We start from the raw sequence: 72,089 nt of genomic DNA on the forward strand, positions 1-72,089 counted from the left end.
ATAATAATTTCTATATATAATGTTTACTCCTTATACAATTCACTGAAGTTTTAAGATTTTCCTAATTTGCATGACCTTTCCAGGTATAGGAAATCATATACTTTTCCTTAAACTCTGAGAGCTTCTTCAACTTCTTGTTGAAGGAATGTAAATTTTAAAAGAAGACAGAAATAGAGTAGATGTATTTGTTGGTTCAGCTAGTTTATTGTCTGTCTTATTTTAACTAATTTAAGTACAATTGAGGCCTTTAGTGGGCCTCCGGTCGTCTAGGTGCTTGGTGCCTTCTTTGGGTCATCCCCCGTTAACACAAGCCTCCAGAAGAACGCCCGCAGAAAGAAAACTAGAAATACAAGACTGATACAATTCAATACATATCATTGTGGATTGACTCCTTTGAGCTAATACTGTAAGTCCACTTACAGTCCGGTGTCACTGCGGATTACTCTGGTGACAGGGCTGTGTAAAAATTGGGCATATATTTGTACAAACAGGATTAGTCCCAGTCTGCCTCGTGGGTAGCTTGTTATATCTGTGGGTAGATGCCAGACGGGACGATGGTGGTCAAGTTCATTCGATCTGTAGCATTGTACTTACGCCCGATCCTGTCAAGCAATTATATGACCATTGTAGGTTGTTCAGAGGAAGTGTGGCTACAGAAGGCTGACCGTACCGTTCCCTCTGCCAGCTGATCGGGTGGTAAGGGGTGGAAAATGGCTTGCGCTGCGGGGCCAGAGAGATACAGGAGCGGGGCGTCTGTGACCCGGATCTGGCACTGGCGTTGTAGTCTTCTCCCACGTGTTCGCCGACATGACGTTCCCGGGGAATTCGCTGCGCTGGAACGGTGATGTAAACAGCTGCCAACCGCAGCAAAGGTTGCTGCCCAGAGGAAGTAATTATAATAGACCTGCAAGCCTCACCTGCCCGTACCCGTCTATCCTCCGCCTGCCTTCTCCCGCTGTCCTTTCGTACTACATCGCACACACATTGCGTTTGGACACCGCCGGTGGGATCTGACTTTCACAGAGCCCATGCAACGAAATTGGGGAAGAATGGTGGGGGGCTGAGGTTGTTGACGGTTCTAACTTGAGCAAACGTTTGAAAGCCGAGTGGTTGCAGGATGTTTTTTGGGAAAATAGTGGCAAGTTATGTGATTTGCAGTTATTGCGTATTATTGGAGCTTGGCAGTGTGACAATTTATTTTCTATTGATAATATCAGTGCTCGGGGGATACTGCAAAATAATCATTGGCTTTGGTGTTCCACAAATACAAAAGAAAATATACTGATTGCAAAACAACATACACAAGTAGGTTATGTTTTAATGTGTATACTATTGTTTAGACGCCTGACCAGAAAAAAAAGTGAACAGAAAAAATTGAATTTACAAAGGGATGCCAATTTTTTAAAATGTCACCTGTGTGCTAATTCTTATGGTTGAAATAGCCCAACTGTTTAAAATTATAAAATAAATTAAGGATTTGACTAGCCTTTTGTTTAAGAGCATGTCTTTAATTCAGAACTGTATAAAGTTTGTTCCGTGTTTAATTATATTTTTTTTTTTTGTGTTTTATGTGCACTTATCGTTCGCCCGGCTTTCAAGAAGTTTGGGGTCTGTAAGATTTTGTTGTTTTTAAATGGAAAGTTCTCTAATGGCGTCACAAAGGCTGCATTTATTTAATCAAATACAGTAAAAAACATTTAGAATAACAGAGTTAGTTCTGTTTTAATGTTTTAAAATGATATTCAGCAGCCATTACTGCCAGTCATCCAAAAATCAGTATGCCGATTTAGTGCTTCCGACGGAATTTCTTATTATTATTATCAGTGTTGAAAACAGTTGTGCTGTTTTTGTGTGAAACTGTGATACTTTTTTTTGTTTTTGAAAAACAGAAAGTTCACGAAAAGAGTGGCATTTTACTTGAAATATAAATCTTTTGTAGCGTTATACATGTTACTACGGTTTGATCAAGTTAATTTGTCCCTTGCTCGAATAAAAATAATAGATTTTTAAAAAAAAAAAAAAAGAAAAAAATCCAGGGCCCCCAACTTTTTGAAAAAAAAAAAAAATGTATGAATTGAAACTGATTTTCAATCAGGACAAAAAATGTTATATAAATAATTTCACTGAGCCATATGGATCACTATTGAGATCAATGAGTAAGATTTTATTCCACAATTTATTTTTTTATTAAGGATTTCTGTGTGTGTGTGTGTGAACTGTGAACGATATTCATGTTTATTAAAAAAAAAAAAAAAAAAAAAAAAAAAAATACCGTACAGTATGGAAGGGTCAGCGAGAAGAGTACACATGGTCATGTAAATTTATTATGAACTTGGCTGCCAGAAACCTTTGACTAGACAAAAAAAAAGGTGCTACAAAAAGGCGATGTGATGGCAGGATTTGCATGGGTTAAACATGTATGTCCTTTGTCACCATCTGTGAAGGTCAGACACTTTTAGATTCTCTAGTGCTACACTTTTTCATGGGCACGTGAAACAAGTGGTCAGATGTCTCAAAAAGAAAAAAAAAAACATTTTTGAGGGAGTGTGAGTCAGCAAGTTTTGTTTTTCCCCCAGATTGGGTCTTGTGTGAAGTTTAGGCAGCAGAGGTTTTCTAGAACAATATGACGAGGCTAGAACCTCCCTGAGGGAGTTGGGCCATCTTGCTTTTCAGGTATGAACAGGTGCTGGCCTTCATCTGTCACTGGCATCCTGACCTGCAACCGTTCTGTCTGTTCTTTCTTGGTGTTGCTTTATTTTCACTCAGTTTTTTCCTGCCCCTCTGGGTATGATATGGCCCAATACATGGATGTCGGTTCTCTCTTAGAGTGCATCTGCCATCACCTCACTCGCAAGTTTTTTCTTTTATGTTTTCTGTCTCTTTATCCTTAAAAACAGGGTCAAAGACGAGGGCCAAAGGTTTTTGCCATTCTGAATGTCTCATGTTTGCAGATGAAAGCTTTATGCCCTGGCTGAATGCTATCACTGGGAATCATTATTTGGTTCTTTATGAGAGTTTTGAAGTAGAAGTAGATCAAGTGTTTTTCCCACGGTAGTAAAAAACAGGCCACGGCTGGGGTGTATAAGAGAGAACCTGTGAGGTCACAATAAAAATCCTGTTTTATTGAGATACTGTTGCTTGTAATGTTAAGAATTGTAATAAGCGGACTTTTTGTTTGCCTACCATAGTCTACTTGAGTAGTAAGGTTGAGAAAATGTTATTCTTAATTAAAATTAGTTTAAAGTGTAATTTTTAGTAAGTGACAAACTAATTAGCCATTTAATGGAAATTAAAAAGAGTGTGTGCATTCTGATTCACTTTGTTTGTTTGTTTAGAGGAGTATTGCATATCTACTTCCCCTCTGGACTCTTTGAGAAACGAGCAAGGACCTGTTATGAAGGTGAGTATTTCATCTCCAATTTTTATATATTATTTTTTTTGATAATTAATAACAACACTGTCAATTTTTTCATTATGTTGCTTTCTTTTATTATTTAGCACCCAGGATGAAATATTCCCAAAACAGACAGGTATGTAGAAGTTGCCTTTTAACTCATTTCTATACTCTTTGATGCCAAGATATAAGCTTCCTGATATCTGGTAATGAAACTACTCGTCGCCCTGTTTTCTCCACATCTCTTACTATCCAGTGGGATGCACGAAGGACGCCCTTTTCACTTTCTGTTCTACACAGGGAGACAGGCCTCCTACTATTCCCTCTTTGCATGTAGTTTCATGCTCATGTTAAATGCTCTTTACATAGCAATAGAGCAAAACTAGAGTGTTCTAGGTGATATTTTTTTACTAGGTGTTTATTGGTTACCATGTAGATTGAGAATTTATTTTTGTTAGTATGCGGTTGATATTTAATACTTCATTTAGAATCTGGATGGGCATAATCTTGTTTACATTCCGTCTATTTTTTACATTTAATTTCATCATTCTAGTCTCAACTTTAAAAACACTGATAATTTAACCTAATTTAGTAAACACTCAGTTAATGTAGACTACGCAAATCTCGAATTAAATCTCCATGTATTCATCGTGCATAATATGTGTGACAGCTCTAATTTTCTTTAAGATGACTGATTTTAGCTTTGTGTTCTGCTTTCTAATTGAAATCAGTAGTGTAGGAATTAATATCATTCATGTTTATTGGCCAGTTAATCATTTAATTAAATTAGTTTATAGTTTACTAATGTGGCAAAATTATGGGCGGCCGAGATGAATTTCTAGTTTTTTGGAAAGCTAAATCCATTGAGGACCTAAATAGTTGGTCAATTTTTGGTATGAAACTAGGCGTGACTTTCTGGTCAATTTTATGGCCAAATGTAAAATTACTTTTAAATATGGCGTGACAAGTCACTGTAAGCCAAACTCAGTTTAGAGGGTTAGTTCACCCAAAAAAATTTAAAATTAGCCTGTGGTTGTAGCTCACCCTCAAAGTATCCTGGGTGTATATGTCTTTCTTCTTTCAGACGAATCCAGTCAGAGTTGTAATGTTAAAAATTTTCCTTGCTAGTTTCCCACGCTCTTATCATTGCAGTCAGCAGTGTTGCAGTTGAACAGTTCCACCAAGTCTTCAAGTAAAGTGCATGCATCCATGATAAAACCTGCCTTCACAATGCTTCGGGGGTGAATAAAGGCATCCTGTAGTGAATCGCAAGCTTTTTGTTATAAAAATATCAATATTTGCACCATGTAGTAAACACTTTTCTCTGCACTGTAACTGGTGTTGCGCCTTAACAACCGGTATCACCTCCAACACGATCTATTATTCGCAGCAAACCTACTCTTTTACTGCTATTTAAATAAACATGAATAAACATCAGAAGGTATGTTGACGAGAGCCAGTACAGAAGACTTAATAAATTGTATTCATGTCTAATGTAATCGCTCAATCAATGTTTCAAGTCCATGGAAAGACTGTAAAAAAAAAAAAAAAAAAAAAATCTCTATAAAAAAAAAAAAATATAGAGAGTATCTTTTTTCTTTTTGTTTATTTTAATGTATTGGATATATAATCTAATAAACAGAAAACTGCAATTGCAATATATTATATTTATATATATATATATATATTTTAGGACCTCTTCATTATTTAATTTGCTGAAGAATCTGTGAATGAATATATTTTATTAATTTAAATTGGAGTAGAACACCATTATATTGAAATATATATAAATATATATGAAAAAGTTGATATACAATCTGATTTGTTGCAATTTAATTGTTTTTATACAGATATGCAGAGTGTGGTTTACAAACTAAATTTAATTAACTGATTATGTAAGCTTTAAATTTCAGTTTCAGTTTTGGACAGCTATACAAAAAAAAAAAAAGTTCAGTGTTCAGTAAAAAAAAAAAAAAAAATAGGAATTTTGGTGCCCTCACTAAATTTATCTGTATCAGCCATAATTTTTCATTTAGTTAACTTGAACTGGTTTGAGTTTTGGGGGGGGGGGGGGGGGGGGGTGAGGGGGGTGGGGGGGGGTCCTACTTTTGTCTGGTGCTGGTGATTGAAGGAAGGGAGTGGCACAGACAGAGGGTGAGGGGGGCACATCACAGAGAGCTGGGATAGAGGAGGTGTGCAGACAAAAAGCGCTGGGAAGGGAAGCTGTGACTTTGGTCTCTGATCCCCTTAACAGGGCCTGGATGGGGTGATGGGGGAACAGCCCCTCTGCTCAGAGACAGGCTTTGTTTTGATATTGTTGACCCTTAGTGTGCTAAATCAGAATGAAATCGTTACAGTTGATGTTAAAAACAAACACAGTATAACAGGAGATTGGAATGATTAAGGAAAATGCGCAAATGGGGGCAGGTTTGGATTTGTGTAAAAGATAGATGGATGAGAGTTAGGAATATGAGTGTGACTGAGCTCTTTCTCCTCCCTTAAATCCCATTTAGCAACAGGGCGCATCACACACTTTCAGTATGAGGGCACGCCAGGGCTTTGTGATATTAGGTGTGTGAGTGCTGTGGGCGCAATGCAACATGTGGCTGTGTTTTTGTGTGTAGAGTGTTGTGTGGCACATCAGGGCGTCAGGGGTTTATATCTGAGCGATGGGAATAGCCCTAGAGAGCTCTCCTGCGTTAAACGCCTCTTTGTCACTCCAAAGGCTACACTGCTAATTCCTTTTCAAAGTTTGTTTGTTTTAGCTTATTTTTTCCTCTTCTTCATGCCTATTCATCCTATGGACTCGACCTTGGGCCTTACGACGGCCTCTCATTAGGGCAGTAGAGTATTTTGTGTGTGTGTGTGAGTTAGACTAATGCGGGCGGCATTGTCCTGCGGTGTGCGGTCTAGAAAGCAAGCCGCCTCATCCTCAGTCAGCTTTGCCCTGCAGTGGCTGGTACTCCGCCTGCTGCTAATTTAAAATAGGGTAATGGATTCATTAATCTGCCGGCCGTGCTACCGGCTGTCTCATCATCCAGCTGTCAGAATGCAGCATCGGTGAGGTGCTAGTCTTGTTCAGAACCCCTTCAAGTGTGGCAGAAAAATAATGTACAACTCTCCTTCCTGCAGAGAGGAATATTTTTCTAGCATGAGCAAAAGGAAGCAAAACACAAACATTCGCAAACTCACTAATATACACAGGCAGTGAATATGGACATTTACCTTATAGTCCTACTTCTTATACAGATAACGCTATACAGGCTATCAAAAGTAACCCCAAACACAACGGCTCGAGTAAACAGATAAGTATTCTAGTACAGCATTGATCTTAGTGTTATTTAAACATTGCTTCTTGCATGATCGTCTCGTGTTTTATTCTCTCAAATCTAAAAAGTATATGTTCCCGACCAAAGTGTCTGTATCAACTGTATATGCCAGAAACAAAAACAAAAATTGGGCCTGTCATTTTTGATGGCTAAATTGACTGATTGCTTTAGAATTTTTCATTACCCTTTCTCAAACCCGAATAGATCATTCCCTCAAGCTTCAAGAAAAACCTTTGTTAGTTCAGCTACGATAATGTTACGCGTGCGTTGGTGCGCTACTTACTTGACAAAATTCACAACATCATTTCAGATACATCATTGAAAAAAGACTTTAATTTTGCAAGCTATGCAATGATCAGAAAAAGACCAAGCATATTTATTTTGTAGTAGACTGGGCTAAAATCTGGTGGCGTTCGTCTTTTATTTGCAATGGTTATTGGCTGTTTTAATTTGTTTTTGAATGTGCCTGTGACCAGGTTGCTGGACTTAATGCTAGAAAATATTTTTATTTTGTTGCTTATATTTGATCTCAAGAAGCATAGCTTATGACATTTGTTTGTCAGCTGTAAGTACCTGACTTGTAAATCTATTATGTAAAGCTCCATTTTGACAAAAATTTTTTGGAAATTTCCTTTCTTTTCGCCGCATTAAACCGTCCAGAGGCAATCGCATGTGCGACGAGTACCAATGGCCAGGCAGAATGGCTGCAATACGTACTTCCTACTTGTGACTCTTCCGACCCCTTCAACTCTAACTCTGATCTTAGCTTGTTGTTTGATTGCATATCTGTAGGTTTTTGACTTTACCTTCGAGCAACAATCTGCGCGTGCCTCAAGTGAGCTTTGGGATTGAGCGAGTCCTGTATAAGTTGCCCCTGTGCTGTTGTTTGATCCAACGAGGGGACCTCTGCTCGACAACGTGAAAAAAAAAAAGTAAAAAAAATAAAAAGAAATCAAAAAAAAAAAAGAAAGGGTCTACTTTGAAAGTTCACATTAAAAATCTCACAAACGATGGCAGCTTCTCTCGCAGCCTCCTAAAGTGCATTTGAATTTCTCGTGGATTCTTTTTATGAGCGCTGTGATCTACAAACAGTGGTAACGTGCTATTCCCTCGCTTTTTTTCTCCCTCCCAAGCCGCTCTCGCGTCCCCTTTACGTTTCTGGTATTCCTCGCTCCATTTTTTGTGCTGAAAGTTTGTTTTTTCCCCGATGTTTTTTGTCTGTTTTTGCGGAGTATGCGGTGCGATAGTATCGCACTACTTATCAGTAGACCCATTAAACACACATGCTGTTGGGAAAGATTGATTGGGAAAATGTAAAGTTCTCCTCACAGGTCATTAACCTAGTTGCCAGACTTGAGGTCTTCATGCGCTTAGCCATCCGTGGATCGCTCAATACCGCGTCAGGACCCACCCCTCGCTGCACCGTCTGGCGCCATCGAGCACCACTCGCCTGACTGGACATTGAAGTCCAGATTATTTAGCGAAGTGTTCCTCGGGTATTTTGCCATCCTTTCTCCGGCCTGCGCAGAATTTCTCTTGTCAGGAGGGACGTGCTATTTGGTTGTGTGTGTTAGAAAGTAAGAGATAATTTGGCGGGGTTTACCGCATGGCCCCAAGTGGCTCACCCAATGTCAATTTTCCTCTCGATCCACACACCCACACACATCACACAGGGGGGGGGGGGGGAGGGGGGGGGGGGGGGGGGGGGGGGTCCATGACCTTCTGCTCAGAACTGAAGTAGAGGAGGGCGAGCGACGGATAGCTGCCTTGCCGTATAGCGTAGAGTGTTTGCGTGTTTGTTATCTTGTTTTGGTCGGGTGTGATTTCAATGGTCTGCTTTTGGCTCAACTTGTCATCCGTTTCTTTTGTGAGGGATTCCTTGAATACTCTAGTGAAGAATACTCTTCCTTCATTCTGTGTCTTTCATTGAGCTTATTAGATCACCAGGAGCCGCATGCTCAGAGGATTCTTTTTCTTGCACGGTCTAGTTAGCATTTATTCTGCTTTTGCTATTTAAACTGACTTCCAGCGTTTTTCCATTTCTCTTTTCTGTTATTCTAGGCCGTCTATGAGAAGATTCTGGCGATAGAAAGACACCAGGACCATACGAGTATTAGAATAGGCTCTCACTATATCAGAGACCAAAGAAGAAAGAAGAAAAAAAGTACCGGGGAAAATAACAATGTAGCGCTTCAAAACTTCCTGGCAAGAAAAGGATAAGATAGCAAAAGCAGCTGTACACAGAGCAAATGGTATGTTTGTGTAGTTGGAGTATAGTGGCTAGGATAATATTAGAATATTAAATTAGTAGTCAATCTAGTAAAGGAGACATTTTTAAAAAATGCTTGACTTTGGCTCTGAATATTGATGATTGTGATTGAGCTTGACTGTTGTTTGTTTCCGTCACAGTATTGCTGACTGTGAGGGGGTCTCACAGTGGCTGTTGAAAGAGGAAATTGAGGAGTAATCTGGTGGAAGACCAATTTCTGATCAGCGATTGTAGAAGCTGTACATTTTGTCTGAATCATGTGAAGGAGTTGTAATTCAGGACTGGAAACACCAGATGGGTGTATGTTGGTCAAACTAAGCGTAGTTCTCTTTGTTTTTGTGTAGTATATGCAGGTTGATTGCACCAGCTGTGATGGAGGAAGTTGTTGTCTATGGGGGCTCGCATATCTGCTCTCTGGTAGGAGGAGTTCATGAGCTGAAAGTTGCGAAGCCGGCAAACAGCATGCTGAGGCTGCATCTCGCATTTGTAAACTAACGAGATTCCGCGCCCTGCAGTAACGTACACGCACAGGGAGTCGCTTTCAGGTCGTTGCAGATGGTAAAGAAAATAAATAGGGGCTGATTAAAGCTGTCATTGTGTTCTAGTAGTCTAAGGGCTTAATTCCTTTTTCATCTACTGCATTTAGTCTATAGGTCCATGATAATTCTGAACCTGATTTATTATGTTTAATACCGTGCATTTATTGTGCAAATTTTAATTCCAATGATTGCCATCCAAATGATGGATTTCTGAGGAAAGTTAGAAACGCCTATCAAAATTGAGTCCCAAGAAAAAACTTGTGAACGTAAAATGTTATGGTGAAAATAGTATTTCCTTTTGTAAATGAATTATTGACATAGACAAAATCATTATTCAATTAATGTAATATTATTGTGGCTTAATCCCAAAAACCATTGTGAATTGAAAGTGGGATGAAGTGTAATATTTTAGTTTTAATATTATTCTTGTCTTTCAGCCCCATTTTTCACAATCATTAATGTTGTTTTGTTTCATTTTTTTATATATTAGAAGTATTTATTAATATTATCAATAAGCTTTTATTTTTAGTTATGTGCTTTTGTCATTTAGATTAAGCTAGGGGTTTTTTTTTTTTTTTATTTTTTTTTTTTTTTAGTACTTTTTCAGTTTTCATTTCTAGTTTCCATGTTTATTAATATTTCTTATTTTAATTTCAGCTTTTCCAAATGCCGAAAATCATTTATAATCATTCTGTATGAATATATTGATATATAAGTATAGAGATGCTACTAGTTTTTTTTTTATAAGTTTGATAAGTTTATTTTTTTAATAATCATTTAATTTTGTAGTCTTTTTGTAATTTTTTTGTAGTTAATTAAATTAAATTTCAGTACCTCAGATTAACCTAAATTAAACTAAATAAATACAAGTATTTTTTTTTAATTTGAAATTTGTTTCAAATAACAAAAATGTTTCTTTTAGTTTTAGTTAACTATAATAACCCTGCATTTTTAATATAATATAACAAATCAGATTTGACAGTCGACAAAAGATTTTCAAACCTAATCAGAATTCTGATCTGTTCCTCACAACATGAGAGAAAGTAATAGTATAATATTTGGGTGTGCTATTCCTTTAATTCTCATGTCCCTGTAAGTAAGATCTGAGAGGTAAAAAAACGTTTATTCTGCAAGCTTTGCATCTTGTCTTCCTCTTCTTGCCTAAAAACTGTGTTTCTTCTGGACATACTCACTTAATTCTCACATCACTCGAACTTTGCCTCCTTCCACAGGCAGAAGGAAGACCGCCAAAGCCAGCATCACCCCTCAGAGACAGTGGCTCTGGGAACATCACAATCAAACGGCAGGAACTACCTCCACTGCTTTCCATTACTACAAGACCGGTGTGTAATGAGGGCACCACAGTCATGCATCGCATCTTTGTGGAAAGATCCTTTTAGCATATCAAGCTTGGATATTTGTTTTTACTCTAGTTAGTATGCCATAAATGAGAGCCACACCAAAAATGTTCAGATCCAGCATTTGTGGTCCAGTGAGTGTGTTGGGTTTTTCTAATGTGGTTGAAAAGTTAAATTACACAGATGAGTGAGCCGGAGACTTGGCTGTCAGCGTCCGGCCAAGGCTGCCCTGTCATTATCACTCCCTGGCCCCACTTCACACAGGCCTAATTGGAGCAGAAGGGGAGTGTTGCTCTGTGTCAGCACTGTGGGCCCCCGCCAGCACACACATACTAAAGCACACACGCTTACATCACATCCTCTCAATGAGTTCTTTCAGTGGCAGGGATTATCACTTTGTCTAAATATGATGATACAGTGCTCAAAGTGGGATTTGCAGGAGGCAAGTCATTCATACAGATGTTGAAAGCCTGAGTAGTCCAGCCGGAGAGAAAACATGTTCTTAATTCTCCCTACACTATATATATACCTTTCACTCTCTCTTTCTGTTTCCCAGGGGAGCAGCTGATGTTTCCTCTGCACTTTGTGGGCATGCTTACCGGTTTGACATTGAAGGCAAGTGTGGAGGGTGCAGTGGTCACTCTGCTCAGGCTGGAGCTCTCTGCGATTGGCCATCCACGGCACTGCCTCAGCTTTGTGTCTGATGAGAAGTTGAAAGGATAAGGCAAGGTGTGTGACAAAAAGCCCTAAAGCATTATACTGCTATATGTCTATGCATATTTCATCTGCAGTTTTCTATAAAGTAGTTAATCTAAGTTGAGTTTATGTGTAGGTCATATTGAATACAAACAGAAAGTACAATTTTGTCCAAAGTTTGTGAAAATGAAAAAGAAAACATTTGTGTTCTTTGTGTCAAATAATATGCACTTTTTTTCTTTTTTAACAATTTATACACATATATATATATATATATATATATATATATATATATATATATATATATATATATATATATATATATATATATATATATATATATATTGAATATATATATATATATATATATATAACTTTTGTATCCATAATAGAATCTTGAAGAAAAAAAAGTCTAAATTATATTTCTATTTTACCTACTTGTTTTCTTATTTCTTATTTTTTATTTAAAAAAAACTTGCACTCTAAAGCTTGCACTACTTACTCCTATATTCTATTGCTTGTTTTCTTTTTATTATAAAAAATGAATCTCTACTGTTCTTTTTAGATTCCTTTGACTTGTTTTCTTTTTTTGTTTATTAAAACAATTACCCTATAACACTCAGCGCTCTCTATTTTTTTTTTATTCTAGATACTTGTTTTCTTTTTGTTTATTATATAAAAATGTATTGATCCAGCTCAAAATGGATGGATGTATGTTATTATTTTTACTAATTAGTTGTAATTTTAGTAACTCCAGTAAATTGTTTTTTGCAAATGTTCATTCAGAAACAAACTCTTTGAGTTTACAATTCATCTCCACCCAAATTGCTTTGTCTTCAAACAATGTTGCCACCCTCTCCTTCCCCTCCCTCAACCTCTTTTCTCTTGGTAATATGTGAGTTTAAGTCATATTAACAACATTGTCAAAGAAGTGTTAGGACTGTACTGCATTGGTACAGATCTAATTCTGACATGTTTCTGATGTAACAGTGTCAGTTATTTTTTAATTTGTGTATAGCCTTCTGTGGCAGAACATGTCATGGGATGCTGTTCATCTGTCATCTGTTTTCTCTCTGATTACTTTCAAACAGCTGGCTCATGCTGACCGCTGACCCCAGGACTCAGGGAGAGGAAGAAACCAGGCCAGGAGGGGAGCGTAGGAAGAAATTCACTCTGGAAAAAAGCGCTACGAACAGCCGAAGGAACAAGTACAGCACAGGAACCCTGAGAGTATTTATTGCCAAACTCCCTCTCTCTCTCACTGGGATTATTGTAAGTTATATAAACAACCTACCACCTTGCTGGGATCACAAACATAAACCAGCCTCTACTGCTTCCAGTCAACTACATCCAGTTAAAAATTCACAAAATATAGACTCTTAGTTGATGGGCATAATGGACATTCAAAAGAACTGGAAGAGATATTCTATCTTTCTTCTGAGATTTAACTGGCCAGCGTATAAAAGCTTTTCAAAAGTTGGCGGCCGTTAATATATAAACATCTTTCAATAAACATTGTTTTCATATATGAATATTTCTATTTTATTTTTTGTAATAGCCAGAATATAATAAGTTAGATTGTAAAGCTCTACCATACAAGAGGACAAGGACAATACTGTTTTCAGCCATTAATTCACTCTTCAACTGACGTTGTTGAAGTCAAATAATTTAGCTGGTTTTAGATTTTATGTATTTGTTCTATGTTTTAATAATCTTATAAATCTGAAGTGCCGGCTTCATACATTTCACACCTCAGAAAGTTCTGGTGTAGCGCAATATTAGCTATAATTATAATACAAAATATTTTGTGTAAAAATATATTTTTTTCTGTAAAATATAAGGATTGGCATTATAGAAAAAAATTACTGTTATTTCCTTTTAGTACATACTAATGTTTTTGTTTTGCAGCTTATAAGAAATGACAAAAAGTGTACTACGGTTTTATTATAGGCTACTTCTGTTTATCAGTGTATCAGGCTACCACTTTTGAAACTAGATTTGACTGCATTACATTACAAGTAGCTGCACGGTTCAGTATTTTCAGAGCGAGTTTTATTTACCTTCTGTCATCAAAAAAAAAAAAAAAATATATATATATATATATATATATATATATATATATATATATATATATATATTACCTACACTTTGAAAAATATTTGCAAGAAGCTTAACCTCACTTCAACTACACCGGGGATACATAATTAAAAACTGTACTGTGTTTTTCTGTCCTCCATTATATAGTTTCTGAATCACTGGCGCTTTGGTGATTGCCATCAATGCTTGCAACTTCAACATGATGGATGGTTGTACCCTTCACGAAAAACAAATAAAAGCTTTAAACAGGTGAAACTGTTGATCTGCTTCTCCGGTCAGCATTGCTACGACCTTAAAGACCCCTGCCTTCACCACTATCCTCATTGTCTTCCTCCATCTAATGGCTTTTAAATGGCTCTCGGCCAGAGGTGGGTAGTAACGAGTTACATTTACTTGAGTACATTTTTTGGGTAACTAATACTTTTGGAGTATATTTAAAGATGGGTACTTTTACTAGTGAAAGTACATTTTTTAGTGAAAAAAATCTGTACTTTTACATTGTTACTGTGGGCCACGCTCCTCTCGTTACTTTATCTTAATGCAATACAAGTTATAAATGCTTCAGTTTATTCCAAACGCGCCGTCTAATTTTCTCTTGGCAATGAGCGATGCCCATTCGCGAATGATTCATTCTTTTGAGTCAGTTCAGTTCAAAAGCTTGATCAAAGCAGTTGGTAAATCAGTGAATTGGTTCGCGAATCAGTTTGAATGATTCGTTCAGTTACCTGTGACTGTTTGTTTAGGATTCTTTGATGAATAGAAAGCTAAAAAGAACATCATTGATAGTAAATCAACATATTGGAATGATTTCTCAAGGATTATGTGACACTGAAGACTTGCATAAAGGCTGATGAAAAAATAAAATAATATATATATATATATATATATATATATATATATATACATACATACATACATACACACACACACATACATTACATAAATTGTATCTATATATCTAAATAAAAATAGACTATAGATATACAGTATATGATCCAAAATAACTAGTAACTAACTACTTGAGTAGTTTTTTTTATCCAATACTTTTTTACTCTTACTCAAGTAACTTTTCAGACTTTTACTTGAGTAAATATTTCTAGAAGTACTTTTACTTGAGTACAGTTTTGGGGTGCTCTACCCACCTCTGATCTTGGCTCTTTTCTTTTAGAATGAGGTACTGTACATCCCAAACCATGTGTTCCATTCATGTAGGCATAGTTTTGTTTATTAAAATGGACGTCTTTATATTCTGTACATTCCACCCTATTACTGGCATCGATTTACAAAGCAACAAACAGTTAATAATACAGTATGTGCACACCAGTATCGATGTATATTTTATGTATAAAAGAGTTTAAGTGGATATAAAGATATGCAGCAACATAGAGGATTTCCATTTATTACTGCTCAAGCTGAAAAAAGTTTACAGTCTCTCTTTTTTAGACAGTAAAGGGGAGGAACGTTTGGTTGCACACATGACGAATGGATATTTTTTCCAGGAAAAAAGGCATCAACAAACCAAAGCAAAAGACCCAGTAAGCAAGTACGTACACTTTCTACACAGGCATCAGTAATGCAGGCATTGTGTACGATACCCAAAGTAATTTATGTATTTAACGGTGAAAAATAGAATTTACCATAATCCTTGCACGTGTTAGTTACCAGTATAACTGTTAAACCTGTTTATGTAAAATACCTCAAGGCAACCAGTCATCCTACCCTTTCCCTTGTCATAACCGAGGTCATGTTACGCATGTGTTTATTCTGTGCTCCCCCCATCTTTCACTCTTAACTTACTCCACTTTCAAACAGCCTATACTTATTCAGATATGAGGTTATGAATCACTCTCAGGCAAAACTCTCCCGCAGCAGCTGTTTGCTACCGTAAGTGTCCCCTCAACATCACATGTAATTTAGCATGTTAAATTTATATATATGTATATATATCATTAAAATCACAGCTTAGCATTCTTAAGGCATATGAGGACTCATATCCATATCACCACACATGCATATGAGAAACAAACAGTTGATGTAATTATGCATTGATAGCATTTAGTTAGAAGGTACACAAAAACAAAAAACAGCCAGAGTCCATTGGTTTGTTTTGATATGGCAAACAACTCTGACTAAATATCACTTAAACTTGACTTCAGATGGAAATATCAAGCCAAGTTAACCTTCTATGGAGGAGAGAGAGACAAACAAGAATATCTTTCTTGGGTTGTGCCTCAATCGAACTTTCATTGGAGAATCTTACATAACACTATGATGTAACTTTGAAGTTTTCAGATCAGACTATAAATGAACATGGAAAAGCTTCCATTTTATCTCTATTAAATGATTTAAAATAGCTATGATGACTACAAACCATACTCATAATGAAATATGAAAATAATGTCTTTTTTGAGCATTGCTCCCTTATATTAAATAAATCATGATGTAATCAGTTAAGGCTATAACTTGTCACTCTCTGAGAACAGAGCAAGTAACTTTGGTGTTTTGTTTGTTTAATGAAACCTATTGAGGCCAGTTTAATCACATACACTCATTTTTGATAATTCTGCTCTGAGAACAGACAGTCAAGACACTGAGTATCCAGATCCCCAAACAGTTTGCAAGCAATAGTTATTATGGACACCATCAATTTAAAAAGCCACTGGACCAGTCATCATAAAGCGATGCTAAAAAGATCAACTGACCAAAAAGACATTGTCAGGTTTTCTTTAGAGTTTTTGTTTGACGTTCATTAAAATATTCTCATATTCATTGTCAGTGTTGTGTGTGCACACACAGGGATTATGGAATAAATAGTAATCAGACATCCACACACTCATTTGCAGGTCCTGGTCGCACCAAGTGCTCTGGCGTGGGCTCTGAACGGCTGTTCTATGCACTCAGCCTCCTCCCTGTGTGTGCGGTACAGGTGCGACGCCAGCATGTGTCCACTGCCCCATGGTACTCATCAGCTTCATGTGTGGTTGCTGTGGTGGGTGTTTTCCTGTTGTCGCTCTACTGAGTAAGTCTCAGGGTTTTTCTTTGCGACACAGTGGATATGGACAGGCGTTCCGCCAGGCAAGCAGGCGCAGTCTGGCTCACTAAAGTTGCATTGTGGCACAGCTGGCATCCTTTCTTTTTCAGACACTAATATTGGGCCGCCTACGATACTTCAGCTACACAACACAGAATGCGCAGTGGTTAGTGGGTCAATGACATTTTACTGTAAGTATTCTCAATTAAAAAAAAAAAAAAAAAAAAAAAAAAGATTAAAAAGATTTTGGTTTGAAAAACATTTTTTTTTTAAAAATCCAAAGTTTGGGGTCAGTAAATTAAAATAATAATAATAATAATAATAATAATACTTTTATACAGCAAGGATGAATTAAATTGGTCAGAAGTGACCGTAAAAAGTATAAATGTTTTCTATTTCAAATAAATGCTGTTCTTTCAATCTAAACTAACCATGCCATGTCATTAAAGTCAAGATATCTGAATTTTTATCAACTTACACACCCATATGACTAAATACATTAAATAAATTTCGATTCTGGTTTTACCAAGTTTGATTAAATGAATAGACTGAACACCATGTGAGCTTGACTCTGTGCTGACACTGAAAGAGCCAAAACATAAAAAAACAACTTCATTGAAGAACTCACCCCTATCATACTGAAGCTGGAGATTTTGTGCTCTAGCCAGCCCACTGCAACCTGGGAAGTGCACCGTGCATACCGCGCTGGCCCTCAAGCGCCCATAAAAGAAAGAATGAGGGTAAAAGGTAGAGACCACTCCTCTGGGAGGATCTTTGCTTACATGCACTGCATCAAAAAAGCGATCAGCGTTCGGTTAAGCAAGTCAGCAGCAGCTACTGTTTTGTACACCCCTCCTGGTACATCCGGGTCCAAGTAAACACTCAAAAGTTGATGGAAAGAGTTCTGGCCCGGTAGAACTGGTCATCGCGGCCTTGAGGCCCAAGAGCAGTATTCCTCAGCTGCAGCGAGTCTTTGAGCTGGTGCACTAGATATGGCTGCAAGGCCTTGTCATGTTCCTCTAACTTCCCATGTAGTGTAGCTTCGCTCAAGCAGCAGCAGCTTCGAGGTCTGAACTTTACCTACAAAGCAAGTGACACTTTCAGGTGGGCTACAAGTGAAACCATATTACGGCTCTCTTACACCTTCCAGCCAGTTTATCGAGAGTACTCCTTGCTTGCTAGTACGGGACAACCATCTCACTTTTAAAAGCCACTTAGTTAACCTTTCTTCCCCCCATTTTGATGCTCAGTTTGAACTTCAGCGGGTTGTGATGACCAATGCACAGTTGCTGTCATGTAATCAGCTGATTAGATCTGGATTAATGAGTAGCTGAACAGGTGTACCTAATAAAGTGGCTTGTGAGAGAAGTATTGCGGTTGGAATTTAGATCTGAATGGAATTTGATGAACTTGTGCATTTTGGTCACACTATTTTTTAAGGGTCCAATTCTCACTATGGGAATAAACCACTAACTATGACTTCTGCCTCAAACTCCTAATTACTGCTTATTAATAGTGGGATGACAGAAGTTGGATAATGAACGTGGTATTGTTGTTTGTATTATTGTGTTTATGAGTTTGGTATTATTGTGTCTAAAGCTATGATGTATGGTTTGTTAGGATAGGATTATATTTGAAACGAGATACAACTATTTGAAAATCTGCAATCTAAGGGTGCAAAAAATCTAAATGTTGAAAATCACCCTTTAAGTTGTCCAAATGAAGTTCTTAGCAATGCATATTACTAATCAAAAAGAAATTATGTTTTTGATATTTACTGCAGGAAATTTTTCAAAATATCTTCATGGGTTATCATCTGGCATAGAAGAAAAAAATCTTCATTTTGACCCATACAATGTATTGGTGGCAATTTTGACCCATACAATGTATTGGTGGCAATGTTCCCTCTAAGCTGCCGCACACTTTTTCCACTGCAGCCGCCAGCCAATGTGTTAATAATAGGAAAAGCATACAATAAGCAGCTAATTAATAGTAAGAATTGGTCCCTATACTAAAATGTTACAGTTATTTCACAAAAAATCTCTTATGGCTACAACTTGGACAAAACAAAACAAAACAAATAAGATAAGATATTGTTATATATCACTTTAAATTTTTTTTTTTTTATAAAATTATAGTTCTAATAATAGCATTTATTTCTGCCAAAACTAATAACAAATTAATTTCTGCCTTAGTATCAATTAGGGCTGGCCCGAAAACCATTTTGAGCTTGAGAGAGCGGTAGTAATCAACACTGAATATTGAAGTTTTTTGGAAGATTCGAAGTTTTGGAGAGAGTCTCTTATAAAGGCAGGAATCTCTGTGTGTCTGTCTGTCTGTTTGCATTTCTTTATGTAGAACCATTCATCCAGTTGACTTCACGCATGGCCGGATGTGTTGCCTTTCTTGGGACCCAAGGGAATGCAGTGTAGCGAATTTGGTGAAATATGGACTGGGGGCATATTCAAAATTAATAAACTACAGAAGAACCTTGGCGCCTCAAGCAGGCAGGGCTTATATGCTCAAAAGAAGGACACTGCACTAGTGATGCTAAACCACACAATCTCAAAATTGAAAGTTGAATGCCAACCCCACCAAGCGAATATTCAAATAATCAGATATTCTGATGATATTTCCAGCCCTAGTATCAATATAGTATTGTACTGTAAAAAGAAACAACAACAAAAACAAATTATGGAGCATTTTTTTAAAGTGCAATATTACAATAGTAAAATATTTGTCTTATCTTTGATGTGCTATTTTGATGGAAAATTCTACAGAAATCCAGTGTAATACTGTAAACCTCTGCTTTAAAGAGGCTCAAGCCCCTGTCTATTTGATGCCCTCCAGAATGCAATTTTTACAAAGGGGGAGACCACACTGTAAACCAAAGCATTCTGCACTGAAATCACTGTAAACTGACTTATTTTAATATTACATTCAATTTAGCAGGTTTTCTATCACCTAATGAACACCCATTTGGGAAACCCTGCTCTAGATGGTCAGAAGTTACATATTCTAGCTTAAAAAACATTACTACAACACCTGGACAGAAAAGCCATTATTGCTGTATGAACAGTCCAAAAATGCAATGAGCCATATCTGCGAACTCAAACACCACTAGAGATCTGCTCAACTCAGCTGTTGATGTTCTTATGGAGACAATTAATTATACTGTAACCAAAATGGTCAGTGTGTCTGACATTAAAATAAAAAACCTTAATATGTCTATTGGAAAACAGACACAGGCACACAGGTACTGGGTACTCTACCTAGCAGTAACCCGGACCCCTGTACAGATTAGACTCTTCTCAGTAACTGTTGTAGTTTCTGGCGTGGCAGTAGACAGCTGGGTCATCAGTGGCTGATGGTCTTGGAGACCAGGCCCAGCACTCTGTCTGCATACAGCACAAGCTAGATGTGTGTGCATCACTTCTCTTCTGTAACAACAGAGACAGAACACTGAAAGCGTAGGGAAATCCCTTTAGCAATGGTAAAAGCACTGGACTAAAGCATTTAAAAAATGCTTTGGAACAGTGATGATTTACCTGGAGTCCTCTTCTCTAGAACAAGGTGTGTTCCAGGTAGAGCAGTAGGGCTTGACTGTGCTTCTGCAAACACGCGGATCACGCCATCTGGCTCTTAACTGGCGGGCCTGCCTCCTCCGAGGTAAACCGCTTTGGTGAAGATCTGCACACCAACCTGTATTTAATAAAAAGATAAAGAGCTTATTCAATGACATCCCTAAATGACTATTCCCAGGGTAAACGATAATATAAAAAGCCTAAACTTCTGATCCTTCTGTAGTGCGCCCAGTCTGGGAAGTCAGCCATACATCATCAAGGTTGGAGCAAAAACTAAGAAAATCCACAAATTATTCAAAACAGATCTGGTCGCTATGAGTCCTGGAAGATCACCATTGACACCCTTACCCACATCTATACCAGAACAGGACCAAAACATGCTCTTTAGACATCTATAAAACTGGAGAGGCGCCATGGAGACTGGATTACAGAGAAGAAAAACGCTTGGACGAAGTAATATTTCTTTGCACACAAAAAAAAAGTATTCTCTCTTAGCTTCATAAAACCTGCGGCTGAACCACTGATGTCTCTCGCGGACTATTTTTAACAAATGTCCCTACTACCTGGGGCCCTTGAACGCGAAAGTAGCTTTTATGCTGTCTCATGCAGAGTCAGAAAGCTCTCGGATTCATCACCATGTGTGTGTTCTAAAGATAGTGTTTTTTCAAGATGAAACGAAGGTCTGAATAGGCTCTTGAAACTGAGATGATGACAGAGTAATTATTAATGACAAAATTTTATTTTTTTGGGTGAACTATCCCTTTATCCTAGAATATTCTTTTGAAGGGTTAGTTCACCCAAAATGAAAATTCTATCATTAATTACTCACCCTCACATGTGGTTCCAAACCAAGACCTTCGCTCATCTTCAAAACACAAATTAAGATATTTTTGATGGAATCTGAGACCCTCTCTGACCCTCCATGAGATCGCAAAATGCAACAACTGCAGGCTAAGCTGTCACCACAACAATCAAACAGCACATCAGCAATCAGATCTCACCTGTAAAGCAGCAGAATCTTGAGCATTGTAGTGATACAGAAGCCCAAGAGCAAATAATTTGTGGAACAGTTTACATAGAAAAATAAACTATATTTACATAAGTCAAATCACACCACATTAAGAATTGTGGTAGCAAAAGTTATTTAAATTCATTGTCAAAACACTGGACATTTATTAAGGCTTTAATTCATGTGCTGCCATAGTAACTGTAGTGAATAAAAAGGACAGTGCGGCATGGATGATTAATCCATCATGATGGTTTATGAAACACCAACCAAAATACTACAAAATGTGATGCTCAGCAAAGGTGTCGCAAACATCATCTTTGGAACATCATCTTTAGTTTTCTTGCAAAAATAAACTGTCAAAACTGGATGGAATCTTCTGATCAATAGCTACTCAAAGGAAAAAATAAAAGCTTAGGCACTCCACTTCAGATGCTTCTCTCCAGCCAGGGAGAGCACTGTCCGCCAGGACACAGGCATTATCGGAAGCCAGCAAGTCGGCGGAGACTCTCGCGGTCGGTCCCTGCATAGAGCTTCAGCAGTGCAGTATCTACATCTTCACGGAAACCATTAGCACTTGTCGGTGCTACGCGACCTCGCGGCAGGTAGCTAATGAGGAATGTTTGAAGCGCCTGTACTTTCTCCTGGTCTCCTTTAAGGCCAGGTGGTTCAAGCTCAGCAAATTCATGAAGCGGTGGATGGCAACGCTGCGGAAAGAGGAAGAGAGCGGGAAGCATGCAGTGTGGATAAAGAGAGATCAGCTCCCGCACATCCAACTGTCCTTTCCTGCAAAGGCATCATAAAAAGCTACAAATTTATTAAAAAAAAGGGTCTGATATAAATTAGAGTGTATTATTATTACTAAACTATTATTTTATTGCATTTATTTTGCTGTTTTATGGTTTTTACAAATATATTAAAATGAAACTTTTATTATTGCCATTTAATTAAGAATGTAAAAAATAAATAAAAAAATAAAAATCTGGCATATTAAATTAAGATTCATTAAGATAATTCAAAGTGTTTTCATTGTTAATTAAAACTAAAACAACTAATAATAATTTCCATAAATTGAAACAAAGCTGAAATAAAACAAATATTAATTGAAATATTTAAAGGGATATTTTCACCCAAAATGAAAAATCACCTGTCATTAATTACTAATTCCTATCGCTAAACTAAACTCAGTAAGACCTTCGCTTCATCTTCTGAACACAAACACAAGATATTTTGATGGAATCTAAGAGCTTCTCTGACCCTCCATAGAGATCAATGATCCTTACCCGATCATACTAGGAAACGAAAGAGTGATTATCGCAGGAATAGCCCATGTGACATCAGGGGTTCAAATGTATTCTTACAAAGCTTCTTAGAATTATTTCTTTTGGTGCGCAAAAGATCAGGGGTTCAAATGTAATTTTACAAAGCTACGAGAATTATTTTTGTGTGCAAAGAAAACAATAACATAATTTGTAATGTAATTCTTCTTAATGAGTTTTGTTTTTATTCAGTTTTGAATGTAATCAACGTAATGAGAATTGTTTACAAGCAAAAGCTTAACCAAGAGAGAATGGATCGCTTTATTACATCAGTATGTCGGCTCCTGTGTCAAAAGCATCACATGCACGAATAGTTGTACTCTTGTGAGAGTGATTCGTATTTTTTTAACAAAAGAGAGGAGATTTTTTTGTATAGTTTTTTTTTTTTTTTTTTTGTAACAAAGTATTCTCGTGAGTTTCATAACACTACGATTGAACCACTGATGTCACATGGACTATTTTAATGATGTCCTACTTACCTTTTGTCTGTCAGTTGCGATACAAGCATCTATTCAGAAAGCTCCTCAGATTCCATCAAAAATATTTTAATTTGTGTTCTGAAGATGAAACAAAGGGCTTACTGGTTCGAAACCACATGGGTAATTAATGAAAGAATTTTCATTTTTGAGTAATTAACCCCAAAATTTTTGTAATAAAAATTGTAGTCATAAAACTGACAAAAAGTAATAAAAATACTAAAATAAATTGAAAACTGAAAAATATTTTACAAAAATGAGTGTGTACCAATACTTATATATGTAAGTGGAAACTGTCCATTTGCCCAACTCCTATCCAAAGTTTTATTGAAGGCCATGTTTTTCTATAGTAAATCATTCTAGATGCACCTTCTCCATGCCATCGGGTGGAATATTATGGTAGTATAAGCAATTAGTGATTTAAATAGATTATTAGTTCTCGCTGTATGATAGATGTAGAAGCTTAAAATACATGCAGAATTCAACATGGTAGATCCACTGATATTTATGTCGTGGCCATTCGGTCTGCCTTTCGGTGCCAGGATAAGCATTTCTCTGCCTCTATCCATTTCTCAGCATACAGCAGCACAGGGGTCAGGTGTGCACAGAGGGATGGGCAGCACTAGCAAAGAAGCACTGAACTCCGCCGGGGCCATCCTCTGAAGTATCTAGGTCTAAGCTGTACTCACCAGGCTACTACAGCCATGACAAAAATGACACCTCCCCACCTAAACAGTTTTTTTGCTTCTAAAAAACTGGAAGCTGGCCAAATTGGATAAATCCTGCTTGTTGGGAGAATTCTTTAAAAAAAAAGAAAAAAAAAAAAAGTAATATCTACAACATATAAAGAGAAAAGTGTCAATTAAAAATAATTTCCCCACTTGAGAGGAAAAACACTTTTTGTATTGACCCTGGAAGTTAGGCCAGAACAGTTTGGCAAAACCTGATATTTTTTCTCTTTGGGAATGTTTCTCAGTGCCGTACCGTAAGAGCCAGGGCCTCGACTAAGGGCCTATAAAAGCTCCTGGATCTGACGCCCAGAGGGGAGAGGAACCAGTATAGAGACCGCTTTGAAGAGGCTAAGACCACCTTACCTGAGAGAGGGCATCAGAAATATAGAATTTAGAGGTTCTTATGAAGTGGACACAAAAGACATTCGTTATCTGATTATTATCAGAACTTTGAGCACTGCATAACTTGAATGTTTTAGCTGATGTACCTATAGTTCAAAGCATTGAGGAAACATTGAGTGATATATAAAGGGATGACAGGTGTTTACATGAAAACACCACTCTCAATTACAAGCCACATTTCTGGAAAACAAATGCTTTAGCATTAAGTACAGCACATTGATAAGATATGCCCAGACCCCTAAGCGAGATGTTGCAAATCGTCTGCTGAAGCAATCAAGTGAGTTCCACTGAAAGTTCTCTTAGTAAATTGCCCCAGGAATGTTGTCAGGACCCGTAGAGCTTTGCATGCCATTGATCTGCCTGAAGGCATCTCCTGCAGCTATCCAGGGACAGCGTCATCACCTGCGTCGCCAGGAGGGAAGCGTGGAGTCTTTTTGCGCAGTGTGCCTGTTTTGATGACATCAAGCTGAGCGTGAAGGCGGCGTATTCAGCTTGTTCAGCAGGGAGGATGCGTGACTTGTAACAGGTCGCGGTGGGGGCGGTTGTAGCTCCGCTAATGGTCTGTATCCCCTGCACACAGGCTCCCCGAGTGTCTTGCTGTTGCTGAATCGATGGGCTATCCTCCATGTCTACGTAGCCTCTCTGATGACGACCAGGGATAGGTTGGCCTAGCTGTCTTCAGGACCCCCCATCATCTCAGCTCTGAAGGCCCAACGTTCCGTGTACTTCAGGAGCTCTGTAGACCCCCCTGTCAATCCATGGCCTTCTGGTGCGCCTGGTACACGTGATGGTCTTTGTGACTGCTTACATCATCATACACTTCGTGATGTAGGCAGTGACATTCTCTGAGCTATCTTGGAGGCCTATGGAGTTATTGTATAGGGCAGCCTGATTAACATTATTCAGTCGTGGTGTAAAACGTCTTGCATAGAGCTACTGATGACACTTCAGGCCACATTGCTATCTGTTTGTCTGAATGCGTTTGGTCGACTTTAACGAGCGGGTCTGTTTGAGGACGTAGCTCATGACAGTGAGTGCGGTACGAGCGGCACAACTGGGGGGCAGGGGGACGCGGCCCTTTGTAAGCTCCTATTTCGGGTGGGTTGTGTAAACAAAATCCAAAATGTTTTATCTTCTTGTATGCCCGAAAGTTAATGTGTTGGTGTATTTTTGGGAACACACACTTTAAGTCTGCCACGTGAGTTAAAGAAATCTCCAGCCAAGATGCAGAAAGCATCAGCGGTGGGCAGTCTGCTGCCTCATGATTGCTGCTTCTGGTACAGTTCATTAGTGCCGCTTATTCTGTTGTTGCTGTTGGAGCACCGAGAGGAATGCCCCCCCCCCCCCCCCCCCTACAACAAGCCCCCACATTTGAGTAAATGAATTACTCCGGGATATTGGTTTATTTGAACTCAGAGGGAGTGTCAGCTATGTTAAAAAAGTTAACAGCTTAAGTAATTTGTGGATTAATGCTTATTGTTGATGCGAACCGTTTCAAACGATTCAGTTCGATTTGGTGAACTGGTTCAAGAAGATCCGGTTACAACGAGTGATTCGTTCGCGAACCGGATATCACTAAACTGCAGTATTGTGAACGCGCTCATAACAGATGTCACATGGACTACTTTGATGATGTTTTTATTACCTTTCTGGACGTGGACAGTATACCGTACATACATTCTCAATGGAGGGACAGAAAGCTCTCAGACTAAATCTAAAATATCTCATACTGTGTTCCGAAGATGAACGGAGGTCTTACGGGTTTGGAACGACATGAGGGTGAGTCATTAATGACATAATTTTGATTTTTGGGTGAACTATCCCTTTAACTACATATTATCATATAAATAATCAGTCAGAATGATTTATATTTTAGTACCCTTCCAAATTTGCCCTTTAAAATCATAGGCAAAAAATCCGCACACCAAACGAAATGCAAAGTTCAAAGTCATTTGAACAAAAATTTGTTCCTGAAGATTTACATGAGGGTGACAACAAAAAACTAAAGTACATAAACAAAAAAATTGACCGCGCACACACAAAAATCAGATGTTTCAGTCCCTGCTGGACTATTTTCAGTGCTATCTTAGGGCCCGTTTACACAACAATGTTTTCAGCCTAAAACGGGAAACCTATGCGTTTTAACTGTTCTTTTATATGACAACAGCGTTTTGGGAACCGAAAACGGATATTTTTGAAAATGGGTTTCAAAGTGCAAGTTTTAGAAAACGCCACCGTAGTTGTGTAAACACCCAATACGGGAATCTTCGAAAACGGTGACATCATGCACGTGCGTAGTACGTGTTTGGTATCTAGACATGCATAGTACATGTCGATTTTAGCGCGCGCTAACAAAACATACACAACAATGTATGGAGTACATGGTACCGTTGTTGCTGCTCAAGAGTTTACACGTTCGTTGCCAAGTCTGCCTCTATTGTCAATTCTTCCACATGTACAGTACATTCATACAGAGAACTGAAATTAGCATTTCAGACCCTTGGTGCATACAGATAACAGTAAATAGTAGAACATTAAATATAGATAATAAAAATATAAAGTACCAACTATACAAATATACAAATAGGGTCATGTAAAATGAAAGATAAGGTAAAGCAGCACAAGGCACCTGGCAGATTAGTGCCAAACCAGTGAAGTAAACAGTGCAGATATACTGACTGTAGTGCAAAAAGAGCTTGTTATTCAGTCTGGTTAAAGTGTCAAAAATCTCAGAGAGCAGTTCTTTATTTAAACTGACAGAAGAGGTAGTTGAATGAGGTCAGTTAACTGCTGAATGAGGTAGTGAGCAGACCAATGCTGTACAAAGTGACAGGTGCAGGTCCCAGTGTGTTAATGGGAGCTGTGGGGAGGGGGGCTGAGGTTCAGAGTGCAGTGGTGCCTGGGGAAAAAGAGGGGAGGGGGGCAAGGCTCGGGAGGGAGTTCAGCTTCCTGACAGCTGATGAATGAAGCTGTGTGTCTGACGGGTGAGTGGGATCACCTGGGCGCAGCAGAGGGCTTTTGAGGTGAGACAGGTTCCATAAATGTCCTGGAGGGAGACACCAACGATCTTCTCAGCTGCTCTCACTATGCGTTGAAGGGTCTTCCAGCAGGACGCGTTGTAGGCGCCATACCACACAGTGATGCAGCTAGTCAGGATGCTCTCGATGTTGATTGTGTATATGTAGAAGGGGGGGTGTTGTGGTTCTTATTTTTTTGGGGGGGGTGTATTTTTTGTGTTTTTTTTTGGAGTGTTGTGGTGTTGTTGTTGGTGGAGGGGTGGTTCTGTTATGTGTACACCCAGTAACTTGGTGCTGCTCACTCTCTCCACAGTTGCACCATTGATGGTCAGAAGAGCATGCTGAGTGTGCACTCTACTGAAGTCAACAACAATCTCCTTTCATCTTCCTCACATTCAGAGAGAGAGATATTGTTGTCACTGCACCACCCGGCCAAGGCAGCTCACCTCGCCTCCTGTAGTTTGTGTTCATCTCTGTTGCTAATGAGACCCTACCACAGTCGTCTGTCATCCGCAAATTGATTAATGAAGGAGGTTGGAGCTGTGTGAAGGTGTGCAGTTCATGGGTCAGCAGAGTGAAGAGGAGGGGGCTTCAGCACACATCCGCCAGGGGTCCCCAGTGTTCCAGTGTGACAGTGCTGGATGTGTTAAGCTGCTCAGACCCGCATTACTGCCTGAGGTCTTCCAGTCAGAAAGTCTAACAGCTAGTTGCACAGCGAAGTGTTGAGCCCCAGTTAGACCAGTTTGTTAATGAGCTTTTGTGGGATGATTATGTTGAATACTGAACTGAAGTCTATGAACAGCATTCCTGATCGTGACGCAGTCTTCTTTTCTCTAGATGTGTGAGTGCTGGAGTGAGTGCTATGTAATGGCATCATCGGTCGAGCAGTTGGACCGATATACAAACTGGAAGGGGTCCAGGGAGGTGGGGGAGGGCAGACTTAATGTGGTTCATAACTAGCCATTCAAAGCACTTCATGAGAATAGGGGTAAGTGGAACTGGACAGTAGTCATTGAAGCAGGGTGGAGACGGCATCTTTGGGACTGGAATGATGGTGGTAGCTTTGGACAGCATGTTATGTGGGGACAACAGCCTGACTTAAGCCAGAGATGTTGAAAATGTCTGTGAAGACATCAGTGAGTTCCACTGAACAGTCTCTTAGTACACGCTTCAGGAATGTTGTCAGGACCCGAGCTTTGCATGCATTGATCCTGCTGAAGGGATCTCCTCACGCTTATCCAGGACAGCGGCCATCACCTGGTCGCCAGGAGGAGGTGGAGTCTTCTGTGCAGTGGTGCTGTTTTGTGCCTCAAAGCGAGCGAAGGCGGCGTTCAGCTGTCTCTTAGCCTCTCTGATGCCGCGGGATAGGTTGGCCCTAGCTGTCTTCAGGCCCCCCTCATTTCCAGCTCTGAAGGCAACGTTCTGCGGTCTTCAGGAGTCTGTAGACCTCCCCTGGCTTCTGGTTGGCCTGGACAGTGATGGTCTTTGTGATCGTTACATCTTCAATAGACTTGGTGGTGTAGGCAGTGACAGTCTCTGAGTACTCTTGGGGGCCTCTGGAGTTATTGTATGTGGCAGCCTGATTAACCATATTCCAGTCAGTGGTGTCAAAACAGTCTTGAAGAGCCTCTGATGACCCCTTCAGGCCACACTTGTATCTGTTTGTGAACTGGTTTGGTCGACTTTAACGAGGCGGTCTGTATGCAGGAATTAGCATGACAGTGATGTGGTCTGAGGCACCAACGTGGGGGAGGGGAGGGCTTTAAGCTCCTTTCTGGGTGGTGTAAACAAAATCCAAAAATGTTTTTTATCTCTTTGTTGGAAAGTTAATGTGTTGGTGTGTATTTTTGGGAACACACACTTTAAGTCTGCATGGTTGAAATCTCCAGCCAAGATGAGAAAAGCATCAGGGTGGGCTGTCTGCTGCTCACTGATGTGCTGGTACAGTTCATTCAGTGCCTCACTTCTGTTGTTGCAGAGAGGAATGTAAACAGCAACGAGCAGTATGGCTGTATATTTCCTCGGTAGATAGAATGGCCGGCACTTAATAATCATAAACTCACCAGGGGTGAGCAGTGTTTGCAGACCACAACAGCATCGCCGCCTACGCATCATTGATGTAAACACAAAGCCTGCCACCATGTGATTTACATCCTGCGGCGGAAAGGACTCTGTCCGCTCAAAGCAGCTTCTTCAGCAAAGTGTGGATTTACTTCACCAATATTACAACCAACAGCGGAGACACATCACATACACACGGCAACAGGTAATGTTTACTAACAAGGTGACAGCGCCAACTACTGGCCTGGCATACGGAATACAGCGTTTTTGGCTGTTTTTGTGGATGTGTAAATGCGAATCGTTTTGAAAATGTTGTCATGTATGCATGAAAATTTTTTAAAAATGCAAGGGAAAAACTTTTCCGTTTTTGACTACATCGTTGTCGTGTAAACATAGCCTTAGTAAATCTTCAGGAATAAATTTTTTGTTCAAATGACCATGAAGTTTGCATTTTTGTTTGGTCTTGTGGATTTTTTGCCTTTGCTTTTTTGCATTTTCTCTACTGATCGAGATCAAGCACCTAATTATAAACCTTTTTTTTTGTTTAACTTAATTGGTGCAGAATTTTATTAGTATTTTTCATGTTTAACTCATAACATGCAATTCAACAAGTGAGTTGATCATATGAGCTGATTCAGTTTGGAAATGAGTTGTCTGAATAAATGCGATGACACCTGGAATTGAGGAATAACAGTCTAATTTGCAAATAATTTTAGACGATGGCGAATCACAGTATGATTTCAACATTTAGTAGTTTACCGTAATCTGACAATGTGTTCTAAAAAAAGGACAAGGTCGATATATAGAGTCTGTTCTGTTACATGTCCACTGCATTAATTTTTTTTAATACAAGTTCATAAACCATTGTTTGGTGGTTTTTCTTTTTTTTTCACTGCAGTAAATGACATGTTTTGCACAGTACATTTGTGAAGAGCAGTAGTAAAGATATATTCTAATAAAGTGCATATGCCATGAGGTTGCCTTTTGGCCTTTTTCTTGCTCGACAAGCAAGATATCTAGCCAGCGTTATGTTCAATGTCAGATATTGGTTTTAAACCTTTTAAGGATTTAAATGATCACTCCTCAAGAGCATCATATTTTGTCCACACTGAAACTCTGAGTTGAAGCCCAGCTAAACAAATGATTGGAGACGTTATGCATACATCATCAGAGGAGCAAGCCATCAGTATTCCCACCTCCAAAGAAATCAGAGAGTGTGGAAAAACTTGCATTGACTGTGAATGTGAAGTGTGTATAAAACAGAGCAGACCCCCCCATTTAGCATGATGTCATTGAAAACACAGATCTATCAATAGTCCTATCCTGCCTGTATGTTTCTACAGTGTAGGGTACAGGTCTAATTGTTCAATCAATCTTTTTTGTGGCATCTGGAATGCTGAAAAAGCCCATATTTCATGATGACTACATGCCAAACTAAGTAGCGCTGTGCCATAAAATGTGACCAGTCCCAACAGATTAATACAGTGTAGGGATGAAATAAATGGTAAATGTATTGGGGACAGTACTCTTACCTTCACAATCCTGTAAAGGTGTCCATCTCTCGAAACGACAGTGTCGGTGTGAGCTGCCTGGTACAACATGCTGTGAACTGTCACAAAGCCTTCATCCAGAGCAAGCCACCTACGGGAAACACACAGTCGCCGCGAATCACGCTCTTCTGACCACGACTCACGGAGCACGCTGAGATATGCCCTCCGCTAGTTTTTTGGCAAAACATCCCTGAGAGATAAAGTAACAGAGATGCATGGACTCATAAACGAAATGATTTGCCATGACGACAGACAGAGCGGGAGAAGACAGATTCAATCTCAGGTGGGATTGCAGAGAAAGTTATAATAAAAAAATGACAAACAAAACAATAATAGATGCATTCGCCATAGAAAACAGTTCAGATACAGAAGTCCCACGAGGCATTTCCTTCTGAAACGCACTAGTGTGAATATAAAGGGATTCTCAGTGAGAATTTAGACCACAAAACACTATCTTCCAGAGCCCAAAAAAAACCCCAAAATAAAAATAAGAAAATTATAAATAAATAAACAAAGAGCAAAGAGCAACCGCGGCTCTGCTTCACTTGTAGGGGTGGCATAAATTTTGTAAGCCACATACCAACTTCACATATAAGGTTTCCATTTTTCTGAAGATGTCAATGGGGTTTTTAAGTGGGTTTTGGTTTTAAAAGCCCTGAGAATAAAGGTCTGTGGTTAAACATATAAGCAGCAAGATATTTTCCATGTTTTATTCTTCAAACTTAACTTCATCAGTATTGCCTTGAAAAAGCCACAGTTGCTTATTATAAGTGACTAAATGGGGACATTTTAACATCATGCAAAACCAGGGGTAACCTCATGCTACTCCCTAATCACCACCCGCCTGCAAACAATTCCAACTCAAACAATCCAGGAATTTTTTTTTTCTTTTTCTTAAAATAGAGTTTAGAGTACTTCGGAAGCTAAATGGTGGTGACGTTAGTGTCATGTGAGCCATGGTGTTGTTCGTTTATACAGTAGCTTACATGTAGCTGTTTACTTCAGAGCTGATTCTTTTTAGGTTTAAAAATAAAAGTTGTTTATTTGTAAAAGATTATCTTGATAAGGATCATTAAACTTAATTTTCGCATCCAACAAAAGTTATCTCTGCTGCACACTCCACTGAACGAGCAGAATCTGTTGGTTTAGTCCTATTTATTTTTGCAGAATGAACTGTTTGATATTTATATCCAAGCATTATATTTTTACATTATATTAATATCTCCTGACCTAACACAATAAAAGTTATAACAGTTATGACAACTATCTAAATATTGCTAGTCACCCGTATCTGACTGAAACCTTCCAGTGGAAGATCTCTAAAGGATCATTGATGACTAATAATGTGTTCAATAAGGAACAGGGAGAAAAGCCTATGTGGTGTGACGCTATATATTACAAATGTTGACATAGAAAGGTCGTTGATGTACATTACTTATCAATGCCATTTTTGTTAATTTAACTCACCAAGCCGCGACCTGGACCAGCCAGGAGCAAAACTCTTCCCGGCCAATCCTCTTCACAATGGGTTTCCCTTTTTCTTCACAGGGTCCATAAGGGAACAGGTCCTGAGAGGCTCCAGTGCTGTAGTGTTGAGATCATATGACTGCGTTGGACAGCGCAGCGCTAGGACAGATATTGTAATCCGTCACAGGCTCAGGGAACAGGGCTGCTCTGGTGCTGGTCACTTCTCTTTAACATCTGCAATCTGTCCGAATGGACCGTACAGATCTGGGACGGCCCGTCTGCGTTGCCAAAACCAACTGCCATTTCCACCACAGAAGAGGGGGCGTTTCCCCCCGGTCAATGGATTCTCATTGATACAGACGCAAGTCACACCTTTTGAGCTTTGTGCCCCCAGGTGGGCCCACAGGCTCCAGAGGAAACCATGTCACCACAACAGTAATTGTTTGAGTCACAGAGGACAATTAGACGCTCCAACGAGAGGCAGCCTTCAGCTCAGACCACTGGCTTCTTACAGCCCCAGGTTATTTGTGGAAGGGGTTCTGGACATTATAGGCCAGCTTACCTTTGGGCTGTTAGTGTGCTCCTGCTAGTAGGAAGTGGTGAATGAAGCAGTCATTGGTGCCAAGGGTACAAGGTGTTTGCCGCGAGCACTCTATGACTCAATGTTTAGTCCGAACCTTTTCACCCATCACCACTTGCTCCGCAAACTCCGGCGGGAAACCAGCTCAAGAAAGCTTTCCCAATCATGATGCCACCCACATCTCCACCGAGATGAGAGAAACAAAAGACAAAGTCAAAGAGTTAATAAACTTTTGTTATTATATAAGCTGTCTTTATAATATTGCTTATATGAATACTAGATTACGTGGTTGTCAGGTGAGTGCAAGTCTAAACCAAAGGATTTGTCTGATTGTGCCAAGATGTGGCTAGAAGGGAGAAAACAAAAACAACAAAACCTTCAGTTTAGACAATGGACTGACAACAAATATGAATCAATCCTATCTAAACAGAAAATGCAAATGGGCTTATTAGCGTCACTTACTGGTGTAACTTAGCACTATTTCTAAAGCAATAAATGCAACAGCTCTGAACATTCAAGAACAAAAACAGGTGCCTATCAACCCTGTGGGTTTGGTTTGTATTACACACCAGGTTCATTAACAGGACCTGCATGGTCCCGTTTCCTCTACAAAAACGCAAACGAGTATTTCTTTTGTAGTAATTACAAAGATGTATGCGAGATACATTTCTGTCAAACCAGCAAAGACTACGCTAGCAAAAACCATATCAGAGAAAATCAACACTTAATTCCGGGTCTTTCCTATTTTAAGACACCAGCACACCAGAGTTCACATCCACACCAGCCCGATGTGAAGCATTGTATATGAACGACAAACAGAAGTGATTTGATTACGGGTAATCATGGGCGGCTATGGCTGGGTTTCAAACACCTAGTGAGAGAAGCACCATTCTAAAAACATTCCTTTTGGGTTTTTCCGAATAGGCGCCTATTGTGCCATTAAAGCTGTGCTGGTAGACAGTTCGCTAGAGTTTAACACACAGCCTACGTGTCCGGTCGTGTGTGTATGTGTGTGTGGCGCGGCATGCAGGGAGCGCAGATGATGTTAAATATAGTCGAGCGCATATCGTACCCCAGCCGTGGCCAGTGCGGTCCTGCTTTGAGAGATGGCAGCGTTTTCACGGCCTGCCAGTTTCATTCAAGAAACCTCCACTCCACCTCCCTCGCTCTCCCTGCGGTAACGCTTCCTGTTTTCTCCGACGAAATACATCCTGGACACGTGAGAGGGAGGCGCTCTGGGCTGGCTTTTTTGTATTTGAAAAGCGTTCATGCTAATTAAACGTGGAACCGAATACGAAAGGTGTGCCATACTAACTTTAGTTGTAGCCTTAAATGTCGTTACAACCGAGAAACAATTTATTTGAAATAAGTTCGTAAATTATTCTTAATTTATGGAGTTTCATTTGAATGTTTGTAAGGGTAGTCCTTTTAAGGAAAACATCCGCACTTTCAAGTGATGGGCTCCATAAGGGATTTTCAATATATATTATTATTTAAATTTCGGTTTTCGATTCACATTTATTTACAAAATACTAAACAATGAACATACGAACATCAAACGTGGAGTTCTGGTGTCAGTTATTTTTGTGTGTTTTCGTTTTGTTTTTGATATTATAAAAAGTCGTCTAAAATACGGACTACAACTAGATGGTAACGTTAAGTTTAAATGTGATTTGAGCGAATCGGGCATCATTTTTTTTGCATTTACAACAGATTGATCATTTAAGTTAAAATTTTACCCACAAAGAGGGGAGGTTATAAGCCACTTTTCTTCTCCAGTAACCTAGTTTACCGCGTGACTCCAACGTTTGAAGACCACCAATGTAAAATAATAACAATAATTACTTTGGTAATTCCTTGATAAGGGTGGAAAACATATCCTAATAATTTTCATATATTATATCTTCTTTGTAATAGACTGCCAGAGTAGATCTCATTATTCATGGAATAGGGACAGAATAGGCATCAATACTAGCAAGGTTTTACCAGGGACTGTGAAATAAACATTTAAACTAATATAACTAATAAATTCCATCTATGAAATATTTCCCATATTTCCAAATTCAACCCCCAGTGAGATTTGATTATACATGAACCCTCCATTGTTTTAATAACACTACATAGACAGGATGCATGATGAATCAGACCTTTGGGCTCTGGTTTGGGCTTCACCTGAAAGGTGAGAAAGAACAGCGGAGACATTTTAGACGACAACTGCATTGGATGTGAGTGTCATTGGTTATAATAGGCAATCTCCTGTAAGCAGATACTGAGTCTTACATGAATGTCTTTTCAAAAGTTTATCTATGAGCTCCAGCAAATTCTTCACACAGGCTATAAATGATATATATTGATTGGACGGCTGTCAACAAGCAAATGTTAGTCAAAAAAAGGTGTAAAAACAGGCAAGTAAAACTAAAATGTAACATTTCCTTGTGCGTTATGTCTCTATATCTAAAATAAAAAATATTTTCATCACTGCATATATTTCTTGTTGGTTTGGCTAACGACCACAAAATCATGACACACTATTATTAATCAATTATAGGCCTTGGAATGCAAAGGGCCCCATTGAAAAGCTAATTATCTAAAGAGAACACTTTTAGACAAATCTGATTACCTTGGATTGAAAGCTTTGCTATTAAACTCTAAGAATAGAAGCTATGTAATAAACGAATCAAAATTTGTAGGAATTTGCAGGCTGTGCTGTTGATGAAGATGTCTTTGCCACAGTCAGGACACAGGATGTCATCTCTCTGCCGTCAGGAAAGCCGCGGCCCACCAGGGACACACAAACACTTCTTGCAGATTGAAGCAGTCATTGTGCCATGTCTCTCTTCAAAGGAGATGTATTTGCTGCCCTCCCAGACCTGCAAAGGATATGACAGTCAGAACCCACATAGCAAGCCTCTGATAGTTAATATCATTGGGAAAATATGATTATTGTTTGCTTAAGTGTGGAGACAAGAAGATTGCTGTGAGGCTCATACAGGTCTTGGAGGTCAGAAAGGTCCACAAAATAATCCTATCATTATTGACTCAACCTTATGTCGTTCAAAAACCTGTAGGGCTTTCTTTTTTCTATGAAACACAAAAACGTGATTAATTAAAAAAAAATCCCTGCCAATATAATAACAACATTATAATTTAAACATTTAGAATTCAATTAGTCCATGCAAAAAAGCTCCAAATATGTTCGAGAAAAAGCACAATAGAAATATCATAAAAGAGTGATAGAAGTAATAGACCAGTTTTGGTCTGTTTCCTACATAATCACAATTGAATTTGGGGGCTTCAGAACACCAGGAAATATAGACACACATTTTCATATGGACTTCCTTTATAATAAAAGTCATGGGTGTTGTTCTGTCCATTTTTCAGTGTTTACAAGCCCACAACCTGATTCACTTTTACTGAAAAAAACTGAGCGAGGCGAATTTAAAATTATTTTAAAATCTGTAAAAGAACACTTTCTCAATCCGATATATGTCACTATGTAGAAGGGAAAAGATCTGTCACTATTCTGTTTCATCACAACTTAATACACAAGATGTTATATTGTGTTTAGGTTCCATCTTGGTCCTGGATAAGCACCTTCCAAAAGATAAGGAGATGTAAAAGTGTTGGGTTGCTCATACCACTAATAGGGGTGGTGCAGGCAGTGCACTTCTTGGCAGTTACAGATTGCAGAATCAAGTGAGGCAATCGGGGAAAGTCATCAACGAGAGGTGAAGCGCTGAGCCAGAGACGCTGCTGCTTACAGCCAGCTAACACAAGAAGCAGTCCTTATGCCATGGCTGGTCATGGTAGGTCACGCCCCCCAGTGGTGATTGGCTGAGAGGAAGTGATAAAGGTGTTCATGTCAAATAAATACTTTTATTTAATGTAAAATTTTGCATTCTGGTTCTTACCTTCTTGCAGTTGCACACCTGAGTGCAAATGACAAAGTGTTCTCGTAGCAGGGCACACCGTAGTATTGTGTCCTTAGGAATTGAAGTCTGGTTCCACTAGGCTGCTGGACAGCGTTTGTCCTTAGGAAGGAAGCTTTGGTTCAATAGGCTGCTGACAGCGCTGGCAGGTTTAGAAGCAGGTCTCATGCCAGCTGTTCCCCTTATGCTCCATCTTCCTGGAGCCTGGAATAATAGAGACAAATGCAGGACAAACACGCAAGTATTACCATAAACTTGCGCTAGGATACAGAGCGGAAGGATGGATTATAACAAATGTCTACTTAAAGGGTTAGGCTTACCCAAAAAGAAAAATATGTCCTCATTTAGTTTTGATAGGGTGCATTCACGTACTGGGGAAGTTCGTATTTACCATTTAGGCATACAATTTCAACGCGGTTTTTTAAACTCTACATGTACAAAATGATGAAAGAGACGAATGTGCGTCCGGTGGAGTTTTTGCTGTTGTTGTTCTGGGTTTGCGATTTATGAATGTGCTGTAAATTCAGGTCATTATGGTATTTTATCTTAATTGTACAATAACTATCGCTATGTTTGTAACAATCAACCTGTAAAAAGATCAAATAAAAAAAAATAACAAAATTAGAACACCGGCATCTATATGTATCTGACATGGTTTCTTACTATACACCCCAAAGTGTGCCTCCATTGAGAAGTCCATTCCACCCAAAAATTTAAAACATAAAAAAAGTTGATTAAAGACACTGTTGAAAGAAATCCAATGAATTTCTGAGTTTTCACATGTCATGCAAGCATGTTTGAGCGCTCATCCAAGGGAGGCCAATAAGGTTTGTTCTTGTGTGTTAATTGCAACAGTTGAACCTGCATTGGTCATAAGCGAGCACTGGACCACAAACCCGCAGTCATATAGGTCGCAATTTTTCAAAATTGAGATTTATACATCACCTGAAAGCTGAATAAATAACTTTCCCATTGATCTAAGGTTTGTTAGGACAGGGCAATATTTAGCTGAGTTACAGCTATTTAAAAAATCTGGAATCTGGAAATATTAGAAGGAAAAATCGCCCTGTAGAAGTTGTCCAAATGAAAGTTCTTAGCAATGCATATTACTAATCAAAAATTAAGTTTTGATATATTTAGCCTTAGGAAAGTTTGAAAAATATCTTAATGGAACATGATCTTTACTTAATATCCAAATGGATTTTTGGCATTAAAAGGAAAAATCTAAAATTTTGACTAGAGATGCACCAGATTGCTATATTTTCTTGGCCCAATTCTGATTTTTTTGTAAGTGCGGACCGCGTGACGCTGATGTGATACCGATTTTTTGCAGATTTCCAATTTTCTTTCTAAAAACTATAACTGACAACATAGGCTATACAAACAAAAATCTATACTTTTTTAATGTAAAATAAATAAGTAAATAAATAAATTTACATAATGAAAAATTATTAAACATTACAATTCCCCCAATCTGGACAATTTACAGATGTTCCCTCACTTAAACAACTCTCAAAATAAAGTACTCTGTGACTAGAAAAAAGGCAGAAATAACTGAAAAGGAGTTGCTGGACTATTTAACAAAACAGATGTCATTTATTCTCACTGTTTCTTAAATTGTAATTTTTCACTAACCTTATTAAATGTCATCTTTCACATCAGATTATTACATTGTTTTTAATTAATTCAGTTAGAATAATTAGAAACTGTAGAGCTGTTACCGTTCGAATGAAAGCAGTATCAACAAACGCCATCTTTCAACTGCAGGGAAACAGCAGAAGCTGCATCTGAAGTGGCATTAGATGTTTGATGTATAGAGATGGTCTGAGTATGAAGCTGATCGGTGACATAAAAATGCATTGTTATACTGCAAACTATTCGAATGCATAAAGAGTTTTATAAGATTCAATTATTTTAAATATTTTTAAACATACAACTAAGTGAAAATTTTCTGGGGCGACAAATACAATGATAGGTTTTACATATGAAAAACCAAACCAGTAGGGTGGCGTCAAATGATCCGACTTGAATGAGTGAGTCATTTAGGTCCTTATCATGCAGACAATTAGTTTCTAAACGATGATTCATTCAGAAATGAGGCAGGTGAATACTGTCTTTATGAATGGGTTACTGAATCATTGACTTACTTGATTCGTTCAAAAATAGGTGGATTATTCAGTGACGAAACCACCGCTTGCTTGCTCGGCAGATTACAAAGACAGGTTCTGCTGTGGACTTTGATTGGAACCACTGATTGTTTCTAATTATCGTATATTAGAATGTATTTATTTTTTACTACCGCAGTATGTATGAAATATACGTTTCTAGAAAATTGCGTTTTGCGCTCACTGTGTTTTGTTTTCTGCAGGGGAGTCTTGCTACTCTTCACTCAAGCAAGGCATGTTGCAAGCCTCATCTGGTACTAACACAAAAAACATTATCCAATCGCCGATAATTGTGACGTCAACACTGGATAATGCGGAAAAAATGGCTATTCCAGTCCCTGGCTGGTTGATCAGTACATCTCTAATTTTGACCCATACCAATGTATTGTTGTATTATTGCTACAAAATACCGGTGTTGACACTTATGGCATGGTTTTGTGGTCCAGAGGGACAAATTTGATGTGCACGATGGTATGTATGTTGATTAATGGTTAACATACTATTAAACCAATATTAAGAGATCGTTCATCATACAAAGTGGCAAATTCTACTCAGAAGATTTGGAGTTAACCATTCAGTTGAATATGGATTACTTGTTACCATGTCTAATGAAAATTTTGAAGTGTCAGAGTTTTGCGTTGAAACTTTGGTGAAGTGAATAAAACCGTCTTATGGGTTTGGCGATAATGACATAAAGGGAGGGAAAAAACACTGATGACATTAATGTGAATATTAAAGTGTCTTCCGTTTTTGTCGTACTCTCCCTTGAAATTGGATCCATTTAATATTTCTCAGCACTCCACATAGTAAAGTTAATTATTGCTATTTATGTCATTAGCTTGCTGTCCAATGCAATATAATGTCTCACTGTGACGAATTGTATCATTATGTGTAAGGAAACAGGTTCAAGCAAAATGTTTCACTTACCTGGCATGATTGTCTTCTTGCACCTCAAAACATTTAGAGGAATACTCATTGGAGTAACACTCAGGACAAAGTAGCTGCGTGTCCTTGGTGGAGACACGGTCTTTTGTCACCAAAGAACGGTGACATTTGAAGCAGGGGAAGCATCATCAGGACAGTGACGGTCCTTATAAGGGACAGATCCTGAGGACAAAAGCATACAGTGTAAGGACACCAAATTGGACCATGGCCTGCTCACCAGCAGTAAACTTGGGTTTAAGGGAGGCTCTGTGCTTGGCCTCAGTGCTCTTTTTGCAAGCTTTGACAGCTAATTAGGGAGAGTGGGAGGGTAAAGTGTCCTCTCAATGTCAGCTTCACAAGCAGGTCACTCCGCCAATGAGAGCCGCCCGCAGGTGCTGTTGCTGGAGGTGTGCTTCGGTGGTCTGCCGACCAATCGCCAGGGTGTTTTGGATCTGCCAATAGGCGAGTAGGTCAGGTATTGTTAGTGAGAGTCTGCCCGGGCTGTGAACACACACACGCCTCAGGATTTTGTGAGTAGTTTTAGGGAAGTGTATAACACCACGAGTTGCTTTAAATTATCACCAATTGGAGCGTGAGTGACGTCAATTTGGACGTGTAGAGAGAGAGGTGTTGCTTGTGATCGTTAACTTGCTGGACCAAGGGGCTGTTGAGGGTCCACTTCTGGGTTTGCCTGCGGACCTAGAGGGAAGGGGCCGCAGATGAGCAAAAAGCATAAGCCAGCATTAGGGAAGCAGAGTGGAGCAGCAGCAAGCTGAGGACAGCAAAGCGGAGCAGCAAGCAGCGGGAGCAGCAGCATAAAAAGCAGCCAAGTGGCCTCACTGGGCCAAGGAGGGCCACCACAGATGTCTGGCTTCACCCCAGGCCTGTTCCCCAGACAGGTTGAACAGCCTCCTCATCAGCGACTAAGGACCACTGTAATGTGACACTAATGACAGGAAGAAAGTCACAGAAGCCTTGAGAGAGAAGAGCACCACACATCCTATAGCAATATAAGGGATCGGATGGGAATGTACTTCCTAAAGTATTTACCATTATGGTCCTTATGTATCATCTTCGCAACATTTACTCATAATACACTGTAATTAATATATGTCATTTTTTTTTTTTTCTTTTAGGGCATATGCTATGCTGTGGCTAACGGCCCTTAACAGTTGTTTTGTTATGAGTGGCTTTTAGCAACTCACGTTGTGCTATGATGTTGCTAGCATGGTTCTTATTTTGGTCCCTCACTAATGCAATGTGGGTGGGTGGGATTTTCACCATCTGCAATGAATAAAAAAAAAATCAGAAAATTCGTTTTTCAGCCAGCCTGCGCACAACTTGTGCGTAAATGATGATTCATCTCTATAGCACAGGTCCATAGCATAGTGTTTAAATGATAGTTTTTGCCCAAAATGAAAATTTTGCCATGATTTCCTCATGAGTTTCCAATTGCTCCACACCCATAGACTTCCACACACACTTTTTCATTTGTGTTCATCCACTGAAAGTCTACGCAACCAAAATGTTAACGCTTCAAAAAGTACAAAAAGACATTGTAACACCCTTCAGAAAAAAATGTAAAAAAAACAAAAGACAAAAAGGTACAAAAGCTGTCACTGGGGTGGTTCCCTTTTAAAAGTACACCCATCTTATTTACCTTAAGGTGCACATTTGTACCTAAATGTACATAATGGTACACCACACTGATTGTGCATGAATCATGGTTATTAACTTGAATTCAGGCTTTTATAAATATTAAAAGTACACAGATTTTTGTACATTTACAGGTGGGACAAGTTTTGGTTGGCATGGACTTTCAGTGTGATTTCAAAATTACATTTAAAAACTATCTTAATTGTGACAAGAGACAAAGACCAAGGGAGTAAGTCTTAATTGAATGGTTTGGAATGGAGAAGGATGAGTAAATGATGCCAGCATTTTCATTTTGGGGAGATTAATCTATTTCTCTTAACGTTAAGGTATTAGTTTCACGTTTGTTCTATCCTCTAACAACACAGTTCAATAGTAATAGTGATGCTTGCCTTTAAATATACCCTGCCACTTTAAAACAGAACAGCTCATAACAGCTAAATCTATTGAAAAATATTATTGATATAGTGATTGATCTGAAAATGATAATAATAAAACTAAAGCTGATTAATTAAAGTTTTTAAAATTAGTCTTTGAAATGACAATGGATGTCTCTGGTTTCCATCACCAAGGTGAATCTGGTTCTTTTTTTGGTTCTGGACTCACTCTCCAACATGACTTCCTGCTGCTCATTCAGTCCAGAGTGCATGAGCTGGCGCATTCATTCTCCACGACCCGCTCCCCACCGCTCTCTTCGAAGTGGGGTGATCTCTCAGCTTTACAGAGCTCAAGTCACACACAAAGCTCCAAATCACTGTTGTTACTAAAATAAGCAGTGGTCAAATATTCTGCACTCAGACCTCTCGCTCTAGGTACGGAGTCCTGAGAGCAATTTATGAGCGCACCGCAGTCTGCTAGAAATATCATTCTAATGGATGTAATGGAAAAATAGTGGACATTCTGAATAAATTTCTGCTATTTAAGTTGGAGCATCTTTGAAAAAGCAAGAAGGTATTTAATTATAATGAACTGTCGCATTGAGTTGGTGTAATTGAAATCTTAAAAAGTATATTTAAGAAAAACTGTATTCAGAGCTATCACAACATATAATAATGGACGCTATAAATGCTACTGATTTAAAGAGAGTTAGACTTTCGTCACTGTCTGTTGACACACTGAAGTATACTTTAAAAACAAGTGCACTTTCAAAAGTATTTATTTTAAAGTCACATTTTAAATCAGTTTTTTAATAATAACTTATCATCTTTAAATTCTAAAAAGTATTATAAAAAATGTTACTTCGGGAGGGGCAATGTGACTCCCAGCTGTCTAGTATTTGAAACGTTTTGTAACAGTTTGTGAACATAGAAAATGTGAAGATTATACATACTCTGCTAGTTGACAGCCAATGGGTTGGCTTTGCACCTCCTCACAGTTGGTTGAGTACGAAGGCTCCTCATAGCAACTAGCACACAGTATGGATTTTCATCACGCAGAACATACTTCTTCCCATACAAAGACTCTCTATGCAAGTAAGTGGCAGTCATAGCGTTCTGCCATCTTGATTCAAAAACAATTCCAATAAAAGATAAACGTGTGTTTAATTGTGTGGACAGGTTTGAGGAGGGCATTGAAAAATGTATGATTGGTTAAGACATGAAACTTAAACTTGTAGGCACTATAATATACCAGTGCAGGTACACATCTGCCTAGATAAAGGCTAACTACATGGACGCAAACTTTCTAAAGAAAGAGCGGAAGGCTGTGCCAATGTATTTAGTCACAGCTGTTGTGTCTCCCTCAGTAAATGCCCTGCTAGTAATATTCCTGCATTATTCCCTCAGAAACTGTTGGTCGCCAGGACTGGCTTTTGTGACACACTATTGCTTACCCACTCTTGAACGCCCCCACTCTGAGCTCTCTTATTTTCTCATTGAGTCTCAGTCAAAACACATTAATAAGTCTCTTATAAATATCATCTTTCACTTCAGTAAACTTGTTAAAGTGGAATGACAAGTTTCTTATATAGTCAGTGTCTTCAACCGCTTAGACCCTTTACTTTAAGATTACATTGTTTATCAAAAGTTTTAAAAAATCCTTAGTTTCCCAAGTAAGATGATTGGTATAAAGCGTTTTATTATGTGTTTTATGGGTTACAAATCGCGGCCAGTTGGTTTGGAACATGTTAATGCTCCAGTATGGAGTGGACTCACATACCAACCTATTACCAAAGTCTACCCTCCTAACCTAACCAATGATGTTTAATAACTAAAATCTAACAATTCTAAAAAACACCATTCCATTTTAGCTTGCTTCTACAAGTCTTTGAGCTCTGTCATCAAGATGTCTATGATTTGTGTTTCACATCGCAAAGTGCAAACAATAGTAGGCCTACCAGGTAAGCTACAGAGCAAATGGTTTACACCCCATGTACAGGGCGCGAAAGGTATGAAGCCATAAAGCTAGGTATGTGATGTATCTATCAACCTGATTACAGCTTATTTACAAAATCATGTACACTTTGGTAAAACTGTGTTTTGAGTCATTGTGACCTTCATACTAACTTAATAGGACTCTTTATGTACTGCCATGTCTCCCACAGAAAAGTAATTGTGTGTCCAGCTCTTAAATCTGCAACTGTGGAACATTTGTCATGATCACACTGTTGCTATGCTGAATGTATTCATTTGATGTGTAGCTGCCTGGCTGGCTTTCACCAAATAGGCACCAGATCAATCACAAGTGTCCCTCCCCAGTGGTTACCAGATGTCCCTAGAATGTGTCCGCCGACTATCAGCTAAAAGAGCCATAATCTCCCTCATTCACATTCTAGTCTCAAACAGACTGACTACACATAAAGGGTGTTAAATAAGCCGGAACCAAGCCATGGGGCTTAGCCGGCGAGAATCGTGTAAGTCAAGTGAATTACTTTTGAACCTTAAAGAAGTCCCAAACCAACCCGTTCCTTCCAATTAACATAGAGTGCTAAAGTGAACATGTTTTTTGCAAGCTAATAAAGACTACACGCACAAGTGGGCCTCTGTGTGTGGATACGTTTCAGCATAACTGGATAATGGAATGACAGGTGAGCTGGTGGAGATGCCTGACACATTTATTTATTCCCCATACCAAACTAGGTGTAACCGAAAAAAACAAGCCAAACAAAACTGTTCATTACAGTACTAAAGCACTGCCTTGTAGTAAAAATCTCGAAACTAGAGGCGGGAGGACAAAATGTATTTTAAAATACCAAACAAATTGCTCATATGTTGCCTCAAGTAACGTTTTGTAATCATGCATTTTAAAACACTTTCAACAACAAATTCGTTAGTTATGATGGAATTATTCGATGTCTAATGTTGTGTAAGTAATAAATTTACCACTACAGCTTTTAAAATATGGGCAGAGAAAACTATTTGACTCGTCAAGCATTGGAATAACCAATGCCTGAAGTAAACAATCTTGTGAATGGCTAGTAAGAACATTAATTTCAAATTCTTCTGAATAGACAACAATAGAATCGAAATTCAGAATAGTATTCTACAGAAATAGAATAGAATATGATTATTGAAAGAATAAAACAATAAAGACAATAAAGATGTCAAATTCATGAATATATACAATATATTGAAAATGATATTATGGGCAGATGCTTCTTTGAAAAAATTATTTGAAATATAAGAATCTGAAATTGTAGTAGTGCAGAAAGATAAGTTGTAGATTTGAGCTTCAGTGCAGCATTCTAGATGCTAATATAAAGCAAACAGGACTAAAGCGGGTGGAATTAGTGGGGAAAAAGAAAAAAAAGATGATAGATCAAATCTGAAGAGAAGAGAAGAGAAGAGAGAAGAGAAGAGAGAAGAGAAGAGAAAGAAGAGAGAAAGAAGAGAAGAGAAGAGAAGAGAAGAAGAAGAAGAAAGAGAGAGAAAGAGAAGAGAAGAGAAGGGAGGGATGACTTGCTTGTCTTGCTATTTGGATGTGCTGTGTGTTTGGTTCTTGAAAGAGAGATGGAGGAACAACTCCGCTGTGCTCCCTCTTTATTGGATTACTCCCCCCTTCTGGAAGGGCAATGGGAGTGATTGAAATGGGTTGGACAGTTATCAGGAACATAAATAACATAGGAATTCTAGCCAGTACTTCACAGTGCACAAATACAACATAACATCATAAATACTATGTAACAGCAAATATTATTTCCTCTCCACCAGTGGAGCCATGCATGTATTTTCTCAAAGATTCTAATCTATCCGACAGCATACCGGGCACTCCCATTCTCATCCTACAGTTGTCTTTACAACTGAAGCCCCCATCGTACACCAGCCCAGAACGTTAACAACAGAATTATTTTGTCACAAAAGATAGTTCTACCAAAATGCCATGCTGGATGATGAAGTCTTCCAGTTCTAAAGCCTGTGTCTTGCTGCCAACACACTAGCATCCCATCCAAAACACAACTGATGATCAGCATTGCTGATCTATTCATTGCTGTATATGCTGCAAAGTTCAAAGTGATCAAACAGGAAATCTGCATGTTCTGAATTTTCCCTTCCTAATATTAAACCCACTGTGTTGAATTTCTGACAATCGCCATCTTATTTCAATCATTCATGCCCTTTCAATCGGTCATGCTGTGCCTTTCATTCCACATGCAAGACATGAAATTTTGCACAACAAATAAAATAAATACACTATTTGAGTTATGTATCTGTTATTGTACTCTTTATTCAAACACACTGGCTCAGTGTTGGACCAAGTTCTCTTGGCGTTATGAGTTGATATGTCTCAAGGTCATGCCAGCATTGGACTTTCTATGGCTTTTGTAAGATGGGATTTTGAGGTAGTTTTAAGAAGAAGTTTTAACAACCATTTACTTCATTCATACCCTAAAAAAGGAATCATTGATGGCTGCCATCGCTTTACTATTTACTATTACGCAGCAGAATGCTATATTTTAACTTTTCACCTGAGTATTTCAAAAGACAACAGTACCTTTTGTAGGATTTGGCTCTTTCATCGATGTCCTTTGATTTTCTGGCGCCCACCACTGGCTGCCCCATCCCTCTGGCACCTTATAGCAGAGGCCTGTGTGTGATACTGACAGTTGCTTAGTGACAGAGGGAGGATAGAAGTAAACTTGGAGGTTTTCATCCCTGCGGCCTGATGGGTTTACAATGAGATGGTAAGTCCCAACCCTGTTTGCTACCAAACTTTGCCTCTTCTCATCTGTCACTCCCATGGTTGTACCAAGATTTCATAATCGGCTAAGAACCGAAATGTTCTGCCAGCATCAGTTAACATGTGACATTCCCATGATCAGATGCAAATGGAGGCGTCATTTATCCCTGGCTGTGACTATTATTTCCAGGGGATGCAGTTTATAATTAGGTACTACCACCAAAATAGAAAGCCTGATTTACCAAATTCTTATATTGCTAAATGATTATGCCTGTAGTCGTTGGTGTCCAGTAACATTCGATGTCATTTTGGCATCTTCTTGCACTCTATGTGCAACAAACCTGACAGGGTCTTCACACATTTCGCACTATTGACGCCATCTCTGTCGTCTAGAGTCATCACAGGCACCGCTTACACACAGCCACTACCGGACGTGTGATCACTTAATTTGAAACCCAGCCGCGGCTCTAAAACCGTTTGCAAAACAGTTCAGAAATGCCACTATGGAACGACACACGGTCAGCCATGGAGTTGTGTGTCAGGGAGAAAAATATAAGTACACTCCTAAGAGCAATTATGCAGCAACGTCATACTGATGTGCAAGATATGTCCACTCATGATTTGGTGGGAAAACGCTTATGAAGAAAGCTTGAGACCCGTGTACCAGAGTAACTGGCCTAAATATCGTCGCAGTAGCGTACAAGCCATCAAGAGATAGAGAGATTTCAGTTAAACACTCACCATTTACAAGCATGTTGTAATATTAAAAAATTTGAAATATATTATAATTAAAACTGATTTCCCCCCTATTCCCACTTGGTGGATCTCAGGAGTCCTGCGAATCGCAACTGGCTCTTAGGGGAGTTTCAAGTGCGTGTGATGACGGCTTCATCCCCTCAGACTACAAATACAGGTGAGAATGTAAATGATTGACAAGAACTAAATATTATATGACCACCTTCAGTTGCACAGGGCCACGCTGAAGATATCATGAAACTTACGTTATTGACCTACGCAGGGTCCAATCGGCCGTGCGTGCCACACCCACCTCGATGCTGCCGTACCAGTCCTCTCTGCCCAGTGCGTGAATAAGGCCTTGGCTAATCCAGCAACTGTCTATATTACAGTATGAGAGGTACAGCTCCCGCTATCCGTTACACGCACGTGATCCCTTTCCTGTTCACACACGGGCTGGTAAATCACCAGCCTTAGTTCCAGATCTGACCAGGTTCAAACAACAAGTGTACCTAGTCTAAAAAGTGTTTTACTGTCAACGATATGATTCCTTTTATAGTACAGTGTTATTTGAGCTATGAACAGCACTCCTACAATGCATCCTTGGGCATTAGAGTACTAAGACCGTCAGTGATGTATATGAGGTATTAGTTGGTGTTCATACTACCCTTGTATTAGTTCATTTTCCTGGTACGAGTTATGATTGAGCTGTTCAAATTGACCCTCAACTGGCCTTCAATGCAATTCCCACTCAAAATATAACATGATTAAAAATCAAGAGAAAGGAAAATCAGGTTTCATGAACAGAGGAAAAAATTTAACAATCAGGTTATTTTGTCAACACCGTTGCAAAAAAAGTACATAAAAAAGTTCACTGATTTTTCTAATTTTCAAAAGATTTATGTGGTTGTAACCACATTTAACCCCTTAACGGTTACCGTCCTCCCCGCGGTAGAGGTGTACTTAATTGACTATATTATTACTACTATATACAGTTAAATACTAAGCTAATATGACAAACTGATATATTGTATGGAGGACGGTGTCTAAGACCCCTAAATAGATATTTTGTTACAATTATGGTAGGACGTAAACCGATGAATTACCCAAGAGTGCACCTTAAAAAACATATACTACATTCATAATAGGAGTCTGCCCTTTGTCACAAAAAATTATTATTGAGTTTCATTTTTCCCTAATCACCTGTTTTAGTAATCATCATAAATTATATATATCATCGGAAAGCTTAAAACCATTTTGAAATCAGACAGTATGTTACCATGGAAATGGTTACTTTGTAAAATATTTTAGCGGGCGCCTTCCTCTGTGTTAGTTAAATGTTTTTATTTCTTTTCAGAATCAAAAAACATTTCTATAATCTTGACAAAATACATAATGCTCGGAAAGGTCTGAGTCTTAAAATTCCAAATTTGGTGGTTAGTTGTGATAGAAGTAATATTTTGAGAAAAAGTTATACATCTGTGACAGAAAAATTGCATCAAATTTTTTTTTTTTAAAAATAAAATAAAATAAAATAAAATTTTTTTTTTTTAAAAAACAGAGAAGTTTAAATGGCACCTGGTGGCTAGTTTTGGTATAACACCTAAACAAAATTGCATAGGAACCTCAATTTTTTTTTATACCAACTTCAAATTTGGAACACAGCTTTTATTTAGACATGTTCATGGCCCTAAATGAGAAGAAGTTACAAAATTTCTGGAAGAAAAAGATAAGTTAAATAGTATTTCATAACACTTTTACCATCTGAGTCTGCGACAAAGTCTTTTTCAGCACTGAAAATAATGTGAAAAAGCTATTTTTTCCCCCTTCCAGGATTGCAAAACACCAACATAACAACATATACCCAAGAAATATATTTAATTTGGGTCTGTACATTTGCCTTGAAGAAAAAATAAATAAATAAATAAATAAAAAATTGTCGGTCAAATTGATCCGCGAAAATCAAAATCGTCAAAACATTAATTGTGTGCACTTCCAAACACATCAGTGTATCCTCACAGTATGTCCCACAGCTTGAAAATCAAAATGGGTCAAATTGACATGGAACATAATACAAGGGTTAACCTGCTTCCCAATACAAGATGATCTTGTCTATACACGCTTAAAAGTATTGGCATCTATGGTTCCTTAAAGAACCTTTAACATCCGTGGAAACTTTCCATTGCACAAAAGGTTTTTATAGTGGAATTTGTTTACTAAAATATTCTATACTATTGAAATATTATTCACAATAAGGAAAAAAGGTTAAGAACTTTCACTGAAAGGTTCTTTAAGGAGCCCAAAATGGATCTTCTATCTATTGCATACGTAAACCCCATTTTGAAATCTTTATTTTTAAGAGTGAATGGTTCTTGTTACACGTTACATGTATTTACTATAAAAACAATAAATAAATACTAGTGACTAACACCAAACCAAAATTAACCTTAAATCTGTTAATTGTTTTTTTTTGTGATTATTTGGGTATCCTGTACCAAGGGAAGATCAACATAAATTAAAGGAGGACAAAGGGAAAAAGGACACCAACCATGATTTTAATCACATTTTTATGCTTAGCCGACTGTTCTATTGTTATAATCACTCTTTTTATGCTAAGAGGAAATTTCCGCATGCTAATCTTAGGAAGTTCCTTTTAAATATTTTTTAAGTTCTACTGTAGCCGCATTACATCTCAAAAGTGCTATCTAAAACCCCTGAAAGTAATCAATTCAGAAGTGCCACCCATACCATGCCTATAACAGTTGCAAACTTTGTCTATTTTCCTTGTATTATTTTACATAGATGGAAAATCTTTTATATCCAATGTTACTGTTAGACTTTGTAAGAAAAAAAAAACTCCAAAAAAACACTTTGTTGATTATTTCATGAATAAACTAATGTTTGAAGACACCCACATTATGTCAATAATATGTCTCAGTATGCTGTTGCAAACTGAGTGTTTGCAGCAACCTTTTATTTTGGAACATAATGTTGCTACTCATCAAGGGCAGCACATACAAGAGGTCTCTGACACATGAAATGGAACCCCTGTAGAGGCTCTGTGTAAGAGACCACTGGAGTCCAACAACAATATCCAAATCTCTCAGTGGCAACGCCTGTTTAACATATTACCACAGCTTCCAAACTTAACACAGCAAGCTGTGCCATTAGCTTTAGACTTGGTACAATTTTTACGTACACGCGATAACATCATTAGAGTTGAGGTTTTCCCCATGACCTATGGGTCCCAGAGTACCATAAAAACACTATCATTGACGGTCAATCCAAACCTAAGTTCGGGAGTTTTAGCTACTACATGACATTCATTTTTTTCGAAAATTTATAGTGTCATGAGGACTTTTGAAAAAGAAAGGTTTAGGCACATACGCTAAGTGTTTACATATTATGATGTAGGTCAGGAGAGAACACCTGTCCCACTGCTGTTTTTGCAGTATAGTTGTAAACTGCGTTTCTGTAACTTGTAAAATAGCAATGACCTGCTAAGGCCAAGATAATTTACATGCAATGTAAGTTCCAAAATATAGCTGATTGATAAGATATAATGGGGATTTATATTGTGGAACGGACACACCCAGTACACAACAATACAGTGTCCACGCACCCCTAAGAGACATCTAGTTACTCATTAAAAGTGAACTAGCAAGGGTCAAAGGGAACGTGTTTTCCATACAAACCCTGTTTTTTTTTTCTGTTTTTTTTTTGTTTTCCACAATCTCCCAACTTACATCGCATTCTTTATGCTGCAGAGGTGCTCTCCGTACAAAATTATGGGTCACTGAATAATTTCTTATGTCTTATTCCTGTAATATTATTTATAGGAAAGAGGTCTCAAAAAATAGATTGGAAGAGGGTGCCTTGGGGGGTCTAGACAATTTGAGAGACATTTAACCATATTAAAACCTTAGTGAGAGGTGCGAAATAATTGGCTGTATGTATGTGGTATGTAGTATGTGTTTCTCATAAATTATAAAATGGGTCTTTATCTATAAATATAAATAGCGTTCTCACACAGGGAAAACCCAATTCTTGTCAGCATTCTCCTATCTTTAACCTCTTGTTTGATACATTTAATCTCAGACAAATGACTACCAGACTAAGTTACATTTGCTGGTTGACTTCTAAACCCTTGACATCACTCGCAAGCACCACTATGTTTTGTCCCTTCATCTTAAAGTACCATACGAATGTTCCCACAAATACATTAACTACTAATACCAATTTACTTTTAACCAGTTCCTTGCTCTTCTGTGTGCCACCATTGAGTTATGCAGGGGGCGACTACATGCTGACTTTAACAGAACATCTGATTACCTAAACATCGTGTTAAACTTAGTACGTGCTTAATTGTTAACGGGGACATGACATGAATTCAAGGTCAAAACTACATGAAGCATGTGAAAAATTCTACACTCATTGAAAAATTTAAGAAGGTTTTCTAAGATTAATGCACGATCAATAGACGAGACTTTTAATTACATTGAAATTCTTAAAAGGACATCAGAGTTTGTAGTATTAAAGGGTTGTCACCCAAAAATGGAAATAGCCTGCATCTTTACTAACCCCCGAGGCCTAGGTGTGTATGACTTTCTTCTTTCAGATGAATCCAGGTCGGAGTTATAATTAAAAATTTTAACAAAAATAGTCTTTGACTTACTATTGTTGCAGTCAGGTTGGGTGTCTGCATTGCTTCAGTCAAAGACCTTAAATAAAAGAGCCTTCCATCAAAAAAAAAAAAAAAAACATGTTCACACGGATTCCTGGTGGAGGGTGACAAAGGCCTTCTGCAGGATATCAAGTTTTTTTGTAAAGAGAAAAATCTATTCATACTCCAAAACGTAATATTCCCTGTATATAGCTTGTGATCAACTTGTAAATGGACAGTTCAGGGTGAATATAACGTCGTGAGGTCAGCTTTGCGAGCACCACTCATGAAGTGGAATCATGCGGAAACGCAGGGAACAGATCAAAACCAAAAAACGTCACTAATTAGAAGTTACAAATGAGATTTGTAAAGTGTAACGTAAGGAGACTTTGCTTCTTTTAATCCTGTAAAACAAACATGGTTTTCACGAGGACCTCACCAGCCATGTGCAACACTGACCCATACGTCATCCTCCGGAGCGCTTTCTGTGTACAATGTTGCAAAAGGTAAAGTGATTATTACGTTTGAATATGGTATATTTTTTCTAACAAAAAAACGAATCGCTACAGAGGCCTTTGTTCCCCCCATGTGAGAAATTTTTTTTATGGAAGGGAGTTATTTCAGGTCTGCGGACCTGAAGCAATTAAAACCCGCTTGGAACCTGCAATGATAGAGCTTGAAAGGATTAAAGAAAATTTTTATATAACCCCGACGGAGTTCGGTCGTGAAAAGAAGAACCTAGGGCTGCGCGGGGGTGAGTAAAATGCAGCCTAATGTTCCCTTTTTGGTGTGAAATAACCCTTCAACAATTTGCTCTGATAAACTCAGAAAGTTAGAATAAAAGTGACCTAATGACCGAGTGATATGGTACATGTCAAGGACTTTTAATATCAAAACAAAATAAATAAATATACGAGTGATAAAGCACACAAACCAAAACCCAAAAAGGTAACCTTAATCATGCTTAATTATGACTATCGCAGTACTTATTTGAGTTTATCTTACACTGTAACAGGGACATGATAAACTAAGATTAAAGCGGAGGTAAAAAGGGGAAAAGGATCACACATGATTTTTGACGGTCAATTTGGGTAGCTACTTTCTATGTTTATAGTCACGCCTTTTAATGACCTAAAGAAATTTCACATGTATGTCTTAAGGACAAGTTCCTTTGTAATATTTATTAACAGTGTTAAGTTATGACAAGCGATACATCTAAAATGGCCATGCCTAAATACCACCGGGAGACAAGTGAATCAATGTCAGAAAGTATCCAACCCACCAAAGTGCGGCATCAAAGCAGTGCAAAAACTTTTGTCTATTTTTCATTTGTATTTTATTTTGTACATAGCCGATGAAAATCTTATATCCAATTTTTACGGTCTATAGTGGTTAAAAAGAAAAAAACGCAAAAAAAAATTAACAAACAATTTTTAGGACGTTGAATTCATAAGCAATGTTTTAATCACACATTATAAGTGCTAAATATTTTATGTTCCGCAGTGATTCTGCTGTTGGGCGCAACTGGAGGAGTTTGCAACGGAGCAAAAACGGGTCGTTATTTGGAACACTATGTGGCTACTAAGTCTAACGCGGCAGAAACATACAAAGACCAAGGTCTATGACAACCCAATGAAAGGGAACCACATGTAGATAGGCTCGGTGTAAGAGATCCATGGAGCGGGCCAACAACAATATCCAAATCTACTGCAGTGGGCTGTAGAAAAATTCCACAGACTTACATACTTAAACAAAGCAAGCTGGACATAATTAGCTTAGGACTTGTGGGTACATGTGTAGCTTACACAGGATAAAACCACTATCATTAGAGTTGGTAGTTTCCCCATTGACCTCGGGGTCATGCAGGTAGTACCATAAAGCACGAATCGTGAGTCAAATGCTCAATTAAGTAGCGAGAACGGGGGTGGAGTATACTACATAGACATCCTTTTTTTTTCTGAAACTTTACCATAGTGTCTGAGGACTTTTATAAGAAAGAAGGTTTACAGGCCTTAGACACCCCCCCCGGCCTAATTGTTTCCATGTCCACGGCTAGTGTTTTTGCATGCGTACTTAGGTTCTGTAACTGACCTGTTTCTTAAACTTAAAATACAGCACATGGGAAATTGCTATTCTAGGGCCAAGATAATTACCAGCATGTAATTTCTTATAGTGATTTTCGATAAGATATAGGATTTTTTTTTGGAAACAGACGGAGAACAACAAAAGTTCAGAAAAATATACCACATAAAACATACTAGTACGCATATAAAAAGTGAACTAGATGAAGTGGCAAAATACAAGGAACTGTGTACGCCATTTCCAAGATACAAACCTTGTGTGTTTTTTTTTTTTTTTTTTTTTCTGTTTTCAATCTGCCCAATCTTACATTCGCATTTATTTTGCTGGCAGATGTGAACTTACAAAATTATGTGTTCACTGAATATATTTCATTTATGTCTTATTCATGTAAATATTATTTATATGAAGAGTTTCAAAAATAGATATGGAAGAGGGTGCTTGGGGGTATGCAGACAATTTGAGAGACATATTAAACATATTAAAACCTTAGTGAGAGGTGAGAAATAATTGGTATGTATGTATGTGGTATGTAGTATGTGTTTCTCATAAATTATAAATGGTTCTTTATATATAAAATATAAATAGCTGTCTCACACAGGGAAACCAATTCTTGCTCAGCATTCTCTATCTTTAACCTCTTGGTTTGATACATATAATCTCAAACAAATGACTACCAGCTAAGTTACATTTGCTTGGTTGATCTTCTAACCCTTGACATAATCTTGTGAGCACCATATTGTGACTTAAACTATGCTTGACGTATTAACCAGACATACAGTGATTACACCTAAACTCTGTTAGCCATGTCTAAAAAACCCCTATAGTACGGTATGCTTAAATTGTAATAGACCCCGGTGGTTCTTGTGTTTGTAACACAGACAGAATTCAACAAGGTCAAAACTACATGAGACGCATTGTGACGAAGAAAATTTTAAAACTGCATTTCGAAAAATTGAAGGAAGGTGTTCTAATAGAATTAATGGCAAAGAGCAATGACTCGGGGTTCTATGGTAAAGAACTTTGATATCATTTACATTGGAATATTCATTAAAAGGGACATCAGGCAGTTTTCTTCGTATAAAGTATTAAAAGGAGTGAGGTCACCCAAAATGGAACACTGTACCTTGGGACATTAAAGAAAGATAGAACTTACTAACCCCGAGGCGAAAGAAAGGTTGTCGGTATGGAGACTTTCGTTTCTTTCAGAGTGAAATCCAGGTCGAGAGGTTATATTAAAATGAATTTTAAGACATAACTGAAAAAATACGCTCAATTTAGATCTTCCCTACCTATTGCTAAGTGGATCACAGAGTGGGTTAACAGCGTAAGGGCAAGTACAAATGCTTCAGGGTCCGAAACAGCATCTTAAATAGTAAAAGAGAGCTCCTTCCATAAAAAAAAAAACAAAAACAGAAAAAGGTCTTCAGCCACGGCTCTCATGGGAGTGAACAAAAGGCTTCTGCAGCGTGAGATCCAAATGCGTTATGTAAAGAGCAAATACTAAGTCATATCCATAAGACAACTTATACTGAGAACCGCACAGAAGTCGATATAAATGGCGTTAATAGATTTCATCTAAAGCCTTGTGTTACTCACTGTATTAGCGTAGGTCAGGTCACCATGCTTTGAAGGACGACGTTGCCATAAACCACTCAATAAAGTGACTCAGAGCGGGGGGAGGGAAAAAAGAGGAAAGTCATAACCGAAAACAAACGCCAGGGACAACAGATCAAAACAAAAACCATAAAAAACGTGCGCAACTAATATAAGGGAAAGCGATTTACCAAAAAAATGAAGAAATTTTGTATAAGTGTAAAGTAAGGAGGCATTTGCTTTCTTTGAGGAATCTCACCACCAATTGTTGCAAACAATGACCCCATACGTATCCTCCCGGGGACGCTAGAAGGATGAGACGTGCAGAGTCAGAGAAGCTGAACTATTTTCTTGTGGGTAACAAAACTGTTTTTCTAACCAATGAGAAATCGATTCACTACAGAAAGCTCTTTGTTCATTCAATAGGGACAAGGTGAGAAACTTTTTGAGATTTAAGGGAGCTTTTTACGGAAGGTCCTTGACTGAAGCAAATGCAACAACACCACCGAGCTGACGGACCAAAGGATAGAGTCTTTTGAAAAGAATTAACGTGAACAGTAATTTTTAAATAGGAACCCCCAACATCGGATAATCTGTCTAAGCGACGAGTAGAGTTATATACTCAGATGCCCTCTGGTGGTAGAGTAAAACGCAGCAAAATGATCTTTCAAGTAGGTGGTTAGAGAATCTTAAACCCGTAGAGAAACACAAATTTGCTCTGATAAAAATACTCCAAAAGGAAACATACGTTTAGAATAAAGGAGTGACTAGATAAATGATATGTAAACGAGCGCTCTCTCCATTTGTCGGAATTCATTCTGTGTTCGTGAATTGCTAGATCTCTCAAAAGAGTGGCTTAACATTTGGTTGATGCACAAAGACAAACTTAGGTAGTTTGTTACTTGTGCATATTACCTTTAAGTGTTCTTAAATTGGAAAAAAATTGCCAATTTAAGATTCTCAAGCATTGCTTTTGCAGTTAATAGCATTTTGATAAATAAGTCTTTAACCAAGCGTTTGAAGTTTTCCCATGCAGGTCTTAATTCACAATCTAATTCCTGCTGACACCAGTTAATGCATTTATTTCAGAATGTCTTCTTATGCTTTTCACCTTCCTTTAAACAACTCCGTCCTCTGGGTTTGTATACTCTTGTACACAGAAGCGCTTAGGAATTTTTAAGCAAAAACCCCACATTCCATCCCAGGAGCAACAAATAAGTGTAAAGTACATGTGCTAAAAAAAAAAAAGGAAAGAAAGCCTTTTGAGCATCTGGAGGAACTTGCTGAACAAACTGGAAAAAATGATGATACTGTGAATAAAAAATTCAACTACCGTTATAGAGTTTTTTCCCTCAAATGTTTCTTCTAGTTGTCTTCATTATGTAGAAAGAAAGCAGTTAAGTTAATTTAAGACAGTTACCCAGCAGATAAACATTCAGAATTAGCTAACCTTTTATTGGTGTCTCTCTTGGGTAACAATTTACAAAAAGGTTCCCTTTTTAACTATATTTAGAATTTATTAATCTTTGTATATGTTAGTTAATAAAAAATACAGCTGTTCATTGTTAGTTAGCTCAAGTCCATTAAATAGCATTAATAGATACAACTTTTGATTTTAATAATATATTTAGTAAATGATGGAATCAACATTACTTCTAATTACGACTAATACATGCTTTAGAAGCATCTTCTGTTGTTAGTACATGTAGTTAACAAATGGAACCTTTATTATAATGTATTAATCCTTTCTTGTCACTCTACCATATAGCAATAAAAAGAAGAGTCAACTGATCTAGGAATGCGGTTTGAAACCATTCCTGTATCACAAACATGATGCACCCCAATTACAAAGTCTGGGGGGGGGCTTCTTCATATCTGGTCGACGGTTTCTATTTGAACGTGGTTTGCAGCATGAGGAATATAGCAACTGATTTCTGACCCAAGTGCCCCCCATACAGTAGGTGTTTTCACGTCAGAACGCTGGATTCTGTTAACTGCTAGATCACTGCAAGCTTGTGCCCCCCTTCCCTCCGCTAATCATACAGTAGGTGTACAAATACAAGCGGAGACTTCACTTGTGGCTGTCAGACCCCTGTGGAGTTCTGTAAATGCGGAGTGCGGACAATCTTGTTCATCCTTGATTAAGGAGTTTGGACAAGAGGTATTGTACAAGTATGCAATATAGAGATTATGTATGGCATGTAGACCTTCACTGCGAATAATGAATTCAAGCCGGATAATCAATATTGATTAGGCGTTTGAATGAGGTTCCCGGTATGCTTTCACATAAGCACAAGAATTCATGAATTCATTCACGCTCGCCGCATCGCCAACTGTGTAACACGATGTATTACATAGCGAGACCTTTTACTCTAAGGTCGCCAGAGCCAAGGTGGAGCAAGGTACCACGAAGGGACGGGAAAGAACTGACAAAAAAGGCGCAACAACATGTCGCTAGATTCATGCGCTTCATGAGGTAACGAGGTGTAAGAGTTAACCTTCGCCAAGCCATTTTAAGACATAAAGAAATGATTTTCCAGGGAATTTTTTTTTTTTATTATTATTCTTTAGATCAAAATTTTTTAATGGGATATCTACAGACTACATGGGGGACTGTAAGGAAAATCAACACCTTTTTGGTCCGTGTCAACATGTGTGATGATAAGACTGCAGTGATTTTGGAATAGCCAGATCTTTGATTGTTACGTTAGCCACTTTTGCTATGTTTACAGGTCCTAGTCACAAATAGAATACTTCAGTTGTAATTGATTCAAACTTGAACATTCTGCTACTTTTGTGATGGCATGGTCTTCGAACACCAGTGGACGCTTTGTGTTTGACTAACGGACGAGCAATATTTATTATGAGGGTAAATCTCTATAAAAATACATTTATTGCAGCGAAAATTAACAACTTGTTCAAATTTTTTTCTCTCTGGAAAGAATCTCTTAAACATTGTCTGTTGTTTTTCATCTTCATGTCACTAGCCATGAATGGTAAGAGCTTGCAAGCTAATGTGGTTAGCTAAGTTCTTAATTTACCAAAAAAAAATAATGTGAAACATGAATCTTTAATTCTGGAAAATCACAATATTTCTGAATTAGATTCTTCTCTGTTTCTTTCTTTGCATGACTCTTTTCAACTACATGCGATGGTTGAAAAAGCCATCACAAACTGCAAACACGGTAATACCTCTACATCTTCCTGCCTCCATTTTTGATTCTGCCATAAGAACCTAAACATTAATCATGGGACAGCAATAAAAGGCAAAATCCAATCTGAATGTTTTTGTTATTACTGATCAGTGTCTTATGTTTCTGGAACATCACTGCGTTTTTTTTGAACATGTTCTTCTCTGTTTCTCTTCAATTCAACATGCACATATTTCATTCTACACTGAACTTGGTTTGAGCCATCACAATGTCATAATACCAAGCAATGTCATACTGGACAATGGTACCTAAAAACCTGTATTAAACTTGTGTTAAAGTGCAACATAAAATTCTGTATTATGAAAATCAATGTATTACTTAACATGGCCTTCCGTTTCTGTTCTTTTCCATGACTCTTTCCAGCCCACATGCTAGTGTTGGAGCCATCACGTATGGTGAATATGGTAAGAGTGGTGATAGATCACATGACAGCTCAAGTCAAATCTGAATATTAATTAATTAAAACCAAAAAATATTCAGAATGCACTGAACCATGTATTAACTTGTGTAGATCAGCACGTAATATTTTAATTCTTACAAATCACTGTTTTGAAAAGGTTCTGGTTCTTTCTTTGCATGACTCACTTTCCAACTACATGCCACGATTTGTGATGGGCTCAGTTTCTTGAGGCATGTAAAACTCTTGTTAAAGGTTTAGATTTTGTGTACCCTTTATGGAACATTAATGTCTTTGTCAGTAACGTGCCTGCTTAAGTAAAAATGAACTGGACGACTTGTGGTTGTTTTCAGAGATGGGTAACGTGTTTTGTGCTACGCACTTCTATTTGGCTTTACAGTTCTGAGTGGCCTGGGTAAAAGTTTTTCAATTTAGAAATGAGGGAGCAGAAATATAATAGTAGTTTATAGACTATCATAAAACTATATCTTATCAAAATCCAAAGGCAGTCTATCAAAGATGAACAGGCCAAAAAATACCTTGGAAAAAGCACATTTCAAATTACGGGAAATTTTTGGTTACAGTTATTGCTGTCACTGTGCAAGCCTAGTTTAGCTTTATATGAGGGCATTTACTTGATCACAAAGGTGACATGAGCCACTTATAATAGTTGTACTGAAGAAAAAAAAAACATAAACTGCTGCATTATGCCTTAATGTCTTTTGTGGAATAGTGCTTTTTGTGCAAATAGATCTCAAATAAGCATTATAATATTCAGTATTCTTGCATGTAATTTCCATGGCCTCATAAAACCAGGTCTTGTGGGAAAATCTTCTCCTCTTTTTATATCCTCAATAGCCCAAATCTATTTGACCAATTAATCCCATTTTCATTCCAAGAATGAATGCTTGGCTCTGAGTCTTTACTCCCGTTAAACGTCATGGAGACTCACTTAACCGGTAAGTGAAAGCTTGAATTTGTAAAATCTAATTCAATGCTAAACTAAGTCCTTAACTAAGTCAATTACAACATTGGATTTTCAAAGAATTTGGAATGATTTTTTTTCCTCCTCACACACACAGGAGGAGTTAAAAACATGTTGCCAAGTATTTAAGTGTGTGATGCCAAAAATAAATGTGGTCTAGGTTCTTATGTACTTGCTGTAGGGTACATGTGATTCAAGTGAGCGAGGATATATTTGAAATTAAATAGGCTACTAGCTTACTTACTGGATAGGTGTAATCCAGTTTACTGTTTACATTTTTATACAGCAGTAACTAGCTAATGAATGGAAAATTTTTTTAAAAGATTGTGGCTGATATTCCTTGCAGTTGTCTGTAACCTTAAATAAAGACCTGAATGCATTTCTAAAACATTACAGTGCATTGCATTGAAATAGTATACTCATATATGCTTTGCATTGGAATAGTATATTTTTTTTTTAGCAAACATAGTATGTCATCACTGGGTGCTTCTTGCATATAGATTTGCATTCTTTGGCACAGTTATAACATACACTGCAGAATATTTAGTATGAGAGGCTAATACTAGCACGCTATTCTAATATAACCTAATTTAGTGACTCACAATGGAAAGCAAATAGAACCAACCTGCATTGGCAAGTAAATTAGGTCGCATACCTGTATATGAACTGAATAATAATTGAGTGCAAGTTGTGCAATATTCCATTTCATCGTGTATTGAAAACCCCAGTCGAGGTAAAATATAATGTTACATCCAGAAATCTATTTAATGAGACGTAAGGTAGAGGATAGAAATTTGTCACCTCCTGGTGGCTAAATTGTGAACAGCTTTTTGTTGTAATTCGCTGGTTGACAACGTCAAAATTGTGCGACACTCTGGTCACAGCGTGCGCGTGTTGTGTCCTGTTCTTATTTTTTTTTAGTCTATGGTTGACTCGGCACCGGCGAGGAAAGTCTAACTAGTAACTAATCTAAAAATGACGGTGTTTTTCACGACGAGGTTGAAATAGATTTTGAGTATGATGAAGAAACGGAAACATATTATTTTCCTTGTCCATGTGGCGACAGATTCGCGATAACGAAGGCAAGAAAGTGTTTTTCTATTGGAGCATCAGAATGTACGACAGTCATAACTGTCATAAAACAGACATTATTGCTTTCTTAAAATTTATAAACGTGTTATATATTGTATATGTATAGTTTATTTGAATTTGTGTAATCATTGTTACTTTTAATGGATACTTTTTTGGAATAGTCTAAAGACTTGCTGAACTACAAATTAACCCAGAAAAAAAGAAACTGCCACTTAAAGTGATGTATTACGTGTGTATTGACTCAAGAGGTGTTAGTGTATACCTAAGTGGCAAATATTTTGTTGAACTAAATAGTATTTTGTTAAGGGGAAACACTTCTGTTTTTCAGGAGATCTTGAGAATGGTGAAGAAGTGGCCACCTGTCCCGAGGTTGCTCCATGATATAGTAAAAGTAATCTATGATAAGGTCAGTGTGTTTAGTATGTTCCGGCAGGCTGTTTGTGTGTAGACAACTTGGCTTGGTTATTTTTGTTACTCACTGCAAACAATTAAGGATCATTTAATAAACAATCCCATTAGAGTCCTATAATTTGATAGCCTTGTCTATACTTGGCTTGGGTTGCATAGGTATATATACTTGTAACCATTTGATTGATTAATGTTATTGATTTATTGTAAACCATAATGCTTTGTTTTTTGTATGTTTTTTTTTTTTTGCATAATGATTAAAAATTGTATAAATTAAACATACACTAAGTTAATTGTTTGAAATGTAAGGATTACCAGCTAATAAATTTTCATTAATGACTGTGGGGAAAAAAAGTGGGGGAAAACAGCTATTTACAATACACTGAGATCTAACTTCTTTTAAAGGCCTTAAAAATACATTCTTACAGTATTCTGTTACTGTGATTACTTAATAGTCTCTGATAATATTTGATCTGTTTTAAAGGTTTTGAGCTAAAACTATTGAAATGTGTGTTCAGAATCATGCTAGTTCAGTCAAATCTAAGTCTAAAAGATACAAATATTTTTTGTTGTTGTTGTAGGAGCAGTTTCTTTCCCATGTGTGGAGAATGTAATTGAAGAGCACCAAAACAACAAGTAAAACAAACTGGAGCTGGCCCAGAGTTTGAGAGATAGACATCGTGACATGACTCTTGACCTGATCCTTGCTCTGATAATGGACTTAATACGCACATCTGTCATTTTACAGTTACTCACTACATATGCAGATGATTTTTTGTGAGGATATACTGACCACATGGACTTGATACATTTAGCTCTAAGATTTTGCACGAATCAAGTTACTATTCTGTTAAAGTTATTTTTATTAAAAAAAAAAAAAAAAAACTTTTAAAAATATGCCCTGTTCTTGCTTGAATATAACATTTTTCAGGAATTGAGAACATCCTGGAGTTTGATACATTGTATAAAAGACTTGTATGCAATAATACTGAAAGACTTAAATGACCTCTTCATTGTGAATGGGGTGTTATTTTTATTTTATTTTTTGGTTTTTTACTTTTTTCCAAGTCTGTCCTATTTATTTTATTTTTTATTAATATTATTATATATTAAAACTAAGAATGTCTTAGAATAGTGCATATTATAAAATGCCCCACAAGATTCTCACCATTGCCCCCCTTTTCTCACTGCAGGATACTACATTTTTCAGGATAGCATACAATGTTTAAAACTAATTCCAGGCCTTGACAAAATATGGAATAGTTTTGCTCACCTATGTTCAGCACTAAAATATTTAATCGGCTATACTTACACACTCTTTTTTTTGTTTTCCCCAAATATAGTTATAGGTTATAAATTTGCATATACTATGCAGAAATTAGCAAAAATGTTATATAATTTTGAAAAAAATAAGATGGATCATAAATTGCATTGTTGTTGAAACCACGGCCTTAAACACCATTTTTTATTCAACAGTCACTTATATATTTCCACCAAAGATAGCTGAATGTCTACTAGAGGTGAACCAGTGTCAAAAGTTTACATACCCCTGAGATGTTAAAACTCAGGATCAGTGACAGTTTGTGTTTTGTGGATAGTTAATTGGCTATTGCGCCCTTTTCTTTAGAAAAATCTACACTAACACCCCTTCCCAATAGTGACTGTATATGATATTGAGATCCAAGTGACTTTTACACTACTACAAAAGGTGCCAAAGATTTAATTGATGCTCAATAAGCTTTTTGCTCCTCCAGCAACAACACACAACTATTAAGAATCAAGCATTTTGAACTGCATGGGTCGTTAGTGTAAATTCAGTTATTATTTTGTCTTGTGGTATACCTGTTTAACCTTTGATATGTGAAATGCCTTATTTTAAATTAGCAGTACTAATAAAAAACAAAATGCAATTTTTAGGATCCCTCTAATTTTATTATTATTATTTTTACATTTTATGTATTTAATGTTGCTTTTTCAAATGACTTTTGGTGTGGACACATAATGAAAAGTCCTTTAAATGCATTTTATTCTAATCTAATACAATTTAATTCATGAGTCATTTGCAAGAATTGCGTTTGAATTCAACCAAAAACCTATGAATCATAAAATGAACAAACAACAGTCAACATACATGAAGACACAAAAATGAAAAGGAACGAACAAAACATATCTACCAGTCGATAAAAAGCCATATTTTATTTTAATATATTAAAACTGAATGCCGAACTGCATGACCTCTGAAGTAAATTCTTCATTGTGTAAGTTCTTGGCATTACTTTTGGACACCAGGGGGTGCTATTTCTCAACAAAAAGATAAAACGTACAGAAGAATTCTCAAACTGTAGGTTAGTTTTGACACCAATTAGAGAATATATATGTGTAATTTGTTTCTATTAAAACACTGAAGTGACTCAAGAACAAAAATGTGAATGTCCTATTATGGCCCAAATGTAAATATAAATCTAGAATTCAATAGTGCAAATGGTTTGTAGTTCTAATACTTACCATAAATTATGGGAAAATATTTTTCTTGCAACAACTTTTGTAACAGGGTTGAATTGTTGAGCTTTATGAATTCAACAAAACAATTAACCAATACATGTAGAGAGAGGGGGGTTTGCTCCAACAAAAAACAGTAGGTTTGTAGCTTTGTTTCTTTTAATAAAGAATCAACTGAAATGTCTTTAAATCCAACCTCTCAAAAGCAACTTCGGTAAAGTCCCTGAACTCTCTAAGATGTAAGATGTGTGTTCTTTTTGCATGGTTGAGCCAAACCTGGACTAGTGCCATGATATGCATCCTTTTAGCAATTTCATCCGGTATGTTCACAAATCCTAATTTGGCTTTCATTGATTTCCTGTCATCAAAATTTTGCCATTTGGCTTGTCAGCAGCAGCTTTTGGTGTGTGCATTTGTGTGATGTGTGTGTTGTGGTGTGTGTGTGTGTGTGTTGTGTGTGTGTATGGTGTGAGTGAGAGAGAGAGATGAGAGAAGGACACACAACACAGTAACTTTCTGTCCTTCATATGATTATGGAAAGGCCCATCTCTTGATGACTGCTGGGGGCCCAACAAAATCCCTCATGGACCCAGCAAGTAGGAATACTGCACTCAGTCAATAGCCATTTAACTCGCTCTCTCACTGAGCTGATCGGAGGGGATATGGGCTGCCAACCACCCCACACACAAACACACACCACACACACACACACACACACACCACACACACACACACTCCTGTCAGTACAGAGAGAATAAAAAGAGTCAAGGTCACAGGAACATAGATCTATGTTCACTACAGACGCCAACAACATGAACAATAAAACAGTATGGTCATGTAAAAAACAAACACTATATTTTCATTAATCAGTGTGGTCTCTTTCTCACTAACATTGATGTGAGTGACATATTTATATAGTTTTCCTCACTTGCTGATAACACCTTAATTCGCTTAAACTATAAACACAGCAAACTCTTTTTTTTGACAAAAAGTTTCTTTTTTAAAAACAAGTATAACTCCTTCTAACTTTGCTTATCAAATGCACAGCAGAAGCACCATAAACACTCATTACAGACTAAAAACAGAAGCACATAACACTCATTCCAGACTAAAAACAATAGATCATTGTCATTGCCCTTTGACTTGAATAAGATTTTTTACGCTTCGGATACTTCTGTACTAACATTTTTTCATGAAATATTCAGGTAAAAAGATTATAACCTATCACAAAAATTCTGTAATATAGTTTTGTGTTTACAATCCAGTTTTGGGAATAATTATGCCTTTAAGAATCTCAAAATTATATAGGAATGTAAAATGAGTATTCCTGAATATACTTACTGTAGTCACTAGACCTAGGCCTACAATACAGACAGAGGAAAAAGTAATCATGGCATTGATTTTTGAAACACGCATTAAAGAATTGCAAACTTATTGTTGATGATATATGAATGCCAAGGTAACATTCTCACATGCATATTTCTCAATATTTACCTAAAAAAGTGGTAGTTTTCCTATATATATATATACAGTGGTGGCCCAAAATTAGTTAGAACACTAGAATTTTCCAGTTTTTTTTATCACATGGGTTTTTAAGTCGTTATGACTCTATCTTATTTCTGTAGTGGTCAACTAGGAAAATATCAATTTCCAAACATTCATTTAGCCCATTAATTGTAATCAAATGCACATTTTCATGTTTGCACAACAAACTTTGACAACAGCCAGTGCTTGAGTGCCCACACAGAGATCTGAATCCTACTATCATCATCCAGTCTGTCTGGAATAACTGTGAAGAAACACAACAAACGGAGACAGACTGAGTCCAGAAGAACAGTGGGCAATGTCTTCCCGATTCTTCAAGTATTCCTCCAAGAAACCTACAGCAAAAGATAGTATAACTTACGTAAAACCATTTCTTAGCTGGTCAAAATTCACTAGTGTTTCTAATATTTTGGCCACCACTGTATCCGAGGGGTACCCTGGGTTGATTTTAAGTCTGGGTGGGCTCTCGCTGTGTATATGACCAGACAATTAGCTGGCATACACAGCGATCTTGTTTTTATACTTGCTGCTTTTAGTCACGAACAGTGTCGCCCAGGGGCAAGTACCCAGCCCTGGCAAGCGGTGACGTACACCGGCGCTAGGCTGAGCAGAGATAAAATCGCGATAGAGCGCTGCGGCGATGTGCGCTATAGGGCCTGCGTGAAACGAAGCATTGTGAGGACAAACGAAAAGCCCACACTGAGCGGATTTCCCATCGCCCTCTTCTGAATGCACCCACACCGATGCTAATCGGAATAAAGGTACTTTTCCATCCGCTATCCCTATCGTCCTCCCCCGATCTGTCCCAATAGGCAACCTGTAAAGGTAAAGAACGGGAGCGAGTAAACTTGGTGCGGGGACGTTTGTGGCATTCTTCACGGGAGTATGTAATCTGGTGTTTTTCGTGGTTTCACTGTAATAGACGTTTCGAGAAAAAGGCTAGCCGAGAAGGAAATCTTTTTTAAATCCGCTTTAAGACTCTTAAAGGTCGCACACGGATTGATTTGTGTCGTTGCTAATTTTACCTCCTGGTTAAATATTGAATGATGATTTTGTTGTGCCCCACAGTACAATAGCAGCGATGTCAATAAGAATCGAGTCTTCCCCCCGAATCTTTTCTTTGGCGAATCAGATCGCAAGCTTGTTGGTTATGGTACCGCCGTCCCAGCTGACGTTTTTTGTCATATTTTTCTTGTTTATTTTTTCCTTGACCTTGGCAGCACCACATGGCAGAGTTTGTCACATAGATATATATAGATATATACTCACCTCTCTCTGCCACTATATATATATATATATATATATATATATATATATATGATGACAACCAGGCCTTATTAATGCCTTATTATTATGGTACCACAGTAAAACATATAACCCTAGCTTATTCATTATTATTATAAATATTTTAATAATATTTTGGCTAAACCTGTTTGTTTGCAAAGGTTGCTGCATACATTTATCAGCGCAAGTCTAAACTATTTTAAATTAAATTATGTATTGTGAGTCTTACCCAAAAGATTTGTTATTTAGTTGTCAGCATCAAGCTTTTTTTAGCATAAAAAATAAACATTTCTGTAGTCATCCACACCGTTATTTCAGTCCTGTTCGTTTTATATATATATATATATATATATATATATATATATATATATATATATATATATATATATATATATATAACTTTTATTTTTTGTGTGGATTATATCATGCAAAAATAGGTGGTTTCGGGCTAAAATTGAGAATTTATGTAAACAGCACAATAAAACATTAAAATAATTTCCCTTGAACACACATGTTGTTATCTTGTTCAGATCGCTACTGTTGTTGTTAGGGCCTGTTGCCTGCGTTTGTTGGTGTTATGGACCATCCAAAAGGACTGATCAGTAGGCCGTACATTAAGATAGAAAGGTTTGAATTTGGCTTACCGCATCGGTCCCGTTATTCTCTGTCTGGCTTCTCAATCCTTCAGTGTCTGGATTTATCTCACGTCTTTCCTCAGTGATCTGTCTGTGAAAGGGGCGCAGCGCTGGTCTCTACGGCAGCATTCTACGCACAGTGCATGCCAGAGTATAAAACAAGATTCGACCGTGTTTCCTCGAAATCCCGTATTTCTCTCCAGTGCTGAAGAAGCAACAGGTTCAATGCAGAATGAAATGGCACTATTTCACTTGGGTTTCCTTACTTCACATATTCACTCGTTGAATGCAGAGCAAATAGTGGCAATCCGGTTGGTTATACAGGCATTGATGTCAGTCAGTACACAGATGAGTGCGCTAAGGCAAACTGATGGTCTGTTTTAGTGATCTGAGTGACCCGGCTCTCACCACACGCATCAGATGCCATTTTAGGATACTGCCAGCCAGAAAGATGAGATTTAAGCTGAAATTCAAATTCCTTCAGATTTGTACTATGTCATAGTTTGTGAAGTGGCTCTCATGCGCATTAGAGAGTTTTGTTTTGGTTGTGTGTTGTTTTTTGTTTTTTTTTTTTGTGTGTGTGTGTTTTGATTTGTGCTCCCTTCAGCAAGTAACCGCAAGTGAATTAGCTGGTGGCTTCCTTAACAGAATCTATTACAACTATGTCCTTTACCCTCACAGGGGACATAAAGTACTCAGATTATTTTTTTTTCTTAAGTTGAATCTGGGCTCCTTGCAACTTTAGTCAAAAGACTTTTGTTGCTCATATCATATGAATATGAGAATATATGAAGCATACCCCATTTATTCAGAGGCCACATGGGCAAACATATAGCAGTTTGCTGCAGGTTGCTGAAAATTGCTCGCCAAAACTATAGCTGTAAAATCAAGGAGATCTTCTACAAACAGTATATACAGACTACCTTGCGTTTAAAACTGCATATACATGTTTAGTTATCACACTCCTTTATTGCCGTAAAAAGATCCTCTAGTCGATGATATTATAAATGCTTAATTTTGATCAAAGCTCTGCAGTTTTTTATTGGGGATCAAACTTAACAAGGCAATGCATAAAATGCTGTTTACCAAAGCTGTACAGAATAAAATGTATCCTCAAAAACCCTGATCATATGATACTGACATTTTGAACATGAGTTTTTCTAAAACGTGAGTACATGAATACTCAAGTCTGCTAAATCTAAGTTACTTAAGTCCAAAGCTAAGTATTCATGACTGAAACTACATTACTATACAAGTTAAAGTTATTCGTGTGTACTTCAGTAAAAGCTGTTAAAATCAAGATTGCACAGGCAAAAAAAATGTGATCACACCACTATTTGTGATATAGTCCACGTTAGACATTCTACTACACAGTTAATTAACTGCTTAATATTAAGATTAATAATTCTAAACCTTTATGTTGATTGTATCCACAACATACTGACTATGAGGAAACTTCCGCACCAGTCTTGCTTCTGAGATTTAAAAAATGTCAACTTTTTCAATTTTTCACAAACCTAAAACCCTAACCTTACAGGGTCTAGCTTGAGAGTTTACCAATGTAGTTGCAAATTATTAGACTTAGTTGATATGTAGATTGCCGGGAGTTTACTTATAGCTAGTCGCGATGTCAAAAGTTGACTATCAAAATAATACGTGTAACCCACCCAAAACATGTACCTACAACCTGATAGAGGGATGTTTTTTGAGAATTTAACTAACGGTCTTTTTACTTCTTAAAATGCTTAATCTATCGATCAATATGACAGAAAACCATGTAGTAAAATTGTAGTTGTTTTATGATATTTGAGTACTAGGATTTATTTGATTTAGCTGATTGGGTCTCAGACCCATATCCATCCAATGTACTGTATCATACTATCTAACTCTTCACTGTCAGAATCCCCTTTGGTCAAAGGGATACGGAGTGTGGTGAAAATGATTATTGCTCTCCTGATGTCGCCTTATAGCTGTTTCTTGTCTCTGTTGGGGTTAGCAAGAATTAAGCATCCTCTCTCCAGGGCTGAACTCTGGAATCTTGCCCCATTGGGAGGTTAATTGTCTGATCATGAAACATTACATGTCCTCACATCAAAAGACTTTCCAAAGCCTTTGCTATTGTCTCAGGATGATAGTAATAAGTTGGTCCACACACTGCAGATTTTTATGTGGTTTCGATCCTTGAGAATTTTTGACCTGGAAGGTTTAAATTAAAGTGCCGATAGAAAATGAATGATTTTAAAGCGGGTATGTGCTACATTGTAAAACTGTAACTTTTGTTTCTTGTCATCTAAGGAATTTCTTCTTTACAAGGGCGCTTATCTCTTTCTGCCTCCCGCAGCACCAGGAAACCGAGCAATGTGCAGCTCAGCCATGGATGATGCATATTTTTTATTAACAGTCTGGGAAAATGTTAGCATCTCTACCCAATATCTCCAATCAAGTGCACAGCTTGTAGATCGGTGCCAGGAAAAAAGTATGAAGCCCTCCAAAAAACCAGGCTTTTGTTAAAAGTTACTCTGAGGAGGACCAATACTAGCGGTAGTTGCGACTCTGTGTTTTTCTGAAGGGCCTTATTAAAATTCTTGGATCTCAGGAATAAGCCCCTGCTGAGCAGTGATCTCAGTAAAGACCTTGAGAAAGGTACCCGAATTTGGGACACTTTTTTGCTGGCTGCTCGAATAACTTGGAATAGAAAGACAGCATTTTAGGAACACAAAGACGGAAAGGATATTTGTCATGCTTCTTTTCGGATTTCCGAACAGTCTATGTCTATGAGTTGCCTTCTTCTCATGTAATGTGCATGCTCCTCCTATGTGTCCATAACACGAACTAGACAGCTGCCATGGAAGTATGAAAACCAGAGTATCAACGGTCTCCTTGGCCCACTAGTGCCTCATTGCCCGACATTTGCTATAATGATTTAGACCAACCCTGCATGGTGAGGATGTTGGCAGTGCCCATGTGGTGATAACCATGTAGCACACATTATCTAATGACAGGGGCTTAAAGGCATTGTCTGGGTCGTATTCTAGGAGGGGGTGAAGGCGGGAACGGTATGAATAACAGCCATAAATGAATGAGGCCCAGTCTCTTATCAAAAATATCCAATTGGGGTGCATATTTTTATATGATGATATGTTGTAAGGTTTTTACCTTCTTTATCTTAATCGTTCTGAATCGCTTGTAACGTCCATGAGGCTCTGTTCATTACTAGTATAGAAGACACGTACAAATGCACTACTGTTTTTGTTTGTTCTGTAATGATCACGCAGTCTTTTAACATATATCCTCTTCGTACTGTCATACTGTCGGTGTGAAATTATATCCTGAAATGCTAGTACTATATCTTGTAATTGTGGGTTGTTGGCATAATAACATATATCTAATGCTGAGAATCACAATTGATGAAGAGATCAGTGCTCTCAATAGGACCCTGATGTACTCATATTTGAGTAATACATTTGGTAGAACTAGTCTAACAAACAATCATAACGCTGGTGGGTACCTGCCAGTTGAGCTGATTAAAAACTATAACTTTGCTGTTGGGTAACCAAACAATGTCTATGATTGTGCGGAAAACGTGCGTGATATTTCTCTACGAAATATATTCGGATTTTATTATGAGATTTGAAATCTCAGCTAGACGACCTGCATGTCGTTGCCCGAATCATGGCCAGAATGCGTTGAATTTATCCATTGTTTATAGCTGTAGATAGGCTCTTATCTTTTGCTGTTCGAAGCGGCAACGCATGTCAACTTGTTCGGAGCTGGAACATCCTACTTTATATTAGCCCATCCTGCTCCCAACAGAAAGAACATTGTTAAGAACAGGACAGTTAGATTTTAATCCGTTTCTCTTTGTCATTGACTCTTGAACCAGCTCTTTAATCTTTGTCAGTCCGTGTTCTTCTAAGCAGCCAATAGTGTGTCTCATAAACATAACTGGGCCCCAGGGGTTTTCTAGTTCTGTACTCATTCGCCTTGTTCCACACCGAAGTTGTCTTGTTTTGTTACCTTTGGGGTCGATTCCACTAATTTACATGGTCTGTTGGTGCACTTCGAGTTTACAGACAAGGAGAGAACGGCCAGTCTATCCAGCATGTCAATGTGCAGTTGGGGCTGAAAAAAATTGATTACTTAGTATAGACATTAATAGAACGTGTTTGTGTGTGAAATATGGCTAATGTTGTTCATAGCTGTCAGTTTTCCCTGTAATATGCAGACTAGGATTGATGTCTGTCCATTTTAATAGACGAGACATTCT

The 72,089-nt window shown here is 37.8% G+C and overlaps 3 pseudogenes; 1 reads left to right on the forward strand and 2 right to left on the reverse strand.

Annotated features, from left to right (window-relative positions):
• Positions 1 to 8,775: 8,775 nt before the first annotated feature.
• Positions 8,776 to 34,116, reverse strand: LOC122145181 (annotated as a pseudogene).
• Positions 34,117 to 36,938: 2,822 nt separating this feature from the next.
• LOC122145182 lies at positions 36,939 to 43,077 on the reverse strand (annotated as a pseudogene).
• An 18,268-nt stretch (positions 43,078 to 61,345) lies between these two features.
• Positions 61,346 to 61,832, forward strand: LOC122145183 (annotated as a pseudogene).
• The last annotated feature ends 10,257 nt before the right edge of the window (positions 61,833 to 72,089 follow it).

This window comes from Cyprinus carpio, chromosome A5 (assembly GCF_018340385.1).
Source record: "Cyprinus carpio isolate SPL01 chromosome A5, ASM1834038v1, whole genome shotgun sequence".
NCBI classification, from domain to species: Eukaryota; Metazoa; Chordata; class Actinopteri; order Cypriniformes; family Cyprinidae; genus Cyprinus; species Cyprinus carpio.